Source organism: Juglans regia, chromosome 16 (genome assembly GCF_001411555.2).
Source record: "Juglans regia cultivar Chandler chromosome 16, Walnut 2.0, whole genome shotgun sequence".
NCBI lineage: Eukaryota > Viridiplantae > Streptophyta > Magnoliopsida > Fagales > Juglandaceae > Juglans > Juglans regia.
Window position 1 is genome coordinate 11,346,948 of NC_049916.1, and position 72,089 is coordinate 11,419,036.

A 72,089-nucleotide genomic window follows, 5' to 3' on the forward strand; every position below is an offset into this window, starting at 1 on the left:
TCTTAATCAGGCCCCGTTTGCGTCTTTGGTTAACTACAAAGTGAAAGAAAGCCGAGTTCTTATCTCCATCTGTCAACCACTTTTTATTGGCTATTTGACCCAATTGAGAGGCCTCCCTCCTCTCCCATAGCTCCAACTCGATTTTTGTAGCTAAGAAGTTTGCCTCAACCTCCTCCAAAAATTCAACCTGCAGTTGATTCTCCAAAGCTTCCATTCGCTCCTCTAGGGATTGTATGTTACCTTCCACTCTTCCGAAGACATTTTTGTTCCAGGCACGAAGGGCTACCTTAGTTCGTTTTAATCTTATAGCCAACCTCATGAATCCCATAGCTTCATTCACTCTACACCAAACCTCCTTCACAAATGGCAAAAACTCACTGTGAAAACACCACATATTGAAAAAACGAAAAGGAGAGGGTCCGTATTTTATAACCGGCCAATCAAAAAAAACCACCAGCGGACAGTGATCTGACGATTTATGAATAAGGTATTTAAACTGGGCTGACTGGAAGCGTCCAGAAAATGAATTATTAACGAGTACTCTATCAAGCTTTGCCCAACTTCTCGAAGTCCTAACATGCCCATTGCACCATGTGCCCTGAACAAGTTAAATCAAAGAGGCCACACCTGTCTATACAGTCATTAAACTTTGTCATAGAGATAAGAGGTCATGGGTGACCATTTATTCTTTCAGAGTCCGATCTAATCGCATTAAAATCTCCCAAAACAAGCCATGGCTGATCAGCCATCTGCCTCTCCTCTATTTCTTGCCATAACAATCTTCTCTCCACATAAGAAGAGCACTTTGTATAAACAAAAGTGACCATCGTTTTCATTCCATCCAACACAAACCACCCCGAAATGGATTGATTCAAACACCCCAGCACTTCAAAAAGATTCAAAACATTCCAAAAATCCACAACTTCCCACCGTGCACTTCATTTGACAGATGAAAATTATAATTCATATTCAGGAAATTTCCAAGATCATGCATGCGATCTTCAGCAGCAAATGATTCCGATATATCAAACAACTTAGGATTGAATTTTTGTAGAAACTTCTTCAACCTTCCTCTAGACCTGTCCAACCCTCTGATATTCCAGAAAAAAATTGTATCACTCATAAATTTAATTTTCGAGAGCGGGTTTGCACCCGTTGAGACTTTCACACCAGTTTTTCGTCATGGTCCACCAACTTTCTCTACTTTGCAGCCGTTGAATATCTTTCCCCATTTGATTCATATAATTTTTCTTTCCCCATCAAAACTAGGATTTCCCCTTCCTCTCTCTCCGAAGAATAGCCAAAAGCTAATTCCCCTTGTGGTGGACTGTCTTTACCCGAATCAACCAGACCATTTTCAGCCTCTATATCCACCATCTACACCTGGCCCACCATCACACTTGAAATATTTTTATTGTAATCATCATGCCATACTTTCCTGATATTTCTCCTCTATTTGTTTGCCTTCCCTTTGTTGTATCATTTCAACCTGAGGTTCAGGGACGGAGCACGACAAAACAATCGTTGAGATCTCCTTCGGGGCCTCAGCTACGATAGTTGCTGCACCAGGTTCACTTCCCTCCTTAACCTCTTCATTATTCGGGACCTCATGTACACTAAGTGCCACACCATTTGCAATTCCCTCCTTGTTCTTCAGATTATTCGGGACCTCAGAAATAAAAGGAGCCATGTTTTGCACCCCCGAACCACTACTAGATTTATCCTCCACAGATCCCTTAATCATTTTTGGTTGCCAAATCTTCTTTTCCTTCACTTTTCCTTCCTCCTTCCTCTTCTCTCCAACCCTACAAACCACAGAAGTATGTCCCTATCAGAAACATTTGGAGCAATAATAACCCAGTTTTTCATATTTGGCCTCTTGCCACAAGCATGTTGTGGAGATAACATAATCGGGAAACCTTTTACCGGCTCCATTGTCAAGTCCACTTCTACACAGATTCGCGCCCTAGAAGCACGCGTACGATTAAGCATAGCATTATCTGTTCCAAGGTAGCACCCAAAATGAGTCGCTAATATCTATAGAATATCAACGCGATATAGATGCATCGGTAATCCAGCCAAGAAAATCCATTGGGGTGCCAAAGGTGATTCTTTTCTAACATCAAAATCTTTTGTCCACTTGAAAAGATGAAAAGGGATTCCTTCCATTGTTCTGCCTTCACGTGCCCATCCATGCATAAAGTCCCTCTCATTCTTCATATGAATCAGCATATGAAATTTATCCATAAAGCTAATCGTCGGTATTTCATTCAGCCTCCATGTTTTCACCACATTAAGCCATATTTTATCAATAGACGGGTAGGCTCACATGAATTTCATCACCAAAGCAAAACGGAATTCCTCAGCAGCTTTCGACATTTCAGATTCAAAGAAGACAAAGCCCATCTCACCATCAATTTCAACCGAAAAATGCATGGGAATTTAAAAAAAAAAAAAAGTGCTCTGCCTTTTTTTTCACCACCTGCACATACGTTTTCATAGTTGCAACATTAGATCCGACATTCCCTGCCAACGGAGAAGCCATCGAGGGGTAAAAAGAGGCGTCAAGAAACAACCCTAGCGGCAGAAACTAGCCGAAATTAGAAATCCCTTGAAAAACGAACTTTCCAACTGCCAGCAGAAAATTCGCCTCAAATGGTCAAATGGTCACTCATAACCTAGTCAAACCATACAAACCTAGTCAAACCTCAGACTTGGACTTCTTGAGGTTTCCTTTTGTGATTTATTTATTTTCTCTTAATTTGAATTACTGTCAAACCATACAAAAAAAATATATATTTATGCATTTAGACTCATTTAGGCACAAACTTAAGAAAAGAACATAATTCTAAAACAACCTATAATATGCATGAATTAACCTAAACTAAATATAATAAAGCTATCTACTAATGAGATAAATGTGCAAAACTAAGCTATTATCACATATTCCCCCGTTCATGAAAGATAATATGCAATGCACCTAGCATGTCTCTAGCAGTATACAATAATCGTAGCAGAAAAAGTTTGATTCTAAGTACAAATTGGAGCAATTAATGCATGAGACCAATATAATATAACTAGGAAATCCCAAAAGTGTACTTGCTCAAAATCTTCCAAATACAAGAGAGGAGTTTAAACCATAACCCTCATAATACCAAGTTTGCAAAGCATAACTACTTTCACATTGCCAATCTAAATAACCCTATTTGGCTTTGTCCATGTCAATAATCTTCCGTAATTCCTCAAAAAGTTAAGTACTTCATAGATGAAGTAGTCTACAGCTTCTAGCCTCTCCTCTATGGTTGGATCTATCGAGCACTCATGGCTCTTTGGGGCCTCCTTAATGGTCGAGGGAACCTCCCTCTTGTGTTTCCCCATGGTCCTCTAACCCCATCACAATTTCTACTATTGCAGGTGAAGAATGGTAGTGGAAACTACCACAGTGGGATTTCTCGAAATCTCAAGAATTTAACAAATAACATAAAGGAAGATAATAGAAGCATGCAGAGGCAAATCATGAGAATGAATGCATGGTTGTGTGTACTTGACCCAAAGACTTGTTTCATGCTTGTGCTCTTCTCAAAATCATTGACCATGTGTCCATGTAACAGATTTAACAGTGAAGTTACAACCATGTAACCACCAAGTAACAGTATAACCGAAAAATAGAGTGCCATTTATTATTAATTTCTCATAATATTTTCAATATAAAAATGTGGGTGGATACCTCACGGCATCCCTGAGTAGTGTGGGCTCCCTACTAGTTACCTCATCACATAACGAACCCTCTTGACCGGGTGTGAGTACCATATGATATGGCAATTTGCCTTCACCGTATTTATAATATGATACCATAGATCATAACGCCTTCACCATATTTTCCATGTATTGCACCCACTAGAGTTAGGTGCTACTTCACACAAAAATCCTTTAAGAAGGACCCACTCGAAATCTATTGACTGTTCTTCATCAACCCAAGGGTTAACACTCCAATTTAAGCACTCCAAAGTGGGCAGAGGAGTTCCACTAGGATATTCCACCATCCTAGCATTTGGGGTCATGATAAAACATGTATCCCCTTTCTTTTTCTAAAACACAACGCAAAATGCATGTGGCACGTTCTTGTTGCAAAGCTCATTTTCCTTAAATGTAAGACCCGAAAATGTATGCCATGAACTGCGTAACTCTTATGCAATGAAATCATGTCTTCATGCCATGTATTGAAGTGCATCACATCTATGGCTTGAAAGAAGTAGAATATGTGATATTCTTGTACATATAGAAAAACATATAAAAAAGCTCAACCAAGGTGTGCAACATTACTCGAAACCCAAATATGGCATTTTTAGTGTACGAGCAACAATTGAGCATGGCATAAATGGACATGGCCGAAACATAGCATACTTCAACAACAATTTCATAATCAATCTCAATCAACAACATGGAAAGTTTACATGCAACATACGAACATTATCCAACGGTAGGTTAGAAGCTAACTTACCAATACCTAATGTAAATGAATACCAATGAGAAAGCAAGCTATAAATATATTATGCAAATCATCAGAGTTAGTGAAATAGTGAAACCCTCATCCGAGAGTATGTGTGAGTAGCATGCTAGTGTTCTTCCCATTCTGTTATAGGATTCTTTTCTCTATTTCAGAACTTCATCAAGTTTTCAGGTGTAAAGAGTTTCTCTAAGCCAAGAGGTGATGGTGTTCCCTGCTCAATATTTTGGTCTTAATGATTTGCTAGTGAGCATGGAGTGTGTGAGTGGTGCATGTCATGCATGATGAACATCACTCTCATGGCCGAAACTTCATAGAAAAGGAAACCCTAGTTTAAACCTAAGTGGTGACCTAAGGTCTCTCATTCTTCCAAAGGTCTCTTTTCACTCGTTCCTTGCAAGTGGTGGTTCGGTTTCCTTCTTGAAAGACCTTACTTTTTCCACGTTTTGACAAAATTCATCAAAACGGAACCTAAACACTCTAGCCTTTCCCATGGATTGGATGCGATAGCGTTCTCTTGTTCAAATCCGAGCTCCTTCTTACCACAACAACTCTTGTGACCGTGTGTGCTTAGGTGAAGAGATTATAGTGGAAGTTTAGTATTTCTCACCGTGTAGTTTTCTAACGTGGGGTGTGTTTGGATGGTGATAAAGTGAGGGAAAGAGATGGCTTGCTCCTGCCTAAGTAGGTGTGCTTGAGAGAGAGTACACAAGATGAAACAAATTGAAAATCACACAAATGGTCGTTGGGCATCCTTTGGGGGGTGTAGGGTGTCAGCCCTTTCATGAGCTTAAATACCTCTCATTTCCCCCACACACTCCCTCTCTCTTATCATTATTCTGCTTGTGGAAACTGAAAAGCCTTCATGCATGGTCGACATATGACGCCTTGCCACTTCCTTGGCTGATACCCTCCCTTCCTCCCCTTCATCATTGCCTCACATTGATTACAACAAAAGTTCCTCTACATGTGGCGTGATCCTCATGTAGTTTAGGTTCATTGAACCTTCAAGGGCGTGTACGTCTTTATGACTGAAACCCTAAATGTGTCTCTTCAGTATTTGAGCCTTCTTGTCTCTAGGTGCGTGCATGGTTGCCATTTGGCATTGGCATGTGTATGTATCTTGCCCTAGTCGACCCTCTCTTGTCTTCATCTCCCACTACGATTCTTCTAGAATCCTAAAAAGTTGTGTGCACAAATTTTGTAGGCCCTCTCTTCCTATTCCTCATGATTGAACTTCTCTAAAAACTCCCACACTCCATGCATGCATGACAAATGGCAAAAATGGTGGTTGGCCTTGGTGGTTAGGCGTGTAGATCCCTTGGCTGAAACCCTGAAGTCTCTTGAAGACTTGTACTTCAGGCTTTTGGTATACCTCATGCGCCCTTCATCATTACAAATCTTCTAGGAACTCACATACTCATCACTCTTAAGGTTCTAAAATCCTCTTTTCTCTCTCTCCCTTCTTCCACTTTCACGTCCAAGTTCAACGTATTCTAGAGGTAGGTTTGTATGTGGGTAAGTGAGATGGGCGTGTGCCCTTGGTGTGCGCTGAACCCTACATCATATTCCATTTCCTTTGCTTCCTATAAAACCTTTCAAGCATGCTTGCCACGTGGCAACAACATTCTAACCAAGAATGCTTCTTCCTTAGGTTCCAATGAGGTGATTTATAGGGAAAGCTAAAGACTTTTCTCCTCCCAAGTAGGTGCCTCCCATGCCGAAAATCCTAATTAGGGTTCCCTAAGCCCTTGCCCTTAGCCCATGATCGGCCTTGTAGCGGGCTTGAGCGCCTCTTCTCTAAGATGGGCAAGGCCCTTGTTGGTTCCAAAGGTCTCTTCAAGCCAAAGCTTAGGCTGATATCTAAGTGGGCTAAGACTAAGTGATGGGAACCAAGGTGGGCCTATGCTTAAAGATCCGTTGCAAGTTCCAGATGGGCCAATTATAAGATCAAGGGCCAAGAAGATCAAGGAAGCAATGCATGGATTGGTGCAATCCACTTGGAATGAAGCTAGTAAGAGCCCAACACTCAAGATGAGCTTGAAAGAAGGAGAACCAATTTTGATCCACTTGATTCAAGCTGTGGAAGACATGACTTAGAGATAGGGCCTATAGTTATTGGAGGCTTCCAATTTGATTAAATGATTTATTTTATTAGTTTACAATAAGTGGGCTTGAAGATGCTTAGCCCACCCGACTTATTTTTAATGAACAAGGGTTTTTGGGAAGGACTTGTATTTTGGCCAAGGGCTTATTTGGAAAGTTACTTTTTAGGAACTAGGGTTTCAAGAGGTTACTATAGCGTTACAGTAGCCGCGCGTACTGTAGCCACGACACTGTTCATCACGGGGCAATTTAGGTAAAATGGGCTTTATTTTGGCTAGGTTTTAATTAGGTTTGGTTTCAATACTCTTTGTAGCCTCATTTGAAGCTTTAGACAATATTGGATTTTATTTGTGAGTTAAGTTTACTCCTCTTGTTCTTATTTGAACTCTTGAACTTAGCAAAGGTAAATCACAACCCTTGTGGCGTTCCTCCTTGTTATCTGGGTTCTTGAGACGGGTTCTTCAATGGGTCTAGATTTTAATATAATCTAAGTTCTTGAAACTATAGTTCTCATCGGGTCTAGATTCTCCGTCCTTGACTTGATTTTAGCTTTCTTGGAGATTTCTCAAATTGATTGTGGGCTCAAGGGATTTCATTCTCGCGAGTTCATATCACTAAGATAATAAAAGTTGTAAGTAAGGACTTAGCAAAAGTCTAGGTCATCAGTCTTTCTACTTAATTAAGGTACTTAGTAGTGGAATTTCATGAAATGAATTGCACCATTACACTCGTATGATTATTTAGGATTTTATGGTGCAATAAAAAGTTTCAAGCTTTTTTTGGTGAATAGTAACACCCGGGAGAGCGCTACATGGGAATTGATTCAAATAGTTGTCAAATCGCCATGTAGAGTGTCCAAATTCACTAAGGATCACTAGGATTACTTTTTGTTTAGACACATGTCATAATTCTAGCCATCCACTTGGAAATCATAGGATACTTGTCAAGTGGTGGGCAAATGTGATGAAATGGAGTGTGATTCAAGCCATGCCACCATGCCTCTTACACCAGACGCTATTCCATCCAATGAAAACCCTATTTGGTCAATCAAAAGAGGGTTTCAACCCTAATGAAACCTCAAATCATTTAAATGTAATTGGAATTCTAAATCCCACGTGATGGTTGAAACCCTAAATTTGGTTTCGAAACCCTAAACCACTCGATTTTAATTAAGTGTTTTATCACTTGGTTAAATCACTTTCTCATGCAATTAATCACTCATTTACACACTCTTACACACTTAACCATGCCCTTACATCTTGGAAATTTCCTCTGACTAAGAAAAGTTTAATTTGAACTAAGCAATGACCGAAAACCTAACTAAACCCCAAACTAGACCCCATTCGGTTAGCCCCAATTAGTCCTACTGAAACCACCCCTTTTTGCGAAGCTACTTGTCCTTCTCCACTCTTGCAAGTCCATACTTTGGATGTCATGCCACCTTATGATCAACCACAGATAGTGGCTTGATGGCAAGCCAAAACCACCCCATTAGCCGCCATCACTTGGCCAAAACTATCACAAAAAATCATTGCTATGCAACCCCCTTTCTTCCTTCTTTTCAGCTGCAACCCTATAACACCCCACTCCCCCATGGCTATGAATAAAGTCATTTTTAGAAATCTCATGGAAAAACGATTGGCTACTAGGAACTTGACTAAAAAAGTATTTTCTACTACAAAGATTCATCATTCAAAATACTGAAATTATAAAAGAGACTACGCATAAGCTTTTATTAAAATTTGTCAAACTTTGTTATATAATAACTTAAAAGCTCTATAAATGATCTAAGCTTCTGTCACGCCTCCCTGGGTCAAGTCCCGTCAAGCTACTCCACCATCATAAATATTCTGATGTGGAGTGGTTTAAAAACATTAAACAAACTTATATGAGTCAAAAGCTCTGTAAGAAACCCATCAAAATGAAAACATCCTAAACATAAGGTTTTTGGTCCTCTACCGCTCCTGACACAACTTCTACCATTCCGGAAGAAATGGTAGTGGGACCACCATAGAAAGTTAAACAACCAACTTGCACAAACATAAATTATGCATTATAAAAGATAAATATGAAATGTATGCATGCAGAAAAAAAATCCGTATTATTCTCCCATCCAGATTTTCTCACAAATTTTGCAAGTTATCAAAAAACATGTGACGCCCTAGCCCCCGTTTGGGATTGAACGATAACTAAAGTGATGGGACATGTAACACAAGGCTATATATCCCTCGTACATGATAGTTAAGATGCAATGCACCTATTGATATATAACAGTATGCAGCATATCATAGCGAAGATTCTACTTAGGTCAAATAAACAAGACATATATCATGGTACCGAAGCACATAAATCTCAAAATAGAAATTTGAATAATAGTCATCAAAAGACTTAATTGTTCCAAAAGAAATTCCCAAAACGTGGGACCATTACATCAAGTGTCATCAAAAGAAGTCCTTCATCAAAAAGCCTTATGCATCAAAACCAAGGTTCCATCCTCTAATAACTCAAGAAGACTCCCCTAGTCTTTCGGAAATCCAATTCTAGTAATCCTAACTCAGCAGTGACCTCCTTTGCTTTTACAGTAGAATTTCGAGCTTACTCAAGATATCCTGACACATAATTCATATCATCCTTAAACCTCAAAATCTCCTTAGGATCTAGGAACGAAATCCCAACATTTGACTCATTGAGGGTTGCTAGGATTTTCTTGAGTCACTATGCTGTGACCTTAACCAAATCTAGAGAGGACTGATGGCGAGCCTCCACAGTAAACTCATCCTCCACTATTTCACAAATCCCATCCTTACCTATGGGTCTCGCGTAGCTGGCACAATTTCTACCATTCCGAGTAGGGGAATGGTAGTGGAAAATTATAACAACAAGATTTCAAAAAATATTAGTAAGTGAATAAATTACATGTAACATATATCGTAGGTTTATGTAAGCAAACATGAAATGAATGCATGGACATGAGACTTTACTTATGCATTTAACTTTTTCGAAAATACCGTGTGCATCATGGCTTTCATAACCCTTTTCTTTCATAAAACATCTTTTCGTCATTTTCATACTTGTTCATTTAACATACTTGTGAGTTCGGGTTCTCGTTCATATATTATAGCATAACTTTGAGCTCAAGGCCTTTCTTTGACTTTTAACTTATAAATGGATACCTCAAGGCTCCCCTATGGACCCTGTGTTCCCCGTTAGTTACCGCATCAACCATTGGCCCACTTTGACCAAGGTGACTACGTCCTACTTTTAATCATTCATAGTACGACAGTTCACTTTTCGCCTTCACCGTTGGGCACCCACTAGCTTTAGGTGCAACCCCGCTCCGGTATCCTTTTCCTTTAGGAACCATTTGAGGTTCTCTGACTATACTTCATCAACGCAGGGGTTCCCACTCCATTTTAGACACTCCTAAGTGGACAGGGGAGTTCCACTAGGACATTTTCCTCATCCTAGCCTTTGGGGTCGTGATAAAACTTTTGAAAGATTTTCACAATCCCAATGTAACATGAACTATGAGACTTAGAACTTTCATGGGACACATGATATGCCGAAGCTTAATCATGACCATAAAACAAACCATCATGCATATCCACGTACATTTGACATTACGGCTTGAAAATATTAGAACATGCCACCATGTTCTTTTTCATAAATTCTGAGGCATTTGAATAACAAGAAAGAAACAAACATTCAAAGCTTCACATGTATTATGCAATGGCCGAAACATATAAATCCTAGCACGCCCAAGAGTTGGTTATATGTCATTAGAACATCAATCACATAATGTTAATACTTCATCCATAGCCATGGCCGAGACCTAACAATCTTGAAATCTACATTACAACTATTCATGAACTTAGAATCTTCTAATGAGTTTAATAAAACTTTATCAATGAACATGCATGTGTAGCCGAAACATACTAGTGAACATACTTATGGAAAGGCAAGTATTTTATGGGCTTAATCCTATAAAATATTCGGTCATATAACAAATATCCATGAACATGTTAAGAGTCATGCACTTCGAACCCTAAATGTGGCCTCCCATTCCATTTTCTTAATATAAACCCTTCTAACCATATATTGAACAATCATACAAGGATCCGATTATATTACATGGAAGAATATCATCATTTCAAGTACCATCATGCAACCAAACTAAAAATGAGTTCACATGACATATACATAAAATATCCAAGTACAAGTTAGAAATTTACTTACAAAATCCAACGTCCAATAAATAAGCAATCTGAGAAATATAGTAACAAGGTCATAAGAATCCATTCTTTCTAAACTCTAGGCCATGCATTAGTGAATGGGTGAGTGCTCTAGGTTTTTTTTTTTCAAAACAAGAGAAACCCTAAGTATTCCGAATGTATGTGTGATCACTTGTTCATGAAGAACATCCCTCTATTGGCCGTGTGTGAGAAACAAGAAAAGAAACGTTTCGTTCTTCCTTACCTCGTGGCTTTCCCTTGATGGATGACTTCTAATCTTCCAAACACTTAGAACAATGCTTGAATGGATAGAGGGTGACGTGAATGGTGTTTGGGTGAAGAGAAAATGGTAGAGAGTAGAGAGAAAGTGAGTGAACAAAATCTTCAAAATTTCCTTCAAAAAGTCCCAAAAAGACTCTTGGTTTTTCGGCTCCCCCTTCTTATAGGAGTGATCTCCCCTCTAGAAAACCGAAACTTGGTGCATGGATGCCAAATGGCAGCACCACCATGTGATTCTTCCCCTTCCCTCATCATTAGATTGTGTTGGGAACAAAAGCCAATCTCTTGGACAAGTGGCATGTAAGCTCTCCAAACCGAAATCCTAGTTCCTTCTTTGCCCTTCCTCAGGTGTCTAAGTCCATTGTATCTGTTGGCAAAAGGATCAATTTCGAAACCCTAGTTCCTTCTTGAAGCTCTACCCATGTGCATGCTTGCCAAGTGGCAAGTGAAGTGTGTGTGAGTGTAGGTGGCTGCCGAAACCCTACAACTCCTAAGGTGTTCTTTCATCTTCCCAAAGTCTTGGAGGAATAAGATTGGGCAATGTGGGTGACATGCACCCTTCCCTAGTGGCGTCCATGTAACAGCCCGCTAGAAATTCATTGGTGGAATTTCTATTGACTTTAGGAATCTTGTGAAAATCCCATAAGGTTTTACGAATCAACCAATCGTATAGATTTTAGTCTGTCAACATAGTTAGTATTATCACTCACTATGGTGCTAGAAATATGAGTCTTATTTATTTGAGGTAGTTAGAAGTGTCAGAATGCATTATGGTCTACGCCATTAGACTCAGTGGATTATTTAGGATTTTATGGCGCAATAGCCTATTTTCATAATTATGGACGAAACGTCCGTTGAAAATTGTGAAATTATTTTTAGGGGCATTTCGAGATTGAATTTCGGAAAAAGATTTTCACTGTAGGTTAATATGAATATTTAGGAATTTTTATTGCTAAGTTTATGATTCACTTTTATGAGTGAATAGTAACCTCGGTAAATGCACCAATTGCAGTGTTTCAAAATCACAGTGTGGAATGTCCAAGTAAGATTAGAGAAGTTTTATTTGGACATTTGGCAAGATCTTAGCCACACTTAGTGAATAATATTAGACATTTGGCACCATGAGGAACATTTGTTGGATTTGAAGGAATCAAGGTGTGAGATCATGCCACCTAAGCAAAACTTAGTGTCATCTGCTCAACCAAATTGTGCCAGACCAAAGAGGGTTTCCATCCTAGTAAAATCCTAAATGGTGGGAGTCCAATTGAAAGCCCAAAAGCATAGTTGAGATCGGAACTCTAAATGGTTTTCCCCAAACCCTAAAGTTGGCCTCTAAACCCTTTCTAATCCGATTTCTAGTATTGTGTTTAATCACTTGATTAAATCACTTCCACATGCTATTAATCCTTCAAATTTGTGTTAGAACATCATTATCCAACCTTGTTAACCTTGAAAAATTGATTGGGCTAAGTGATATTGGATTTGGGCTTGATAGCAACCCAAACCCTCTTTAAACCCCAAAATTTAGGCCCATTTGGTTTAGGCCCACGAATTTGGTCACCATAGGATTGCTTCATGGCTAAGTCTTGTACCCCCACTTGGCTGGCCAGATCTTTACAATAAGGACCTAGAAGGTTCTTGAAATACAAAGCTAAAGGGCCACCTCACTCTCACTCTTACACTCCATCTTGAGAAAAGATCTTGGACTGATTTTTATGAGAAAAAAAGGCCAACACTCAACCTTTCTTTCAGTCCTATCGCTTTCCATAACTTGTGTAAGAGGCTCTCCAGTCCACTTCCCATGAAAATCAACTCTCCTTTACACTTTTCCTCCATAGAACACAAAAAACACTCTCGGACAGTTTTTCTTACCTCTTTTGAACGCCTGTTTCGAAGCTTTTGTAAGTAGTTTATCGCAAAGTTTCCTTCATGAAAGTTCTTTATTTTGGAGTCTAGTTTATGTGGATACCTTATTCGTTCGATTTTCAGATCATTTGATTGGTGAAAAGTTGTTTAGACCCCAGAAAGGTCATTCTGGGCGATAAACTGGAGACTGTGTTATATTTTGGAGTTTTTGACCAAGCTAATGAATAGATCTTGGTCCGAAATTTTTATGGAGTACTGTTAACATGTGTATATGATTATTGGTTGAGGATTTGTTGCATGATTAAAAGTTTTGGTGAAATTGTTTCTTAGGTCTAGAAACTTAGAAACTGGAAGAAGAAAAATAGTTTCTGTTTTGAGAAAGTTTAAATCTTTTATGGTTTAATCTTATTCTAATGGCTTTGATATTTTTATTGGAAGATCCTAAGCATCTTATATACATGTTAGAATGTTATTTTGAAAATATTTGATGTTAGTTTCGAAGATATGAAATTTTATGCATTGAGATATTTGGTTAGGCCAAAGTGATGATGTTCTTGGCTAAATTTGTGTTTTGGTTGATGTTTAACCATGTGATCTTGAGTTTGATGCTTGGATCTGTTTTAGGACACCTTTTTAAACCATGTGATGTTTTGGTTTGAAGATCACTTCTTTATAAGTCATGGATCAAGAGGTTGATCAAAACAAGTTAGAAACAAAATTCTGTTTTGAACTTAGAAGAAAAAACCAAAAAGTTCAAGTATGGTTTTAGTGATTTTGATGACTTTTGTTCATGATTCAAAACATGATTATTCTTAGGAATATGTTATGAGTATAGTAGAAGAAAATTTTGGTTTAATCATGAGTTTTGAAATTTGAAAGAATTATAACAAAAAAAAAAAAAAAATCAAAGGAAATAGCCTTTGTAAGTTTCGGCCCTATAGAGTTTTAATGGTTGTCTTTAGTTTTAAATTTTTCTGAATTGATATGTGAGTTTAGGACAAAATTTACATAAAGTATGTAAATTTTGGTATTTTTGGAGTTAGGATGCAAAATCCTTAAGTTAGGGGTAAAATGGTCATTTTCCCACATGTAGAGGGTAAAATGGAAATTTTATTCTAAGTTGATATTTCTCCATATTCCTAATTGTTAGTGATTAAGTAAGTATGTCATGTTAAGTTAAGTATGCCATCTGTTACATGTATTTCATGTCACGTAATATTCACTGTCACATGTTACGCCATGTTAAGAAATGTTGTCTGTTACATGGTATGCTATGTTACGAAATGTTGCCTGTTACATGTATGCCATGTTATGAAATGTTGTCTGTTACAGTTATGTTTCAAAGTATGTCATGTCTGTCATCTTACGTTCATGTCATGTTACGCTACGTCAAGATTTCTGTCTTTTATGTCACGTTTATGTCATGTTCATGTTACGTCACGTTACGAAAGATTATGTCTGTCAGTTAAGTTATTCATGTCAATCACGACTCTAAGCGCTAGGATGGGGTAAGATCCTAATGGAACTCTTTTGTTCACGTTGGAGTGTCTAAATAGGTGTGAAATTCCCTGGGTTGACGAAGTACAGTCAACAGGTTACAAATGGGACCTAATTAGCTGGTCATCGGAGCGCGCCAGGCACTAACGCCGATGGTGCCACACATTATGTTACGTGTGTCCACAGCAAGTATGGCACAAACAAATAAGTCATGGGGCCACAACAACTATGGAGAATGAAGTATGGGGCCACAACAACTGTGGAGCATACACTACGTGAGACACAGCAATTGTGACACGTAGAATACGTGGGGCCACAACAACTATGGAGTACGTATTAACGCACTCACAGCTGGTATAGAAACATGTGATGTGATGCGATGCGGTAATTGGCAGGGACACACGGCTTAAGGGGACCTGTGTAGCACCCGTATGGTCACTTTAATGATTAAGTCTATTGAATAAGATTCCAAGTTCATGCATTTCACGTTTAAGTCATGTTTCACGTTATGTTATGTTCAAGTTTACGTTCACGCAATCATGGTAATCCCATGAGACAAGAATATGTTGCAAGTTCATGTTATGTTATGTTCACGTTTACGTTATGTTCCAAGTTCACATTTATGTTATGTCATGCTCAGGTTCATGTTATGTTTCAAGTTCATGTTCAAATTATGCATGTTCACGTTCTTGTTATGTTTCAAGTCCATGTTATGTTCCAAGTTCACGTTCATGCTATGTTTCAAGTCCATATTATGTTTCAAGTCACGTTCATGCTAAGCTTCAGTTTCAGTTTAAGTTATGTCAGTTATGTTATGTTGTATGTTAAGTTATGCTATGATTACTTATGATTTGGTTATGCATTCATGCTTTTATTGCCATGCATGCATCATTAACCTGTGTGAAAGTTTCCTGTTAACTTGCTGAGATTTGTAATCAAATCTCACTTTGGTAGTCCCAACTACCATTCCCCCTGAATGGTAGATTTTGTTACAGGATCTAAAGGAGAAACGAGAATCGACAAACTGGAAACGATCGACAAACTTGCTGAGATTTGTTACCTCAGATTACTACTTGTATTTGTGGAGTTCAATCTCCATCACTCTTTTTATCACAACCATTTTGGACTAGTATTGTAATCTCAGTTGTTTAGTACGTTGTTAAGTATGAAATATGTTTTAAGTATTTGGGATATTTCAGTTTGGTGCATAGTATTGCTAAAGAAAAAAATTATCCACTGCGAATATTGCATAATGCTAGATGCATGTTAGGAATATTGCATCTTATATGTCATGAACGGGGGCAGGTAACCTTGTGTTGCATGTCTCGACGCTTCAAATGTTCGTCCGATCCCGAGCGGAATTTGGGGGCGTCACAGTTCATCTCATGAGTTTACCACCAAGAGTCTTTTAGAAACCCAAGGCGTGTGGCTTTTCATCTCCTTTGTAGATGTCGCCCATTCCCAAAGCAAAACCCTTCATCCTCTATCTTGCATGCATGACACATGGCAACTTCTTCTAGAAACCGAAATCCTATCTCTTCCATGGTTGTCTTGCATTGCCCCTTGCCCTCCCCTAGGCACCACATTCCATAGCCTTATCATTTCTCTTCTAAAAACCTCCCTCTATTAGTGACAAGTGTCACAATACCTCTTATTACAAGCATGCCTTCTAGCATGCATGACACATGGTAAGAAGATCGGTGATCCTCTATGGTAGGTGTGCAAGACCAAAACCCTGGACTCTCTCTCATCTCTTCCCTCAATTCAGTCCAGATTCATCAAGTCCTAGTTGTAGGCTCCATTGGATGACATGTGGTCTCCAAGGAATTGGGTTGGGCATGCGCCCTACTTCTATTGGGTTTCAAAACCCTAATTCCCCTATAGAGGCCGAATCACTCATGGGCTTGGGCCTTTCTCAAGGCCTTAGATGCCTACTACTAAACCAAATTTCTAATTGGGTTACTCCACCTCTCTTGGCCTAAACTAACAATATTTAATAAAATTGCATAGAAAGCTTAGCAAAAATCTTGGTCATCACATCCTCCCCCCTCTTTAGAAAAAGATTTCATCCTCAAAATTTATGCCGTGGTCACAAAACAAATCTATTAATAGAAGAAAACTAATCCTCATTGGTACCTCTTGCACTGGCTACTATAGAATCCTCAAATGATGACAAAAAAGCTATTCACCTTCTTCTTCTGTCATCGAATCTTGCAAAAAATAGAATATCATGTCCAAGTCATAATCATAATACATGTTTACTCGCATCTCATCTCACGTCCAAGTCATAATCATAGAATATCGAGCTTAGTATCTTCAATGGGTTGTCCTTCTTCACAATAATAAATATGGTCAATAGACACATCTGAAGTTTCAATAGGCTCATATCTTGAAGTGCGAGCTTTTGCAATGCGATTGGATTCTGCCTCAGTGTTAAGTAGGAGTAGACGTAACCTGTTTGCATCTCTACATACCAAAAGATCATGTGGGGGTTGATGCTCTTCATGTGGTAAAGCTTTCCTTAGAGAAATATTGCCTCAAAAATCTGCATCCAACATATGAGTGCGACGATGCTCGAACCTTTCCATCTGCTACCAGTGAACTCTCATCATCCGATCCCTCCTAACTTGTCGGTTCCTACGACTGCATTCATGTCTCGCTCTAATCAGCGCTATCGAGGATACAGACATGCGAGGGGTATTCCTATTACGAGGCATGCCTTGTTCATAGGTATGGTAGGTACACATATCATCACTAGAATTCAGAGATAACATAGAGACACTCATAGACAAGAAATCAAGGAACAGTCAAACAATCATTCATAAATGAGATTCATGAATACACAAGTTCTAAGTTACAAAAAAATGAGGATATTTAGTCCTCATTAAATCTTCCCTTTCCCATGTCGCTTCTTGAAAAATTGGGTTGTTCCAAAATACTTTTACTAAAGATACTTTTCGATTCCTTAGCACTTGGTTTTGCTATCCACAATTTGCACAAGCCATTCTTGATAAGATATATTCGGCTGAAGTCATATACTTTTGGCTTCCATTACCACAGTCTGTCTTTCCCCAAAGCTTTTCTTTAATGACTATATATGAAAGACGTTGTGAACTCCTTGCATCTCGGCTGGTAGATCCAATCGATATGCCACTGCTCCAACTCTTTCCATAACTTCAAACTATCCTACATACCTAGGCTCAATTTTCCTTTCTTCCCAAACCGGATGACTCCCTTCGTGGGCGATACCTTGACATCCACCCAATCTCCCACATTAAGCTCTAAATTATTTTTTTGTTTATCGGCATAACTCTTTTGATGGCTTTGGGATGCTCTCATCCTTTCCTAGATTAGTTCCACCTGTTTGCACCATTAGACTGAGTTGATTATTTAGGATTTTATGACGCAATAAGTCCATTTTCATATTTTCAGATGAAATAGTTGTTCGAAACTCTGAAATTATTTTTAGGGGCACTTTGGGGTTTGTGGTGCCCCCAGCCCCCGTTTGGGATTTGGTGAAAACTGAAACACCAGGACATGCAACACCAGGGATACCTGCCCCTCATACATGACAGATAAGATGCAATGTACCTAATGATAAACTAGTAGTATGCAGTATATTGCAGGGAAAAGTCAACGTCAAATAATAGAACAATAGTCATGGTAACGAAGAACATAAAATTCCAAAATACATCGTGTTCCATAAGAGTCATCAAAAGTAGTTATGAGTTTCCAAAATAACTCCCAAAACACTGGACCAAAACATCAAATCATCAAAATAGTCATTTCCCAAAAGTGGCGTGGTTCAGAACCAAGGTTTCGTCCTCAAGTAAACTTAAGAACACTCCCCTAGTCTTCCGATGAACCCAATCTAGCAATCCCAACTCCATAGCAAATTCCTTAGCTTTTAAAGCGGAGTTTTTAGCTTCCTCCAGATATCTCGACAGAAAATTCATAACCTTTTCTTTCATAAACCATTCTTTCTTCATTTCATACTTGTTTATTTACATACTTTTGAGCTCAAGGCATTTCTTGTCTTATAACATATAATTGGATACCTCACGGATCCCATATGCACCCTGTGTTCCCCGTTAGTTACCACATCAACAATTGGCCACTTTGACCAAGGTGACTAAGTCATACATTTAAACTTTCATATATGGTAGTTCACTTTTCGCCTTCATCGTAGGTACACCCACAAGCTTTAGGTGTGATCCCATTCTGGTGTCCTTTTCTTTTAGGAACCATTTGAGATCCGCTGACAGTACTTCGCCGATCCAGGGGTTATCCCTCCATTTTAAACACTCCTGAGATGATAGAAGAGTTCCACTAGGACATTCCCTAGTCCCAGCCTTTAGATGAAAATAAGAAATAACATTCTTTCTTATTTCCATCTAGATTCATCAAGCCCTAGACATATTCTATGAATGACAAGTAACATGCTAAAACTTAAGTTGGGCATGAGCCCTAATTGCTTTGGGCTTCAAAACCCTAATTCCTACAAAGGCCGAAACTCTCAAGGGCTTATGATTGAAAAAACAAATTACAGAAAAGCCTAGAAAGTCTTTGTCGTCACATCCTCCCCCCATTAGAAAACGATTTTGTCGTCGAAATCGATATCATAATCTTACTAAAAGTTTGCGAGGGAAAATAAACCATTCTCCTTATTTCCTCTTGCACCAGAGACTATAGATTCTTTAGTATTCAAAACCTCTTCAGATAACTCAAACCAGCTGGCCATGACCTTTTGAATCAAATTCCCACTGCTCTCCGCATCATCTCTTCCCCCAGCCCGAACGTCAATATTACTAACCAAACCTCCACCATCTAGTTCCTCCTCAAACTGTCTCCTAGTAATTACCTCACCCTTTGAATCCACATAAAACATCTCAATTGTAGCCATCTCCACTTCATGCCGACGCTTATTAATATCTTCCAAAATAATAGCCAGACGAGACTTAGGGAAGCCTTATTCAATTCTTGCCTCTGTGGCTGCTACTTTTGGATTTTTGTTTCCCACCACCTTCCACCGATTCACAACCTTATCCCAACCACCTACTCCATTATCAGGGACACTATTCACAGCACCAGATTTTTCCAACCGATTACGACGCCCACACTGATTTGCCTCATGACCCTACTTTCGACATGAGACACAAAACAGAAGGAAGAGATTCAAAAATAACGTCCTGATAATGACTGCTCGCATGCCCTGGAACCCCCAGCCAGAACGCCCGTTTCAAAGGTTTGAAAACGTCAACCTCAACACAAATTTGTGCCGCCTCTGGCCGTGTCACACACGTCGTTGCATTGTCCCACTTCAAAAATCAACCAAATCCCCCACCAATAGATCGCAACATAGACTCGTGAAAATAGTTTGGTGGCAGCCCCAAAAGTGAAAGCCAAACTGGTACCAATGGAGAGTCCTCCTCTTCGACAAACTCTGTTGTCCAGTGGAAGACCCAAAAAGGTGCCCCTGCAATCTCAGAATTCCCCCTAGCCATTACCGCAATGAAATCATCTTCATTTGATAATCGGACCAGAATATTCAGCAGATTCTTCAACTGACCAACAACTGGCAAAACCCGGAGTCCCCAATGGGATTTGATAAATCCCCGAACGTGATCTAACGAAGTCCTCCTACGCAGAAATTTCAACATGATAGAGAACCGAAATGGTTCTGCCGAATGGGTGATCTTTGTTCTGGTGAAGAGGAAAAACATCTCCCCGTCTGCAAACTTCGGTTCCCTGAACGAAATCTCAACCTCAGGTAAAACTTGAGGCCAATCCATCACAACATCCACAAAACCACTACCAAATCCCACCCCCACGGCACCTCCCACTCGACGATCTAGATTCGTCGTTTTCTTTTGATCCGAGCAAAAGAAAACGCCACCTTGCCCGCCCCGTGAAGCCGCGAGGACTACGGCGGTAGCCATCGCTACCCTAATCGCCTTTCTTAGTTGAGAGAAAAGAAAAATATTGCAACTTTGACTTGAAACATACATAATAAGCCAACTGAAATATTAATAGCTCCCCAATACACAATTGTGACTGACATAGTCTAGTTCATGCTGCAAACCTCTATAGACCACCATCTGAGAGACAGCACAACTCTATCCAAGACAGAGTTTACAAACCCCATATTTTGTCTAAGACGGAGTAGAGGACACACTATGGACAAAAGCCCAAGAGAATGTGTTTTTTTTTTTAATTTTCTAAAACAAAAGACATAACAAAAAATAAGGATACATGGAAAAAAATGAATTACGTCCTAGAAAGACATAAAATCTCATTTTTAGCTTTAGAGGAAAAAAAGACAAACAAATTGACTGTAATGGCAAGTGAGAGCCACGCGCCACCCTGGGAGTATGGCAGTCAGTCAGGTCTGAAGTAATCGGTGGCTCTGGATCCAGAAAAGCTATGCATGGCGGCAGAAGAGCACCCTTAGCGGTGGCACATGGATTTCACGCACCCACTTTGGACCAAGCATGTGATTCATGCACAGTGCCGTTCGAAGAAATTTTTCGCCTGTCTGACGGATTGGCACCTTGGGAAACCTGTAGTATAGGGCGTGGTGGTCGCTAGAGAGCAACAGATCGACCTTCTGCCATACTTAGCCCTAAAAAACCAACAAAAAGAAAGAAAAGGAAATAAGAAAACTATAGAGGAGATGCAGGTGGGATGAAGGAGGGAGGAGCCAAAGCTCCTCCCCCTCTGCACATATTTTGATTTGGTTGTGATTTCTAGAGAGGAGGAGGAGTCTATCTCTCTAAAACTAGGGCTGGCTATCTCCCCATCAATAAATATTTTGAATTGAAATGAAATTATTCTTTTTTGTGGATGGTGTTATTGATGCAGTAATTGAGGATTTCAAATTTTTCTTCGATACTAACTATCTTAGACCGATAGTACTTTTACTTATTCATTAATAACATGCATATTGCTCTCTATGGGAAATTTCATGCCAAAGCCAATTCAAGGTATGGACCAGATCTACCCATCCATCACAGTTTCAGAATTAATTTAAAACAATCCAAGATCATGGGATTTGGAAAAAATACGAAGTCTCTTAAATCAGGAAAGTGTTGAAAAGATACCAAAAATCCGACTGACAATGATCTCACAAAGTCATGATAAAATAGTCTGAACACCAGCTAACAATGGGAAATTTTCAGTCAAAACTGCTTATCATGAAACACTCAGCAGCCAGATTCCAAAAATGCAAGACACAATAAAGGAGATTTTCAAACCTCTTTGGAGATTGTGAATCCATGACCAACACAAGTTACTTATTTGGAAGCTACTATGGAATATCATCCCCATCAAAAAAGGAATCAGCACTGTCGTACCTCAACTTGAGTCACTGGAATGCCCACTATGCAAACAAGCCGAAGAAACTTTGATGCATCTGTGAGATCTCTAATTTTATTCGTGTTTATAATTCAGTATATTTTATTTAAGTGTGTTATTCTATTTATTTTAATTATGGTAGTTTTAATTTATTTTTGGTGTGTTTTTATTTTGGGTTTTAATTCCTTACTATTTATTTATATATGTTATTTGTGTTATTTGTGGTGTTTTATTTTATTTTGGGTTGTGTGTGTGTGTGTGTGTTTCTCTTTGTGGGCCATGGGTGTGTGAGTTAGGAGAGCCAAATAAGCCCAACCTGTGTGAGTGATAACCCAGGCCGTTCGTTTATTGAACCCAGACCATGTAGTTTCTCAACCCAGCCCCTCATTTTACTAAAACGGCGCCACCTGTGGGATAGAACCCTAGGGTTCCATCACTTTCTCCATGCACCGCCCGTCCCTCTCTTCTTCCTCATTCTTCTTCTTTTCTTCTCCTTTATTCTATTTTCTTCTTCTCCCTTCTTGTTCCAACAGCTGCCGTGAGCCACCACCACCTTTCTATTGCAGCTCCGTGTCGCTCGATTGAGGCTCCAAGGACTCGCTGTCCTGCTGGCGCTCCAAGCGCCCCCCCCCCTTCCACCTCGAGCTCCCATTGTTGCCTCCGTGTCATTCGGCATGTTCAAGGGCTTTATGGATGAAGATTCAATTTTGATTCATTTGATAAGCTATGGAAAGGGCAACAACATGACTTAAAAGCTTTCAACTTGCTTAATTCATTTAAAGGACTTATTTTATTAGTTTAGAATAATTGGGTTTATTATGGGAAGCACTTAAGGGGGCCTATGCAAGGGCATGTTGAGAAATTTATTATTTTATTGAACTAGGGTTAGGCTTTTACTGAAGTGAGTACTGTAGTTGCACTCTAGACGCGACATTGTTCATCCAAGGGCATTTTTGGAAGATGGGGATTTATTTTGGCAAGGGTTTTATTAGGTTTTGCTTTAAATACTCTATGTAGCCTCATTTTAATCAGTTTATGAAATTTGATGAATTTATTCATTTTGAGTTGAGTTTATCACCTCTTCTTCTTGATAGAACTTTTGAACTTATCAAAGGTAAATCACAACCTTTGTGGCATTTCTCCTTTGTAATCTGAGTTCTTGAGACGGGTTTTTCAATAGGTCTAGATTTTAATATACTCTAGGTTCTTGAAACGAGTTCTCATCGGGTCTACGTTCTCTTTCCATGGACTTGATTTTGGCTTTCTTGGGTGAGTTTTCAAATTGACTGTGGATTCAAGGGATTCCATTCCCGCTGGTTCATATCACCTGGTGAGGTTGATGATGAAGCTCCGGAAACCCAGAATGTTGAAGTCATCATGGGTGTAGATTTCTATCCAATCATTTGAAATTATTGTACCGTGTGATTTGATTGATAGATTTCATCAGTAGTTTTAATCTCTTTAGGTAGAGTTCGACTGTATGAATTTTATGCTTGCACCTTATTTGATTCGGGAGCATCTCAGTCGTTCATATCTACCACTTTTGCACGGATGTGCAACCTAGTCTTTAAATCTTTATCACAGTCTTTGGTAGTGAAATTACCAAATGGAGAGACTGTGTGGTGTTCAAAGGTTACCCTAGGTTGTCCTCTGGTTATTAGTAGAATGACTCTTAAGGCAGGTTTGATAATGTTTAAATTACTTGAGTTTGACATTATTTTAGGAATGGACTAGTTATATCAGTATTTTGCCAGTATTAATTGTCGTAGTCGGATAGTTAGTTTCCAGCTACCCAGACGGAAGTATTTAGAGTTTGTAGAAAGTAAGGTAAAGTCGAAACCTGCTGTTATATCTGCCATTCAAGCAAGCAGAGACTTAGCAAATGGAGTGGATGCCTTCTTGGTTCAAGTGGTGTCTGCACTTTCGAAGAAGAAATCTTTAGCAGATATTCCAATTATGAAGGAGTTCTCTGATGTGTTTGTGGATGATTTGCCCGGCTTGCCACTAGTTCGTGATTTGGAGTTCGCCATCGATCAGGAATCCAGTGTGGCACTAGTTCATAAGGCCCCGTACCGAATGGCACCATCGAAGTTAAAAGAGCTAAAAAGTCAATTGCAGGAACTGGTTGATAAGGGGTTTATGCAGCCTAGTTATTCACCCTGGGGAGCACCAGTGCTATTTGTTAAGAAGAAAGATGGCATCCTTAGAATGTGTATAGATTACCGAGAGCTCAATAAGGTAACCATCAAGAATAAGTACCCCTACCTCGAATTGATGATTTATTTGATCAACTCCAGGGTGCAACAACTTTTTCAAAAATTGACTTAAAGTCGGGATACTATCAATTGAGGATAAATGATCAGGATATACCTAAGACTGCCTTTAGGTCTAGGTATGGGCATTATGAGTTTAAAGTGATGCCTTTTGGATTAGCCAATGCCCCTGCAGCATTTATGGATATGTTGAATAGAGTATTCCGACCCTATTTGGATTCCTTTGTAATAGTTTTTATTGATGATATATTGGTCTATTCTCAAGAACCGGAAGAGCACGCTAATCACCTCCGATTGGTTTTGGGTAAGTTGAGAGAACATCAACTTTATGCAAATCTGAACAAGTGTGAATTTTGGTTGGAGGAAATTAAATTTCTTGGTCATGTTATGTCCCAAGATGGAGTAGCAGTTGATCCAAGTAAAGTCGAAGCTATCTTGGCATGGCCATGTACTTCAACGGTGCACGAAATTCGGAGTTTCTTGGGACTCGCCGGTTACTATCACAGGTTTGTGGAATGCTTTGCTCCTTTGTCTAGACCTCTCACTACTCTTACCAGGATAAAAGTGGAGTTTGTATGGTTCAACAAATGTGAGAAGAGTTTTCTGTAGTTGAAGAAGAACTACAACACCTGTTTTGGCACTTCCGGAATCTCATAAGTCGTTTGAGGTTTTTAGTGATGCTTCCAAATTTGGTTTGGGATGTGTTCTTATGCAAGAGGGAAGAGTTGTGGCATATGCATCCCGCCAATTGAAAGATCATGAGAAGAATTATCTCACGCATGATTTGGAGTCAGCAGCTGTGGTTTTCGCTCTCAAGATTTGGCAGTACTATATATATGGGAAGACTTGTGAAATCTACACTGATCATAAGAGTCTTAAACATCATTTCTCACAGAAAAATCTTAATATGAGACAGAGAAGATGGTTAGAATTAATCAGTGATTATCAGTGTGAGATTAAGTATCATCCAAGAAAAGAAATCAGGTTGCGGATGCGCTTAGTCGGAAGTCTTATTCGGTTGATGAGGCTAAGTCACCAGGGTTAGACTCTCTTCTTTTTAGTATGATGAGACTTCTTGCTAAGAGTTCACAGCAAGAAGAGATGTTGACTTCAATACATGATATCAGAGTTCTTGATTTTGAGGAATTAAAGACTCTGCAGGAAATGACTCTAAGTTGTAAGATATTAGAGATAGAGTCAAGAAGTCACAAGGATCCGTGCATTTCAGTCTTTTATTCTGAAATCGTAGGGTGATTCCTATAGATTCAGAATTTAAAGAAAAAACCTTGGCCGAGGCCCATGCAACTCCTTATTCAGTTCATCCTGGAAGTACAAAGATGTACCGAGACTTGAAGAAGAGTTTTTGGTGGGAAGGAATAAAGAGAGACATTGCTTTGTTTATTGCAAAATGTACAACTTGTTGGCAGGTTAAAGCTGAGCATCAGAGGCTTGCTGGCTATCTTCAACCCCTCCCTATTCCCAAGTGGAAATGGAACGACATCACAATGGACTTTGTAATAGGACTACCAAGGACGCCTAGTGGGAAGAATTTAATCTGGGTAATTATTGATCGGCATGTTCACTGAAGGCTGCTGTCAACCCACCGTTTCACCACGCGACCCTCTCTGCCATGCATCTCCTCCACGGCTTGTACTGCCCTTTTTTTTCATCTTCTCCACCCGTGCGACACACAGCTCCTCAAACTGCCTTGCTTAGTCTATTTATAGTCCACGGGTTCCTCATTTTAAATTCTTCCGAGTTCCTCTTCCTTCCTCTCTTTCTAAACCATCTTCATTTCTTGTTGATTTGCGTTTTGTTCTATGATTTTGTTGGTGAATCTGAGAGCTTGAAGTTTTGTCGTGCTTTGTTTTGTTCTAAAATTTGTGGAATTTCAATCGGTTTATTTTGGTGAATTGTTGGAACTTGCCGTGAGTTGAGTTTCTCATTTTTTTCATAGATCGAATTCCTTTGAGAGAAAACCCACTAGAAAAGCCACTGTTTTATTCTTGAAATCACTGTTTCCGCCGTTGAGCCGCCACCTTGAGCAACACCCTTTCGCTTGATCTTCCAGATTTATTTCCTATTTTTGTATGTAATTTTCCATCGCGACTCAAGTGATTTAAATTGGCATTATAACTGTTTTAATTGTAAACTGTTGTTTTGTTGAAAATTGGGTCATGGGCCGTTGAAGTGTTGGGTTGTAAATGTAGTTGGTGTTGGTGTTGGGCCTTGGGCCGAATTGGAGGACAGGATTACGCATGTAGTTGTGAAACTATATAATTGTAAATGGAGGGCTATTTTATGAGTATTTATTATTTCATCTAATAAATTGTTGTCATACACATTTATCGTCTTAAATAAATTGTGCTTTGAGGTCACATTATCTGTTTTGGAAAATGAGACTGATTGTGTTGGTGCGTGTGTATCACGACCCCAAGCCGAGATGGGACATTATCTCAGTGGAGCTCCTCTGGTCACTTGGGAGCGTAACAGATTGATGTGACGTCCCCTGAGTTGTCGCGGGGCGACAACGGTAACGCTCTAGTACCGATTCCGTGACCTTTTGGCTAACGAGGTTAGAGGATGCTTGGCCATGTACTCGCTGGGCGCAGAACTGGACATCGCTCGTTACGAAGTCTCATGCACGGACGTTACCCGTGGTGTAACGTTGAGAGCCAGGGTGTGCGGACAATCCATAGGGGAGACCGTGGTGCATGCATAATTAATTTAATAAGGGTTATGATTGGGTCAAATGGGATTTTTGGCGTGAGTGATTAAAAATGTATTTTTGGGTAAAAGAATGTGGTTTGTTATCTGCATATTTGTCTGTATAGGGACGTGTGATTATTAATGTGTTTTAAATCTCTTAGATATTGTTTTGGTTAATTACTTGCTAAGATGTCATAATCTCATTATGGTGTTTTACCCTACGGTTCCGTCTTATGGTGCCGTAGAGTCTGACGCAGAGCCCGAGTATGAACCCGAGGGATCAGCTCTGCCGGAGGTTTGAGTTGCTGAGATATTGTCCAGCGTTATGGGATTTGTTTCCCTTATGTTATTTACTGTCTTTAATTTATCTGTCGGATGACTATATAATTCTTGTAAAGTTATTTTACTGTTTTTGAACAATTCTGGTACTTAATAAAGAAAGACCTTATTATTTCTCCTCGGCGAATATTATTTTGTACACTTAATGCATGTTGTACACACTCTGAGCACTGGTCATTGGGGTGCATGATCCGTGTGGTCAACATCCTGGTGTCACAAACTCCACAAAAATAACACGTGGGGGTCGAGGGTGGCACATCATCTCTTTGTGGAATGCCCAATAACCTGGATTCTATGGCATCAAAGTAGCTGGCCACTAAGTCTAGCAAATCTTCCCATCAATTCCATATTAGACTGGATAAAAATGATCATACATCCGAAAAATTTTTTGGGGTTGCATGATAAAGAAACTCACCACTTTCAAACTTTTGAGGTGTATGGTGGCAGAGAAATGAATCTGTCCACAATCATACCTCAATATCTATGGAGCAAGCAAACAATTAATTGATCCATATTTATGAAGATTATAAAGAAGCACAGGAAAGAAAGCAAAGTAAGCCAAAAGAACTATGGATACCTCCTCCTACATCTTTTCAAAGCTTCTCGTTCGATGCAGCAGTCAGAAATAATTTTTCAGTGGCATCAGTGGTACGAGGAAACGACGATGGTGATATCCTCGAAATCAGAACGGAAAAAATTCAAACATCAAACCCACTGGTAGCTGAAACTTCAGTAGCTCTACTCGTTTAAAAAATGACAATCCATAAGAATCAAGCAATTATTGAAGGTGATGCCCAAAATGTCATCACAGCAATACAAAATTCTAATCTATCCCTGTTATGACAAATCTCACCCATTATAGCAGATATCCAACAGATTCTCCACGATCAAAATGGGTAGGAACTAGCAAAAACCTATCGATCTGAAAATTAATGTGCGTACTCATTTGCGCAATGGGCAGCAACCAATTTAGTATTTGGATGTCTAACCTTAGATAAAAATTTTAGATGCTTTCTATATATTAATAGTGGGAAAGCCCCTTCCTAAACTCTTGTAATTCACTTTATTCTATAATATGTTTGATTAAAAAAAAAACATGCATATTGCTCTCATAAACCTATTGGGTGTGTATTCCAATGTTATATATCCCGACATCTTGACACTTCATCAAATTACAAGCGGCCCGTCGGGGGCGCCACATGATCGGAACTAAGAATCCTTTGCCGGCATAAGATTCAAGCTTGCTCTTATTGATCTCCGATTTTTGAGACATCTCTTGACGTCCCAATCATGTTTCCTGTCCTCTACCGATCTCGATGTCCCTTCCTTTATGGCCTTCTTTAATCGCTTCATCCAGAGAGAAATGAGAAAGGGCAAGAGACGGGATAAATGAGAAAGCAAGAGACGATAGAAAAGAAAGCGAAACGAAACAAAACAGAACAGAAGGACCCTCAGACAGACATAATAGAAGTAGACGTGTTTTTCTCGTATATTCTATGCAGTTCTATGCTGCGCTTCACATGGGTAATGGCAACTGTAGTTTCAGACGAGAGGGCCACGTGATTGGCCGAGACTACTTGGTGTAACCCAATTTTCCTTTTTCCCCTGACGCTGGTTACTCAAGTCAATGAGGTCATCTCATCTCGATCAGTTTCATCATATACTTTTGAGCCAACACTTGCGCAGCAAGAAAGAATTCCGCCCAGCTCCCCTCAGTGCCCATGTTTTCACTTTTTCTCTGCTTAATTTGGTCTAAAAAATTCTTCTCTGTTTAATCACTATTCTTTTTGTTCCAACCCTTTGGCAGCAAGAATGAATTCCCCCATCATGGGAAACAGAAGCAACACTGTCAGTACCCGAGAGAGAGAGAGAGAGAGAGTCATCATCTCTATCTGCCCCACCAACGCGTAAACTGCCAAAGAAAGGCTAGAAAGTCCGAGTGCCCAATCGTGTTCGAGACTTGGTACCCAAACAAAGATAGAAAGAAGGGTGTGGAACATGGCATTAAACAACGTTTGTCATTTGTGAAATTAGTAAGCAAGTGTTATAAAGCTATTAGATTAGTCAACGCTCCTTTCCTTAGAAAGCAATCACATGCTGCCACTTGTCACTTATAGTGAGCTGGGCTCCTCAGTCCATGCCTACGTTAGCTTGAATAAACTTCGGTAAGGGGTAGTTTGACAACAGTCGTCTTTTGTCGCCACTTGTCATTTGCTCCCTTTGCTCTTGTCTGTATATAGTTTGCTCATGAGCCTTGGTTTTTTTCGGCAGCAGTTGTACTCTCCTTTCAGGTTAGGCTCTCACTAACACACATTCCCTTCAATTACTCTCTGCAACACTCGTTCTTCCCCTCTCATGGGTAATGCATCATTGAAACCTTTGTAAACCTGCTGGTTTCGAGTATATGCTGTGAAATCTGAATGCAGGGTGGTGGTTTCAGATTGGCTTGAATTGGCAAATGCAGTAATATGCATTGAATTGGCAAATGCATGTGCTCTAGTCTTCCTAGTTGACTCTGTTTGCTCTGTGTGATAAGTTACTTACAGAAAACAAAGGGTAAAATTTGTGACAAAGGCTTTGAGGAGTTCATTGGGTAAATGGTGAAACTATTGAAATTTTGAGCTTGAATGTGAAAAAAAAAAAAAAAAGCAAGGAAAATACTAACCGCACTGTATTTTTTTCATATTCTGTATCGAAGCATCCAAATTCTAAAGTATTTTTCAACTATAGTCCTTACCAAAAGCAAAAGTCTTTTCTTTAATCTTTGTGTAACCTACCCCGACCCATTGTCTGATATAGTGCGTTTACTGGAACTGCAGTTGAAGCTTGGGACTTGACATTGATATTGTACCAGAGCCAAGGATCTTTCTATAGAGCATGGATACTAATATAGTGCTGCGCTTTGGAAATCTGGTTTCGAGGTATAATTTTTCTGTGCTCTGGAAACAGGAAGATGTCTTTGTGAAATTTGATATCAAGCTAGAAGATAGTATTTCTTCTTTTCCCATCTTTCCGTAGAGTACAAGATTGAAATCTCCTATGAGAACATTTGGAAGATTGAGCTATATTGTCCACGTGATCAAGCAACAAAGTTTCTTCTCATTCAGGTTAGCCTGGTGAAAACTTTAACCCAAATAACGTTTCATCAATTATCTGGGCTCCATACAATATTCTCTAGTTTACATAAAGGCATATGAAGCTAGTAATCTGGTTTCTCTCTTATATGCATAGGATGCTATACTCTTTCTTACCAGCACCCTTAGCACTATTCTAGTTATATAAATTGCCACTGTTCATCAGTAGGTCTAATGACGATTCTATACAAATTCCAATAAAAGAAAAAATGAAACCCAGTATCAGAAAGCCTTTAGTTGGAAGCAGAAACCTTTAGCCCCTTTTAATTTTGTTTTGGGTTAATATCATGTGTATATTTATTAGATACTCAAATAAAATGTTGTTTTCACATTTCGATGATCTCATTCTAGTTTGAAATTTCATGTCCAGGTCACCTATGCTCATCCCTTGAAATTAATGGTTGTTGAGTCGAAATTGCTACTCTCTCTTTTTCACTAAATGATTTCTTGTTTATATTGCTAGCTACTCGGTTCTCCAAGGATTTCTGAGAAAGCTGTATCTACTGGACATCATAATAAGTGGGTTCGAGAAGTTGATTTCACTCCATTCTGCTGTATTGGCCAATCTTCTGCTCTATGTTTGGAGCTTCCAAATAAGCTCCAGCTTCCGAAATTCCACCTTGATTTTGTCCACTATAAAGAAAATGAAGAACAACTTGGATTGATGGAAGGGTCTCCTTTCTCTTGCAGTTCTGGTCTTGTGCCCATTGTGAATCCACCCATAGGCTTTGAACTGCATAAAATCTTGTTTAAGATCAACTCCTTAATTCAGCATGGGTGTGTTCCTGGGCCAGCAATTGATGATGATTTTTATCGGTTAGTCGATCCTAAGAGTACCAAAATTGAGTACATAGAAAGTGCCCTGGACAAGCTGTTTCATTTAGGAGACTGCTGCTATGAACCTGTGAGATTGCTCAAGGAGCAGTTTAAAGGATATGCCACATCTACGCTACTTCCTAGAGCTCCTGATATTTCTTTATGTGATGGGATGGTGTATGTACACAGGGTTAAAGTTACTCCATCTAAAGTATACTTCTGTGGTCCAGAGGTGAATCTCTCCAACAGAGTCTTGCGCAATTATCCTGAAGATATTGACAATTTCCTGCGTGTCTCTTTTGTCGATGAGGACTTTGATAAAGTGTACTCAATAGCTTTATCTCCACGTTCATCATCTGCAAAGGAGGATAAGCGAACTAGAGTTTATGAGAGAATAATATCCACTTTAAGAAATGGCATAGTTATTGGAGATGGGAAGTTTGAGTTTCTTGCCTTTTCATCCAGTCAGGTACGAGAAAAGTCTGTTTGGATGTCTGCTTCAAGAGCAGGTCTGACTGCAGTAGTTATCAGAGAGTGGATGGGTGATTTTCGAGATATAAGGAATGTGGCAAAATATAGTGCCAGACTGGATCAGTCTTTTGGCTCTCTTCTAAAGAAACTGTCAGTGTTGGTATAGATGAAATTGAAGTTATTCCCAATGTAGAAGTTAAGAAGGGAGAAGCCACGTATTGTTTCTCAGATGGCATAGGGAAGATATCTCAAGAGTTGGCTTGCAAAGTGGCAACAAAGTTAGGCTGCAGTTCTATTCCATCAGCATTTCAGATTCAAGTTAGGCTGCAGTTCTATTCCATCAGCATTTCAGATTCAATATGGTGGGTACGCTGGTGTCGTGGCTGTTGATCCGACATCATCGGTGAAGTTGTCATTGAGAAAGAGCCTGTTCAAATACAAATCACTTGACACAAAACTCAATGTTCTGGCATGGAGTAAGTTTCAGCCTTGTTTTCTGAATAGCCAGATAATCACTCTTTTGTCTAACCTTGGAGTGAAGGATCAAGTTTTTCTAAGAAGGCAAAGGGAGGCTATATAGATCATCTGAATGCCATGTTAACAGATCCGTATAGAGTACAAGAGGCACTGGAGATGATGTTCTCAGAAGACATCGCAAAAGTTTTGAAGGAAATGCTTATATGTGACTACAAGCCAGATATAGAACCATTTCTTTCAAAGATGCTTCAAACATTCCGTGCATCCAAGTTGATGGACATAAGGTTTGGAACAAGGATATTTGTTCCAAATGGAAGGGTTATGATGGGATGCCTAGATGAAACCAAGACATTGGAATACGGTCAAGTATTTCTAGAAGTTTCTTGCTTTAGTAAAGAGCTCTGTAACCAGTCATCTGTTATGTTTAGTGTCAGCAGTTCAAACCCAAATAACTTCTTTTTTGAAGGTGAGGTGTAACACCCCCTTCCCGTAGGCTAGGTGTGTCACGTATTTTTCATGAAAAATAACCCAGCAAGCGATTCTCTAATTTCATAATTGAAAAATAAACTGAAGTAATTTATTATGAAATAAAAGGTCTAATAAAAAATGTCTTCCCAAAAACATTAAAGAAATAACTGAATAAATTCGTCATAAAAGACACATTTTATTTTAGAAAGTCTGAACAAAACAAAAATGCTCCTTCTACTCCTAGCCTGCCTGCTCGTAATCATCATCTTCACCTGGGTAATTAAAAACATGAAAATAAACTAAAATGAGTCGATGACTCAGTAAGAAATCTATCATAACGAAAACATAATAAACATAAAATTTTCATAAGAACTTTCATGCTGAACTTAAAATTCATGACTGTTCATGTTAATGCTTATGCTATGTATGACTGAATTATCTGAATTAACTGACTGATTTATCTTACTTATCTGACTGGCCAACACACTTAACCCTGTGTGTAAGGTTGTGCACCAACCCCACATCCCGCTGCAGCAAGGGGAACTGCTGATAGTATTCTAGCATACTATGGTGAACCATGACTGAGTTCGTGGCTTGCACCCCACCCTGAAACTGAACTGCATTGGTACCATGCATCTGAATGGCCATCTTATTAACTGATCTGATTTTTATCTTACACTTGAATTTAAGATGGCTTATGTGTCTTATACACATGAGATGCATGACATAATACATACATAACTATAATTTCTGAAACTGAAACATGATGCGGAATGACATGATCATATGCTATGCTGGATGACATGCTTGTACATGAGCGGTTCATAAATAATGGCTATCAAAGAACTGGCTTGAATAATACATACATATAAGCTAACTGTGATGATCCTAATTTATGATCAAATTTACTTACCTCGATGCGTTTCTTCTTGAATAATACTTCGTAACTTGAGACCTATATTCAATAAATAACTCACTAAATTGTTTGGAACTAAAATAAATGCTAATATCTTACTTAACTAAATTCGGAATTCTAAAACATAGTCAAACCAATATTTGTTTAACACTAAAATCAATAATTCATAGTATTTAAATTACTTAAAATACTAATTTATAATTTAGTAGAAATACTCGAACTATTTTAAAATAATTCACAAAAACTTAAATTCTTAAACTAAGTTTCATTTCTTAACGTAATTATTAAATCTTATAAGAAACTTAATAAATTCCATTAAATTCTTAACATAGAAATTTTATTAAAATCTTACAAAATTGACAAAAGGAATATTAACTCAAATATTAGACTTAAAATTATACTTTAAAACATATTTCCAATTCTTTAAACATTTATTAAAAAGAAACTTTAACTAAATATATTTATTTAATAAACTCAACTAGTAATATTAAACTCAATATAAATCACTAAAACAATTATTGAAATAAAAATAAGATCAAGTCTAACTTAAAATATAAGCTCAATTAAATATCACTATAATCTGTAAAAAGGGTTAAAAACTCTGGCCCATAAGTATAATACTATACTACATGAGCCCAAACAGGAAACTAAACTCAAACCCAACCTCATACGGGCCTAAGGCCCAAGGCCCAACAAAAGAACCCACGGGTTCCTCAAGAACCCGAGAACAAGTCTAATGTCTGATAAAAATGAAAACAGAGAGTTGAGAGAGAAAGTGGCTGCGATGGAAGAGCTTACCGAGGGAGAGGGGCTAACTCGACGGCGGTTCTGGTGGCTGGGAGTGGTCGGCGGCGCGACTGGGGGTTCCTATGGTGGTGCGGCACCGAGTGAGAGAAAGAGAGAGAGAGTTTAGAGAGAGGAACTACTAAACCGAAACAAAAGAAGAGAAAAAGAGAGCTGATGGCGGTCGGCTTACCGAAAATGGGTGGCTGAGCTAGGGCTGGGCTGGTCGGCACCGTCTGTGACGCCGGAAGGGAGTCCCGCGTCTCTGAGTGGCGTGGAGTTACTGCGAGAAGAAGTGGGTGGCTGCGGGTCAGAGAAGAGAACTCCAAAACAAGTGAGTTTTCTTTGTATCTTTCTTGTGCTGAAACAGATATTCTTAGATGGATTTATAAAGACGATAGAAAGGCTATCTGATAGGGTTTTTCTAATGAGAGTTAGACTCCTACTAGGGCTCGAAACCTACGGATTGGTGATTTGAATTTGTCAAACAGCGGCTAACAAAATGATGAGGTTTGGAGACTAGAAAAATTTAAACTTTAATTTTTCAAAACACACATCGCAGTGAACGTAATCTGAAACACTTTAGAAATCCTTATTAAAACAAAACTCTAACAAATCATAAATAGCAACCATAATAGAAAATATAGAGATAAATTAAATATAAATTCTGATAAAACTATACTCATAAAAATATAAATTCTAAAATAAAAGTTTACTAGGAAAAATTACTAATATACCCTAAAACCAAAACTAGTATGTCACATGAGGTGATTGTTGCTAGAAACCCATGTCTACACCCAGGAGATGTACAAGTACTAAAAGCTGTTAATGTGCCTGCTCTACATCACAATGTGGATTGTGTTGTTTTCCCACAAAATGGAAAAAGGTAAGATTCTAATATCCCATTGTAGCTACTTCTAAAACATGAAATGTTATATGCAGCATCTGTAACATTAATGACTACGTATTTGTGCTCTTATGTAATCAACAGATAAAGAAAAAAATCTATTTTTTTTTAGTAGAAACTACACATATAAAGTTAATTACCCTAAAAGATAAATAGTCTATTTACATTGTCATGTATAATATGCTATTTGTGAAGACACTAGATTCAGACTAAACTTTGTTTTTATATTGCATTGTTGTTTCTTCATCCACAATATTCAAAAGTCATATGCAACATTATTTTGGCATACTCTTTACTAACCTTATTTGAGTAATTGTGTTTAGACCTCATCCAAATGAATGTTCGGGAAGCAGTTTGGATGGAGATAAGTACTTTGTCTGTTGGGACCATGATCTAATTCCTCCTCCGCAACTCAACCAGCAGAATATATTGCAGCACCAACTCTGCAACTGGATCATGATGTTACGATAGAGGTATTTATTTGTACATTTTGATTTGAAAAAGCAACAACAGAACGAGTGCTAGAATTTGATATTTCAAGTTTGTCACTGCAAGTAATTATCATATTAACTGCAATATGAATGGAATGATATATGTGTATGTATATATATATATATTAGCCATCACTGATAATTTTCTTCACATTTGCTTACAATTGAGAGAATACATCGTGCTGCAATCATCTAGCATCTAGCCTTCATTAACTTGCATTTTACCTTTTTTCAACAACAATTAAGCATTTAGCGTATATATAATTGCCTCTATACTTGCACATCCAATGAGCATATAAAAGTATTTGGTGATCTAAGAAGCTGTTTCCAAATGCACATCTATACATAAAAAAATGTTTAGACAAAATTTAGAAATCTTCTGTCTTTGTAAATATTTAACAAATATGCATTGCAGCTGCATCTTCATGTGAAGAAAATAAAGTTAAGTAGGATCAAATGAAAGGCTCTGACCTCTCACATTTCCATGTCCTTTGCAACAACTTTCTTCCACAGCTAACATATGAAAGCCTGTCATTTTTGTCCTGCAGGAATTAGCGGAGTGTTTCATCAACGACATAGTCAATAAAAATTTAGGAGTCATCCAAAATGCCCACACTGTTTTTCAGATAGGGAGCCCTGCAGTGCAATGAGCCATAAATGTTTGGAACTTGCTGAGCTATACTCAATTGCAGTTGACTTCCCGAAAACTGGTGTTGCAGCTGAAATACCTCCTCATCTACGTGCCCATGAGTATCATGGAAAAGCCTGAAAAATGGACCTACAGATCAAGATCTGTTATAGGAAAGCTTTTTCACTAAGTGAAATACATTGCATTGCCCACGAGTCCTATGAAGCCCTTCACTTTGGAAACAGCAAAACAGTATTATGACTCTGACATGGAAGTAGACGGCTTTCAGGACTATCTCAGTGATGCTTTGAAATACAAAACTAACTATGATTACAAGTTGGGGAATTTGATGGACTATTATGGGATCAAAACTGAAGCTGAAATACTTAGTGGCAACATTTTGAAAATGCCAAAACGTCTTGATAGGAAGGGAATTATAGATGCAATTAAATATGCTATGTATTCCTTAAGAAAGGAAGCCAGGACCTGGTTCGATAAGGGAGATGATTCTTACACTTATAATGCAAAAGCAAAAGCAAAAGCATCAGCGTGGTATCATGTCACATATCATCATACTTACTGGGGTCGTTACAATGAGGGAATGGATAGGGCTCATTTCCTTAGTTTTCCATGGTGTGTCTAAGACAAGCTTCTGCAAATCAAGAAGGATGAAGGTAGCATAAACTCTTCACTTCTGTCATCGCCAGACCATCAGCTCAGTCAACTTATCTGAATATGAAAGCAGTGTGATATTAATACTATTTTACCTTTGATTAGTAATGTTACTGGTATTTGCTTGTAAATGCTCCAGCCAGATTTTTGTGGCTGGAAATATGTTGTAATTCCTATCTTACTTAAACAGGTCTCCAGGTATGCATTTTGTCATTAATTCTGCAATGTATATAAATTGTCGACAACCTTTATGAGAATATAAATTAACTACAGAGCTTAAAAGCTTCCATTTTTAGCTTGCATAATTGGTAGACACCGAAGCTAAGAAAACAAAGGTAGTTTCCACGTGCAAGAGAACAACTCCTGCAAAACAGTTAAAATTTTTGAATATCCCAAAAAGTTCAGATTTATAAAGTACTTCATCTTCAGTTTATAAAAGTAAAACAAGATTCCATCCATCCCTACTCCTGCTTGGCCAATGCTTGAAACAGCTGATAAAGTAGAATTCATCCTTAATTTTGAAAGAGATGTATCCAATGCTTTAAACGATGTCATTGCTATGGTCCCGCCAGTTGTAATTCGTATTATTCCAGTGTAAATGCAAAAGAAAGAAAGAAATTTAAGAAACAAAATGAGAAAGAAGATGAAGAAATTTCTGATTTTCAAGAAATCAGCACCTCCAAACAAGAATCATGTATTTACTTGCGATAGTAATAAATACAATTCAGTCTCTTTTTATACAACTCTCCAGTTTTCGTTAATCTCATTACAATGGAAAAGGGTATTTCTGTAATACCCATATTAAGTAAACATGGCACCTGCTCTCCCTTAAGAGCATTCACAAGGGTTCCTTTATCTTATCCTTTAAAATACATCACCAAATTTCATTGTCTATTTTACATACTGACTTTTAAAGCATTAGCATTGGATTATGCAAATGCAAATATAAAATTTGCATAATGACATGATTTTGCATTTGGCTATTCCACTCAAAACTAATTCTCACATTGGATTATCCATTTATTAGCCAAAATAATAAAAAAATATTATTAATTCAATATTTTTATTATTTTTTTACCTAATTTATTTTTATCATATTTTGCAATTCTACAATTCATATCTTAATTAATAATCAAATTATAATTAAATTATTTCATCTAATTGCACCAATTCAAGCAAAACATACGACCTTCAGAATTTAAACACCAATTCAAGCAAAACATACTACTTCATAAGACAGCTATCAGAAGACAGCTATCAATATCTCTCAAGCTATTAGCCTCCCTCTAAAGGTCGTGTGTTTTGCTTGATGGGGATTTAAGCACCAATTCAAGCAAAACATACTAAATCTGTGTTCTATGCATAAAAAGGAGCATCTAACGTTTTCGCATCATTGTCTATACCAAGTGTGATCACCTTAATCTTTGCAATAGAAAAATGGTTTAAATAATGTTGAGCTCACCCCTTTGGGTCAACGTCAATAATGTTCATTTGCTGCAACTGTTGTAGAGAGTGGCGAGCAACGGAACCACTGCTCTTGCAGAAATGGGGTGGACGACTTCCATTCCTCTGACCCCCACCATAAATCCTTCTAAAAGAACCAACACCAAGACCTCCTCTCAGGTAGATCTTCCTTGCCATGGAGGCTGCACAAGATTTGGAGACATAAAAAATATATAAGCACATTGCAGACCACGGGCATAAGAGAAACTGTTTAGGATGCAGACCAGGATGAAAGAAGAGAGGAGACAATTCTTACTAGCTCTCACATAATACCAATCAGGGTCATAAGGAGCCGGTTCCTTAAACCTTGCAGTCTTCACAATATCTGCCCACTCCGGCAGCTCCATCTGCTCACAAAAGATAAATGAAAAGGAAAATTAGTTCACATGTAATAAAAACAGCATACAACCACACCGAATTACAATGTAGGATACAACTTAAACTTCCAATTAAGAAACATGCCAAAGAATGGCCAAAAGGCTGTTAGATATCGTGCATCAAAACAGCATGCATTTGAGGTGCACGTTTCAACTATTTTTCTGCCTATCCTAATTGTACTGAAAAATAATTCCAGAAACCCCCGGGCATACAGTCAGCCGAAACTTTGATTTAAAAAACAAAAAAATTCCAGATCATATAACAAGAACCACCAAAACCTCATACAAGAGCATAAAGTAGACGTATATGAATGAGAGCAACACACAAGACATTACCGAGACACTGTAACAGCGCCGATAGTAGCACAGGTGTTTCCACCTCTGGCACAGAAAGAGTCGATAGGTACAGATGAAGCCTCGGGTGGGTTAGAGATGGTCCACCATGTCCTAGAAAGGGAGGCAGGGGAAATTTTCGAGGCTGCTGAGGGACAAAATGAGGTTCTGACCTCTGTGGTCACTCACACGAGGATGGTGGAAGGGGGTAATTGTCTACTGAAGCATTTTCTGAATTTAGAAGGAAGCAGGCAGGTTTAGTTTGAACTGCCTGAAATGGAAAAGCAAGATAGGTTGGTTTCGGACCCATAGCTTGAAGTAGCTATTTATGAGGAGGAGATGGGTAGTTCATCACCGTTATAGATGACTCCTCTTCAGAGTGTGTCCAAGGAAACTTCAAACTAGGTTTTTAAAAAAGTGGAGGAGATTCAAAGTTGTGTGGGTCTCTTTTATGATGGTTATAAAGAACAATTGATGGCACTTTTAGTTGACATTGAAGCTGGTCGATCCACTGCTAAGAAGTCATATGTGAGAAAGGAGCGGGAGTTGAAAAGATTGCATTGTTCTATTAATTATGACAATAAGGAGGGTACATTGGGGAGGGACAGATCAAAGGGGATGGAAGCTATTCTAGTTAATGAAGCCTAAAATATTGTCTTGGAATGTAAGGGGGATCAATAATGTCAATAAACACCTTCACATTAGGTCCATTATTCATAGTTGGAAGATCGATGTCGTATGCCTCCAAGAAACAAAATTGGAAATTATTGATAGGAATGTAATTAGTAGCATGTGGAGAGGTTCGTTTGTAAGCTAGACTTATTTAGCCTCTTCGGGTGCTTTTGGTGGAGTGCTAGTCAAGTGGGATAGTAGAGTTGTCGAGATGGTAGAAGAGTGCAATGGAAATTACTTGGTGGCATGTGTATTAAGAAACATGGAAGATGGGTGGTCATGGGCATAGCAAGTGTATACAGTCCCAATAGGGATCAGGATAGAAACTTGCTGTGGGATGAAGTATCAGGGTTGTATTCTGTATGGGATTTACCTTGGTGTATATGTGGGGATTTCAATATAGTTCGATTCCCAAGTGAGCGGGAGGGTCTATCTTCGATGACTATAGCTATGGAGGTTTTCTCACAGCTGATCTTTGATTTGAAACTATTGGATTTGACGTTGGTGGGGGGTGAGTATACGTGGTCCAATTCTAGAGGCAGTTCAAGATTGGACAGATTTTTAGTATCATCGTCCTGGAAAGCTCACTATCCAAAGTTGTGCCAAAAACGATTTCCAAGGGTAGGATTGGACCACTTTCCCATTATTCTCGAGTGTGGGGGTATTCATGAGGGCAAACGGTACATTAAGTTTGAGAATATGTGGCTGGAAGTGGAGGGCTTCGTTGATAAGGTAAAAAGTTGGTGGCTGTCATATCAGTTTGAGGGGACTCCTAGTTTTGTTTTGGCTAGTAAACTCAAAGCTTTAAAAGCTGATTTGAAGATATAGAATAAGGAGGTTTTTGGGAATGTTGAGCAGCAGAAAAAAGCCCTTTGAGATGAGGTTCAATCCTTGGAAGCTGATGGGGATAGTGAGGGGAGTTTGTCTAGCAAGAACGAAGTAAAAATAGAACTTGAGAGGGTTCTTTTGATGGAAGAAATATTATGGAGGCATAAAGAAAACGACAGCACACTAGATGTTTGTAGAAAGGCCATACACAGGTTGTTTGGACTTAATCTTTTGTATTTTCATTGATCAGCAAATACACGAAAGTCCTCTATTTATAGAGGCACTGAGTAACAACCAGAATATTCTTTCCACTCAATACATGACATCTGTCCATTCTGTTATACAGCAGAATTCTAGAATATTACACAGTAGTGGTGCTCCATTCTATTATGCAGCCGTATTCTTGACTGACACAGTAGTGGGTTGTTGCTCAACTACATTCATTCCTCCTCATGCTCTGCTGTGGTGGAGTTTGTTATTTGCGTTGGTGATGTCTTAATACCCTCCCGCGAGTCTAGCCTCACTGTTTGAAGAGTGAGGCTTGATCGAAGAAGATGGAATCGTGCAGTTGACAGTGGCTTCGTAAGAATGTCTGCAATTTGATCCTTGGTGGAAATGAAAGATACTTGAAGAGTCTTTGCTGCTACTCTATCACGAACAAAGTGATAATCCAAGTCAACATGTTTGGTGCGAGAGTGAAGGACTGGATTTGCCGATAAGTATGTAGCACCTAAATTATCGCACCATAGTGTGGGGGGCTGTTTGAGGACAACACCCAGTTCACTGAGTAACGACTGAAGCCAAAGAACTTCACACGTAGTATTTGCTACTGACTTGTATTCAGCCTCTGTGGAAGATCTGGCTATAGTTGGCTGTTTTTTTGAACCCCAGGAAATGAGGTGAGTGCCAAAATACACACAAAAACCACCTGTGGATCTGCAGTCATCTGGGCAGCCGGCCCAGTCAGCATCAGAGAAGGCTGACAGTGTTGGAGAAGAAGATGAAGAGAAGCACAAACCAAGATTTTGAGTATTATTTAGGTAACGTAAAATCCTTTTAACAGCTTGCCAGTGGGGCAGCCGTGGACAGTGCATGTATTGACACACACGATTAACTGCAAATGAGATGTCTGGACGGGTGAATGCTAAGTACTGAAGACTTCCAACCACACTTCTGTATAGTTGAGCATCTTCAAAAGTACAACCATCTAACGCAGTCAGTTTAGTAGATGTTGACATTGGAGTGGAGACTGGTTTAGAAGCATGCATTTTAACACGAGTGAGAAGATCACAGATGTACTTAGACTGAGATAAGAAAAGACCAGAGGAGTTACGGGTTACTTCAATTCCTAGGAAATAATGTAAACACCCTAAGTCCTTAACTGGGAAATATGAACTGAGAGAAAGAATAAAATCAGAGATAAGTGCACTACTGGAACCCATAACTATGATATCATCGACATAAATGAGGAGGTAAATAGAACCAGCAGAAGTGTTCAAGATAAACAGTGAAGAATCTGATCGAGAACCATGAAATCCGAGTGAAATTAAAACATCAGATAGTTTAGCAAACCAGGCCCTAGGGGCCTGTTTCAAACCATAGATGGATTTGAGCAACTTACAGACATGATTAGGATGTTCTGGATGAACGAACCCGGGTGGCTGACACATGAACACTGCCTCTTCAAGATCTCCGTGCAAGAAGGCATTTTGTATATCCAATTGATGAAGGGGCCAGTTAGAAGTGACTGCAAGGGAGAGAATGAGACGGATGGTGACTGGTTTCACAACGGGACTAAATGTTTCTGAGTAATCCAAGCCAGGTTGTTGATGAAACCCCTTGGCCACAAGTCTGGCCTTGCGGCGTTCCAGGGAGCCATCAGCTCTGCGTTTGGATTTCAGGATCCATTTGGAGGCCAGGACATTATAGTGAGGAGATGAAGGAACAAGAACCCACGTTCGGTTGTTCATTAAGGCTTGAAATTCAAGATGCATGGCTGTCCTCCATTTGGGGTATTTGGAGGCTTCAGTGAATGATTTGGGTTCTTCAGGAATGGAAACAGAGGAAATTATTTTGGGAGACACGGAGGAGGTGTGTGAGAGACTGGGTTTGGGTGGAGGCCATGGCACCGTGCCATCGGAACGAACCAGAGGACGATGGATGTTAGACTTGGCTCTTGTCACCATCGGATGAGAAGTAGAAGGAGAGGAGGGGTTATCGGAAGAAGATGAAGAATTAAGGAAGGATGAGTGTTGGGAAATAGATTGGTCAGAGTCTATGGAGGACGAACGAGGGTCTGTTTGCGAGGAAGAGAGAGTCGAAGCCCTAGATGAAGAGGAAGGAGAATTGGGTCTGGGCTGAGATGGGCTGCAGCCAATATGTGGGCTCGGAGAGGAACAAGATGATGCGGGAGTATTGTGCGGAACCGAAATGAGAGGGACTAAAGGGCCAGAAGAAGAAATAAGAGGCCCATGTGCAGTGGACGACTGAGTTGCAAACGAAAATGTATTTTCATGAAAAGTTACATCACGTGAAATGTATATACGACCCGAGGAGACATGTAGACACAGGTAACCTTTGTGATCAGGACTGTAACCTATGAACACACACGGCTTGGACCTGTAGTCCATTTTATGTTTATTAAATGGTCTCAAGTTGGGCCAACACAAGGAACCAAAAACTCTTAGAAATGAGTAGTCTGGTGCATGGCCCATTAAGACCTCATAAGGGGAGTTGTTTTGAAGAATGAGAGTGGGCATTCTATTTATTAGAAATGTGGCGGTTTGAAAAGCCTCAACCCAATATATATGAGGCATGGAAGAATGAGCCATAAGAGAGAGGCCAGTTTCAACAATGTGTCGGTGTCGACGTTCGACACTTCCATTTTGTTGATGAGAGTAAGGGCACGTGACTCGATGAGAAATCCCAATTTTATTGAAAATATTGTGAAGAGGTCGAAACTCACCTCCCCAATCAGATTGCACAGAAATAATTTTGGAGGAGAAATAATTATTCACGTAATTGGAAAAGGCAAGAAATAAAGTGGAAACATCAGATTTGGATTGCATAGGGAAGAACCAAATATATTTGGAATAATCATCAACTATTGAAAAGTAAAACCGACATCCTTTTGAAGATAAAATTGGAGCGGGGCCCCATACATCCATAAAAAGAAGTTCAAATGGCTTAGACGCACGAGTAGGAGACAAGGGATGAGGTAAGGCATGGGCCTTGGCTTGTGCGCATGCAGAACAGAGGAGTTGACCATGGTTGGAAGGAAGATGAAACCGGTTGAGGGTGAGTGCCGTAATCCTGGATGAAGGGTGACCAAGTAGAAAGATGCCAAAGATGATTTGTTGTTTTTGTGGTGAGAAGAGCTTGAGGTAAAGAAGAGGAAGCAGTAGCAGCAGCGGAAGATGGAAAGACGTACAAGCCTTCAACGGGACCCTGAAGCAGTGTTACCCGGGTGCGAGAATCCTTCACAACAAAATGATCACAATGAAATTTAAAGAAAACATTATTATCTTGACAAAATTGTCGAACGGACAATAAATTTTTAGATATAGAAGGAACATGAAGAAGTTGAGTTAAGAGAAAATTGCCAGTAGACGAGTGAAGCTGAGCAGTGCCAATGTTTTGGATGGGCAGTGAGGAGCCATCTCCGATGCTGACCTGGTCAGAGCCTTGATAAGAGACAGAATCAAGGTTGAGATTGTTGTAATCTGGAGTGAAATGATGTGTTGCTGCAGTATCCGGGAACCAGCTCGAGTTCATTGTTGTGGAGTGAGGAATTGCAGTGAAATGGGCAGCCAAATTTGGTGGTGGTGAGGCCTGATAAGAATGATTGAAACGATGATAGCAGAGGAGGGCAGTGTGCCCTGGTTTATGACACACCTGACATAGGGGACGGTTATCAGACTGATTGATGAAAAAATTGGAAGAAGGACCTGAGCCACGAGAAGAGGTGTTCCCTCGACCAAAGCCACGTCCTCTACGACCACCACGAAAATTATTAGAACGACCACGTCTAGGTGAGGAAGGAGGTCGAATGGCAGTGTTGTTAGCGGAAATGGAGGTATTTGAGAGAAGAGAGTTGGTTTGGTGAGAGAGTCTGGACTCATGATTTAAGAGGTAGCTGTAGAGTTGATGAGGAGTGAGTGGATCTGGACGAGTGGTTAAGGAGGTAACCAATGACTCATAATCTGTCCCTAGTCCAGCTAAAAGAAATATAGTGAATTCTGAATCTAAGAGAGAATGACCTGCAGCATCAAGTTGAGAGGAGAGATTTTTGGCTTTATTGTAATATTCTGTAATGGATTCAGCTCCTTTCTTCAGAGTAGCTAGTTGGAATTGAGTGTTCATGAGATGTGCTGAAGATTGTGCTGAGTACAGATTTTGAAGAGTCGACCATACTTGCTGTGAGGTAGTACAGTCAAGGACTTGAGTAAGGACAGATTCCGAGAGAGAGGAATTAATGGCTGAAATTATGAGTTGATCTTGTAGTAGCCATTGATCATAAGCAGGATTGGGTTCGTTGGCAAGAAGAGGTTCAGGCATCGGATGAGAACCATCAACGTGCCCAAACAGTTTGTGACCTTTTAGGAATGGGACAATTTGAGCTTTCCATAGAGGATAGTTCTCTATGGTAAGCTTGAGATTAACAAGGTGTGATGCTGCAGTAATGATAGACGAACTTACAGAGTTGGAGGAAAGTTTTTTTGAAGTCGCCATTGTAGACGGGACGTTCGTCCTTTTTGGCTCTGATTACCATAAAGAAAACGACAGCACACTAGATGTTTGTAGAAAGGCCATACACAGATTGTTTGGACTTAATCTTTTGTATTTTCATTGATCAGCAAATACACGAAAGTCCTCTATTTATAGAGGCACTGAGTAACAACCAGAATATTCTTTCCACTCAATACATGACATCTGTCCATTCTGTTATACAGCAGAATTCTAGAATATTACACAGTAGTGGTGCTCCATTCTGTTATGCAGCCGTATTCCAGACTGACACAGTAGTGGGTTGTTGCTCAGCTGCATTCATTCCTCCTCATGCTCTGTTGTGGTGGAGTTTGTTATTTGCGTTGGTGATGTCTTAATAAGGCAAAAGTCGAGAGTTCTTTGGCTTAAAAGAGGGAGATAAGTGCACTAGCTTCTTTCATAAAATGGCTAATTCTCATAGACGTAACAATGCTATTGAGATGTTAAGAACTGAAAATAATCTGCTATCCTCACCTGCCGAGATCCAAGAGCATGCTGTGCAGTTTTTTAGTTCTCTCCTAAGTGAGACGAAAGCTTGGAGACCTAAGATTGATGGATTGAACTTTGCAACGGTGGATGATTTTTGAGCAAGTTGGCTTGAGAGGCCATTTCAAGAGCTTGAGGTGCATCGGGTGGTTTGTGGAATGAGGAGAGACAAAGCTCGCGAGCCGAATGGGTTTTCTATGGCATTCTTCCAAGATTGTTGGGAGATTGTGCGGGAGGATGTGATGAAGGTATTTCATGAATTTTATGAGTTTCAAAAGTTCGAGAAGACTTCGAATGCCACTTTTATTGCCTTGATTCCAAGAGAGTGGGTGCTTTGGAGTTGAAGGAGTTTCGCCCAATCAACATGGCATAGTATAACGGGACTAACATGCTCTGAATGTTTTATGGCATTCCAAGGCATACATGATCCAGGTACTACATGAACATGGCATACATGATCTAAGTACTACATAAACATAGCATATATAGCTTAAGCATTTCATGAACATGGCTTGCGTAATCTGACTATTCCATTACATGGCATACTTGACTTTGAACTACCACTTGAACATTTCATGGCTTTCATATGAATTTAGTAACATTAAATCAATCGAACAACAAATTCATTCATTCACGCATAATCTCGTATTTCATCAAAGATCGAAAAGTAAATTAACCTTGACTTGTCTCTTAGCGTAGCGCAGTTAACAATCATAAGCACATCATATTTTCATACATAATAATAATATTCACAGTACGCATGCATTTATATGATCATACTATTTACCTCTTAGCGCTACTTCCTGATTTCCAACTTGTAGCGCGTTATCTATACGAAGTGCTAATCATCACTAACCTTTATAGAAAGATGTGTCATAGCATTCTAAATACTTGGAATCATATGTAATAGTATTTATTCAAAACTCATCACATATTCCTTGACTTCTATCTAAACATAACTTAATCATTTTATAAAAATCTTAGTTAAAGTCGATTGAAATATTAACAAAATAATGGACCCAACAATAGTTTTAAAAAAAATACTTTAAAAATATAGTTTAAAATCCCTTTAGACTTGCTGCTGTAACATGGTTTGTAAACTTCCCCCTGATTACCATAAATGTGGACCCTTTGAGCAATAACTCTTACAACACAGCCCACACTTAAAGCAAATCCAATTTAAATCATATGTTTAATAAAACTCACCCAGCCCATATAGGAAAACAGACAGTGTAATGCACAGATTTAAAGCATGAAGTCTCCCATAGGCACTGTAGGCTACACTGAAATTATAAAGAAAGTCTCTTTAGTAGGATTTACGGAGGCCTATGAGCAAAGGGTATTATGGAAAATCATCCTAAAGGGCATGGGTATTATGGGAAAACTGATTATAAGGGAAGATATAGGCTACCGGGGGGGAGGGGGGGAATATTCTCATTGCTTACAGAGGAGTTGAACTGAAGGAAGGAAATGGTTGTGCGATGCTCACTGAGAGAAGAAGGCTGAGGCGACGACGGCTCTGGAGTGGTTGGAAGTGACCGGTGACGCAATTGGGTCCTCTGGGCAGTGGTGCGATGCAAGAGAGAGAGAGAGAGAAAGAGAGTGAGAGAGTTAGACCGAGACAGGGAAAATCACGAGGGAGAGATCTCGTCGGGGACTTACCGAAAAGGAGTGGTTTCAACGGGGTTGGGTTGGCCGGCGTTTTCTAGTGCCGTGGGTTGTGCTCCGACGTCCTAGGGTGGTCGGCGATGGCTGGGCAGAAATAAGGCTTATGCGGAATTGTTGTTTCTCTGGGTATTTCAATGTGTGCAACACAGAGGCTTTGTGAGTTTCTTATAGGTGATGGGAGGGAACAACGTGAACCTATAGGAGATTGGCTGAAATTTGAAGTTGCCTAGACTTTAGAACCTATTCTTACGTGGATACAGTTTCTGAGAGGGTTTGAAGAGTTTGAGTTGGAGTTGATCTCAAACTGGAAACCGAATCTAATACGGGGACTAAGTGGATAGAGTATACGAAGGTTTTAAGGGAAAGGAATCACTAATTTAATCTATCTGTTAGCATAAATTCTAAAATGATAAAATAAAAAAAATATAAAGACAATAAAATAATAATAAATAAATAAAATACTAGTTTTAAGCCCTATATTTGGACTCGTATGTTACAGTACCAGTGGGAAAAGTCCATAATATTGATCATTTGGCAGAATTTCTGGGGTGCAAAGTTGCTTTTCTGCCCATAAAATATTTAGGACTACCGATGGGGGCATCTTTTAAGGCCAACCACATTTGGGATGGGGTGGTCGAGAAGATAGAGAGGAAGTTGGCAGCATGGAAAAAGACATTTATCTAAAGGGTTAGGATTACTCTTATAAAGAGTACTCTCTCTAATATTCCTACCTACTTCCTTTCTTTATTCCCTTTACTAGTTGGTGTGGCCAATCATATTGAAAAATTGTATAGAGATTTTTTGTGGGGAGACATGGGAGAGGAGAGACTAAAACTCCCCTAGTGAGTTGGAGAAAATTTTGTTGCCCAATTGTTGATGGAGGTTTGGGTATTCATAGCTTATGTAGTTTTAATAAAGCTTTGCTGGGGAAGTGGCTATGGAGATACCATGGGGAAGAGGAAGCATTGTGGAGGGGGCTGATTGATCCAAAGTATGGTAGTGATTGGGGAGGTTGGTGTACCAAGGAATGTAGGGGTTCATATTGGAGTGAGTCTATGGAAGTTTATTAGGAAAGGTTGGGGTTGTTTCTTGAAACAAGTTAATTTCTCGGTTGGCGATGGTTCAAAAATCAGATTCTGGTCTGATGTTTGGTGTGAGGATACTGAATTGTCTAGAGCCTTTCCGGTTGTCTCCAGACTGGCGACTAATAAGCAAGCTTCAGTTTCAGAGTTGATGGGTTTTTCCAATGAAGTGGTGCTTTGGGATGTAAGTTTCTCCAGATCTACCCAGGATTGGGAAGTAGAGGAGGTTACTGATTTTTTCAGATTATTGTATTCAATGGAGATAAGAAGACAGGGTAGGGACCAACTATGTTGGAGACAAACAGCCTCTAAAAAGTTTACAGTAAGGTGATACTAAATCAGAACCATATTTGCTTTCCTTGGAAGAGGATTTGGAAGGCTCATGTTCTGACAAGGGTGACTTTTTTTGTATGGATAGCAGCAATAGGGAATATTCAGACTATAGATAACTTGAGGAAGCGAGGAATGATTGTTTTGGATTAATGCTTTATGTAAAAGAAAGAAGCGGAATCAGTGAACCATCTACTACTTCATTGTGAAATGGCTAAAGTGTTGTGGGATGGAGTGTTTGGAAGGGTTGGGTTGAGCTGGGTTATGCCAGAAGTAGTGGTCAATTTTCTAGCAAGTTGGACCAACTTTCAAATGCAAACTTGTTCCCAAGTGGCAACTGCATGGAAAATGATGCCTTAGTGTATTATGTGGTGTATTTGGTTAGAGAGAAATGAGAGGTGCTTTAATGATAGGGAATGAAATAGAGATGCATTTTGGAAGTTTTTTATAAGCACTCTAATTAGCTGGTTCTCTGCTATTGTACTCAAGGGAGGGGTTGTAAACGAGTCATTGTCTTCGCTTTTCTAGTATTAGAATGTAACTAAGTGTTTTTTTTGTATACTTCCTGTGTACTTGGGATTCGCCTATTACATTGTTGTAACACCCCCTTCCCGTAGGATAGAGATATTACCAACATTTAAAACATTATGCCCGGTAAAGAGATTCATATCCTGAATTACCTCATTTATTGAAATTCATCAAAACGTTAAAACTGAATTGAACATAATTGTTTTGGAAACTTGAACGAAATATAAAGGAACATAAACTAATCCTATGAATGACGTAAAAGAAATCTAATTCTGGTGATAAAATCACTTATTCATTCCTAAGTCTTGGTACTAGATCTACTCCTGGCCATCCAGCTCTTCATCATCATAGACATCATCTACGAGAATCAGACATGGAAGAAAATAAAAAGACACAAAAATAATGAGTTGAATACTCAGTAAGTAGTACATCGTATCGTAAAATATAGTATTTGCCTAACATACATTACATTTCTATGATACCCTTCATAATATACATACAGCTTCATGAATTTCAATCAAACACGTAACATGATCTTCTGAAAGATTTTACATATATATATCATCACAGACTTACATAGCATACATTTCATTTATTAACATAAGTGGAAGCATATATAAACAAAACATGTCATTGTGAAATGCATAATATCTTGGTTATCTTGTCTTAACATGAAGTGAAACACGCTTGTGTCCGTGTTTCACTAACTTGCATAACATGGGGTGAAACACGCTTGAGTCTGTATTTCACTTAACTTATGAAACACGCTTGAGTCCGTGTTTCACTAAACTTGCATAACATGGAGTGAAACACGCTTGAGTCCGTGTTTCACTAAACTTGCATAACATGGAGTGAAACACGCTTGAGTCCGTGTTTCACTTAACTTGCATAACATGCTTGAGTCCGTGTTTCACTTAACTTGCATAACATGGAGTGAAACACACTTAAGTCCGTGTTTCACTGATCTTGCATATCACGGAGCGAAACATGCTTGAGTCCGTGTTTCACTAAACTTGGGGTTAACCACACTTGAGTCTATGGTAACCGTTACATTTCTTATCTTTCTTAATGCATGAGATTTGATTAGGCTTCATGAACATTTCTAACATGGCAAAATCTTGTACATGGTATGGCGTAACATGACATGGCATGGCATATTCTTGTACATGGCATATTCTTTTACATGGCATAGTATAACGTGATATTACATAACATGCTATGATGGTTTTATGACGTTCCAAGGCATACATGATCCAGGTACTACTTGAACATGGCATACATGGACTAAGTATTACACAAACATGACATATATAACCTAAGTATTTCATGAACATGGCTTGCGTAATCTGACTATTACATGGCATACTTGACTTTGAACTACCACTTCAACATTTCATGGCTTTCATATGAATTTAGTAACATTAAATCAATCAAACAATAATTTCATTCACTCAAGCATAATCTCATATTTCATCTGAGATTGAAAAGTAAACTAACCTTGACTTGCCTCTTAACGTAGCGTAGTTAACAATCATAAGCACATCACATTTTCATACATAATAATAATATTCACAATTCACATTTATTAATATGATCATACTATTTACCTCTTAACGCTGCTTCCTGATTTCCCACTTGTAGCGCGTTACCTAAACGAAGTGCTAATCATCACTAACCTTTCTAGAAAGATGTGTCATAGCATTCTAAATACTTGAAATCATATGTAATAGTATTTATTCAAACTCATCACATATTCCTTGACTTCTAACTACACATAACTTAATCACTTTATAAAAATCTTAGTTAAAGTCAATTGAAATATTAATTAAATAATGGACCCAACAATAGTTAAAAAAAATACTTTAAAATATACTTTAAAATCCTTTTAGACTTGCTGCTGTAAAATAGTTTGTAAACTTCCCCCTGATTACCATAAATGTGGACCCTTTTAGCAATAACTCTTACAACACAGTCCACACTTAAAGCAAATCCAATTTAAATCATATGTTTAATAAAACTCACCCAGCCCGTAGTAAAACAGACAACGTAATGCACAGATTTAAAACATGAAGTCTCCCATATGTATTGTAGGCTATACTGAAATTATAAGGAAAACTGATTTACGGAGGCCTATGAGCAAAAAGGGGTATTCTGGAAATCATCCTAAAGGGGCATGGGTATTATGGGAAACTGATTAAAATCAAATAAGAGGATTAAAGGCTACGGGGGAAAGACATTCTCATTGCAGTTGCAGAAGGGTTGAACAGAATGAAGGAAATGGTTCAGCGATGCTCACCGAGAGAAGAAGGCTAAGGCGACGGCGGCTCTGGAGTGGTTGGAAGTGACCGACGACGCAAATGGGTCCTCTGAGCAGTGGCGCGATGCAAGAGAGAGAGAAAAAGAGAGTGAGGGAGTTAAACCGAAACAATGAAATTCACGGGAAGGAAGAGATCTCGTCGGGGACTATACCGTAACGAGTTGGTTTCAACGGGGTTGGGTTGGTCAGCGTTTTCTGGCGCCGTGGGTTGCGCTCCGACGTCCGAGGGTGGTCGGCGATGACTGGGCAGCAAAAAGGCTTAAGCGGAAAAGTTGTTTCTCTGGTATTTCGATGTGTGCAACACAGATGCTTAGTGAGTTTCTTATAGGCGATGGGAGAAGACGACGTGAATCCTAAGGAGATTGGCTGAAATTTGAAATTGCCTAAACTTTAGGAGCCTACTCTTTCGTGGATACAGATTCTGAGAGGGTTAGAAGAGTTTGAATTGGAGTTGATCTCACACTCTGAAAACCGAAACTAGCACGGGGACTAAGTGGATAGAATATTCGAAGTTTTAAAAGGGAAGGAATCACTAAATCGATCTATCTGTTATCACAAAATCTAAAATAAATAAATAAATATAAAGAAAATAAAATACCAATAAATAAATAAATAAAATACTAGTTTTAAGCCCTAAATTTAGACCCGTATGTTACAATTGTGCTTAGTAAAAATTTTAACTTATCAAAAAAATCAACACACTACACTTGAAAAAGCAGATAGATATTGAAGTGGCGTAGAAACTAGATTAGATCAATTAATTCTTGGAAAAACAGTTGGGTATTACAAGAATGCATTGCACTATGTTAACCTAGCTATTTATTTGCTAAACAACTATAATAAAGCAGCCACAAAAATAAAAATAAAACTTCTTCATTGTCTGTTATTTTCCTCGGTTGTCCCCAGCCAACAAAAAGCCCAAAAATACAGACCCGACTCAGCAATCATAAGTAAGACTCACGGCAATCAAAACCAATCTCATTAATATGGTCATAACATCGTAATAAAGCTCATGTTTGGAGAAAAAATAAAAATTAGGGCCAAATCCAAAAACCCATATCAGCCATAAATCAGCTACCAAAAAAATAAGAGCCTTGTTTTCTTACGGCTTCTAATCTTCTACTCCATTTTTCCTCTAAAAACAGGCGGGCTATGTAAGCGTAATATATGTGTGTGTGTGTGTGTGTGTGTGGTGGTGGTGGATATACATACCTTGCCGGATCGCTTGAGATGAGCTGAGTAGGCCTTCACGAACTATTAAGGCGAAACGTCCTTCACAGTCGTCGCGGTCGCCATTGATGAAGCAGGGTAGAGAGGCTTGGGTCGCACAGGTGAGGAAGGCTAATCGCTTGGGGGCGAAGAAGTTGGCTCTCTCTCTCTCTCTCGCGCTCGCTAGGAATCCTGAATAGTGAAGATGTCCGTGAATAGGGAAGCTATATCATATTCTCTGTTCAAGATGTGCGTCGACTTCTTCTTTGAGAGATGGATGTGCAGAAATTGGAGAGAAGTGGGAGATCAGAAATGGGGGACTATGTGCAGAAATTGGAGAGAAACGGAGAGAAAAGGGAGAGAAAGAGGGAGGCTTGGGAATACGCGGGAAAGGGGAGAGAGGGTGGAGTTGGAGTCTGGACATTAATTTTTGTAATAAAATATTTATTTTGTCTATCTACAATGTCAGTCCAAATATGACGTGGTAGGAGCAATGTTTTGAATACCATACCGGACATCGTACCGATCAAGGCACTGGAACGAAATATTTTAATACCGGTATCGTTTCAGAATAGCGTTTCGGGATAACGTTTCGGGATAATCGATATATAAATAAATTATATATATAAATTATATTTCAAAATAATAGTCTATATATAAATAAATGATATATAAATACATATATATATATAAATTATAAATAGTCTAGACTGAATTAGGGATTAAAAAATAAGTTTGTAATTTGAAAAAATGAAAAAAAAAAACACACAGGCCGAAATATAGGCCGGTACCGACCGAAATATAGGCCGGTACGGACCGAAATTTAGTCCGAAATGGCTGGTACCGGCCGATACGGCCGGTATTTTAGCCGGTACGGGACACATATAGTACCTGTACCGGCCGGACGGTCGAAACGAAAAATTTCGACCGTACCGACCGGTACGGTACGAAATTTAAAACACTGGGTAGGAGATCACTAGCTCAAAGTCATAAGATCATACATTTCACTAATTCAATGCAGACATTTTTAAGATAAATTATGTAAATATTTGTAAATACTAACATTTGATTTTTGAGCAATGCTATATAATCTCTCCAACTTCTATATACTATCTTTTCTTTAAATCTTTATATTTTTTAATATTTTTTTTAAATATTTTTTTGAGTTTATTCTTTTTAAAATAATTTTATTTTTCTATTCATTATTCATATATTAAAAATTTGATGAAAGAAAAAAATAATAAAAATTAAAAAATGTGTGGTGTGTGGCGGTTGGGAGGTTGTGTAGATTTTTTCTTGGATAATTTAATGTCAGTGCTCTTACAATATATCATGACCAGCTTATTTATTTATTTTTTCATATCATTTAAATAATATATTTTTTATCTTTTTAAATATTTCCTTTTTACCAATAAATTTGTAATATCTATATATCTTTTTATATTTGCACTATATTATTATATACAATGTAATATAATTCGGTCATATACATACAAAATAAAAATATATAAGCCAAATAAAAATTAAAAATAAATTCAAAATATGAAAAAATTGGATAAATAATATTTCCAAGATATTTTTTAGAAAAAAATAAAACAGCGGTGTTTTAAATGATGAACAATAAAAAGAATTTGTATTGAAATGTAAAAGTAAAAGTAAATGAGAGAGTAAATGAAGTATAAATAATAAAAAATTTGTTTGAAGGATGAACAGTATCCGCTACATGGAGCGGGTTGCTGTAGTAATTTGTATTTTACATGTTCTTTTACATAATCAGATGAAACTCATTTTTTGAACAATTCTTTAAATAATTTATATTTTTTTTATAATACATAAGCCATTGAGAATGCTCTTAAATCACTGAAGTCTTAGGCCGGGTTTGGATATAAAGATGCTTCCATCTCATCTCATCTCAATATCCAAACAGCACAAGCACAAGCACCTTTTAATTTCAAATCTTCAACTTTTTCATATAATTATTACCTAATTATTGCAACTTTCTCATACCTCCAAACAAAATACAAAAAAAAAAAATCAACTTTTTTAAGTTTAAAAAACAAAAATTATTTAAAAAAATCATATTTTAATTTTATAATATTTTTATTCAACTTTTTCACTCTCCTTTCCCAAAATCTCATAAAACATTTTAACTCAAACTATTTCTAACGCATCTCATCTCAACTCAAATGTCTCACTACTATTCACAAACTATCTTAATTCATCTTGTCTCGTGTCGTCTCAAGTCACTATCCAAACCATGCCACAATCTTTAATTCGCCCTACTGCTGCTCGACCCTCCACTGTGTCCACTTCATACAAGTATTGCACATCCATCTTCCACTTCCTTCACTGCTCACAACAACCCCTTCCCTATCTGTAACAGCCCGCTAGAAATTCATTGGCGAAATTTCTATTGACTTTAGGAATCTCCTGAAAATTCCATAAGTTTTTACGAATCGACCTATTGCATAGGTTTTAGTCTGTCAACATAGTCAGTGTTATCACTCACTGTGCTGCTAGAAATATGAGTTTTATTTATTTGAGATGGTTAGAAGTGTCAGAATGCATTATGGTCTACGCCATTACACTCAGTGGATTATTTAGGATTTTATGGCACAATATCCTATTTTCATAATTCCGGACAAAACGTCTGTTGGAAATTGTGAAATTATTTTTTTAGGGGCACTTCGAGGTTAAATTTCGGTAAAAGATTTTCACTATAAGTTAATATGAATTTTTAGTATTAAGTTTATGATTCACTTTTTCGAAGTGAATAGTAACCTCGGTAAGCGCACCAATTGCAGTGTTTCGAAATCACAGTGTGGAATGTCCAAATTGGATTAGAGAAGTTTTATTTGGACACTTGGCAAGATCTTAGCCACACTTAGTGAATAATTTTAGACACTTGGCACCATAAGGAACGTTTGTTGGATTTGAAGGAATGAAGGTGTGAGATCATGTCGCTTAAGCAAAACTTTGTTTCATCTGCTCAACCAAATTGTGCCAGATCAAAGAGGTTTTCAATCCTAGTGAAATTCTAAATGGTGGGAATCCAATCGAAAGCCCAAAAGCATGGTTGAAATCGAAACCCTAAACGGTTTCCCCAAAACCCTAAAGTTGGCCTCTAAATATTTTCTAATCCGATTTCTAGCATTGTGTTTAATCACTTGATTAAATCACTTCCACATGCTATTAATCCTTCAAATTTGTGTTAGAACATCATTATCCAACCTTGTTAACCTTGAAAAATTGATTGGGCCAAGTGATATTGGATTTGGGCTTGATAGCAACCCAAACCCTCTTTAAACCCCAAATTTTAGGCCCATTCGGTTTAGGCCCATTAAGGCCCACGAATTTGGTCACCATAGGATTGCTTCATGGCTAAGTTTTGTACCCCCACTTGGCTGGCCAGATCTGTACAAGAAGAGCCTAGAAGGTTCTTGAAAGACAAAGCAAAAGGGCCACCTCACTCTTTCACTCTCACACTCCACCTTGAGAAAAGATCTTGGTCTGATTTTTATGAGAAGAAAAGGCCAACACTCAACCATTCCTTCAGTCATATCACTTCCCATAACTTGTGTAAGAGGCTCTTCAGTCCACTTCCCACGAAAAAGCAACTCTCCTTTACACTTTTCCTTCATAGAACACAAAAGACACTCTCGGACAGTTTTTCGTACCTCTTTTGAATGCCTGTTTCGAAGCCTTTGTAAGTGTTTCCTCGCAACGTTTCCTTCATAAAAGTTGTTTCTTTTGGAGTCTAGTTTACGTGGATATCTTATTTGTTCCATTTGGAGATCATTTGATTGGTAAAATGTTGTTTAGACCCCAGAAAGGTCATTCTGGGCGATAAACTGGAGAGTGTGTTATATTTTGGAGTTTTTGACCAAGCTAATGAATAGATCTTGGTCCGAAATTTTTATGGAGTACTGTTAACATGTGTATATGATTATTGGTTGAGGATTTGTTGCATGATTAAAAGTTTTGGTGAAATATTTTCTTAGGTCTAGAAACTTAGAAACTGGAAGAGGAAAAACAGTTTCTGTTTTGAGAAAGTTTAAATCTTTTATGGTTTAATCTTATTCCAATGGCTTTGATATTTTTATTGGAAGATCCTAAGCATCTTATATACATGTTAGAATGTTATTTTGAAGATATTTGATGTTAGTTTCGAACATATGAAATTTTATGGAAGTAGATATTCGGTTAGGCCAAAGTGATGATGTTCTTGGCTAAATTTATGTTTTGGTTGATGTTTACCCATGTGATCTTGAGTTTGAAGCTTGGATCTGTTTTAGGACACCTTTTTGAACCATGTGATATTTTGGTTTGAAGATCACTTCTTTATAAGTCATGGATCAAGAGGTTGATCAAAACAAGTTAGAAACAAAATTCTGTTTTGAACTTAGAAGAGAAACCAAAAAGTTCAAGTATGGTTTTAGTGATTTTGATGACTTTTGTTCATGATTCAAAACATGATTATTCTTAAGAATATGTTATGAGTGTAGTAGAAGAAAAATTTTGGTTTAATCATGAGTTTTGAGATTTGAAAGAATTACAACAAAAAGCAAAGGAAATAGCCTTTGTAAGTTTCGGCCATATAGAGTTTTGATGGTTGTGTTTAGTTTTAAATTTTTATGAATTGATATTTGAGTTTAGGACAAAATTTACATAAGGTATGTAAATTTTGGTGATTTTTGAAGTTATGATGCAAAATCCTTAAGTTAGGGGTAAAATGGTCATTTTCCCACATGTAGAGGGTAAAATGGTAATTTTACTCTAAGTTGATATTTTTCCATATTCCTAATTGTTAGTGATTAAGTTCTAATTTTTAGAAATCACTACTTTCAGTTTCCCGTGATCGCACTTGAGTTTTGTCTCGAAGCGCGAAGATCGAGGTAAGTTAGCTTTTAACTTACTATCAATTTAATGTGTATGTGTGATAAGTAAGGGAACTAAATTGTATGTATGCATGTTATCATATGTGCCATGCCAAGTCATTACATATTTATCTGTTACACAGAATTTATTCTGTCATGAATTATTCATCTGTTACACAAGATATTCTGTCACGTATTGCTATACATGCTATACATTGCAAGTATGTCATGTTAAGTTAAGTATGCCATCTGTTACATGTATTTTTTGTCATGTAATATTCATTGTCACATGTTACGCCACGTTAAGAAATGTTGTCTGTTATATGGTATGCCATGTTACGAAATGTTGCATGTTACATGTATGACATGTTATGAAATGTTCTCTGTTACATTTATGTCTCGAAGTATGTCATGTCTGTCGTCCTACGTTCATGTCACGTTATGTTACGTCAAGATTTCTGTCTTTTATGTCACGTTCATGTTACGTCACGTTACGAAATGTCATGTCTGCCAGTTAAGTCATTCATGTCAATCACGACCCTAAGCACTAGGATGGGGTAATATCCTAGTGGAACTCCTTTGTTCACGCTGGAGTGTCTAAATAGGTGTGAAATTCCCTGGGTTGACGAAGTACAGTCAACAGGTTGCGAATGGGGCCTAATTAGCTGGTCACCGGAGCGCGCCAGGCACTAACGCCGATGGTGCCACACATTATGTTACGTGTGTCCACAGCAAGTGTGGCACAAACAGATAAGTCATGGGGCCACAACAACTGTGGAGCATGAAGTATGGGGCCACAACAACTGTGGAGCATACACTACGTGAGACACAGCAATTGTGACACGTAGAATACGTGGGGCCACAACAACTGTGGAGTACGTATTAACGCACTCACAGCTGGTATAGAAACCTGTGATGTGATGCGGTAATCGGCAGGGACACACGGCTCAAGGGGACCTGTGTAGCACCCATATGGTCACTTTAATGATTAAGTCTATTGAATAAGATTCCAAGTTCAAGTCATGTTTCACGTTATGTTATGTTCAAGTTTACGTTCACGCAATCATGGTAATCCCATGAGACAAGAATATGTTCCAAGTTCATGTTATGTTATGTTCACGTTTACGTTATGTTCCAAGTTCACATTTATGTTATGTCATGCTCAAGTTCAAGTTCAAATTATGCATGTTCACGTTCATGTTATGTTTCAAGTCCATGTTATGTTTCAAGTCACGTTCATGCTAAGCTTCAGTTTCAGTTTAAGTTATGCCAGTTATGTTATGTTGTATGTCAAGTTATGCTATGATTACTTATGATATGATTTGATTATGCATTCATGCTTTTACTGCCATGCATGCATCATTAACCTGTGTGGAAGTTTCTTGTTAACTTGCTGAGATTTGTAATCAAATCTCACTGTGGTAGTCCCAACTACCATTCCCCCCGAATGGTAGATCTTATTACAGGATCTGAAGGAGAATCGAGAATCGACCATCTGGAAACGATCGATTAAGCGATGGTGCGACGTAGATGGTAGTACAGTAGTTACCTCAGGTTATTACTTGTATTTGTGGAGTTCAATCTCCAGCACTCTTTTGATCACAACCATATGGACTATTATTGTGATCTCAGTTGTTTAGTACGTCATTATGAATGAAGTACGTTTTAAGTATTTGAGATATTTCGGTTTGGTGCATAGTATTGCCAAAAAGAAAAATTATCCGCTGCGAATAATGCATAATGCTAGATGCATGTTAGGAATATTGCATCTTATATGTCATGAACGGGGGCAGGTAACCTTGTGTTGCATGTCTCGACGCTTCAAATGTCCGTCCGATCCCAAGCGGAATTTGGGGGCGTCACACTATCAAAAGACCTTGCCCACAAGGTCAGGGTATTAGCTTCTTAATTGATCCACAGGGACCCAAATAGAATCCTCATCTGCTGCACTTTTCCATTTAACAAGCTCAATGAATGGCTTATTGTCAACTGGATGCATACGTCGCAACAGAATAGCTTCTGGCTCAGTTCTAAATCCTCAATGTACATGTATCAGTGGCAAAGAAGGTGAAACAAACCATGGATGGTCCCAATGCTTCTTGAAATTGGAGTATGTCATATTGATTCTAATATATATGCAATCTTCCCAATGCGCTGCAATACTTTGAATGGGCCAAAAAAATATGGGTGCTAGTTTGTAATTAGAATGTTGAGATACACTATGTTGCCTATATTTTTGTAATCTCAAATAAACCATGCCCCCCACTCGAAATTGATGAGGTCTATGGTGTATGTCATATTGATTCTTCATAACCTCCTAAGCTGCTAACAAATTCCTTCCCAACAATTCAAAGATCTCCTCCGAGATCTTAATTGAAAATCCACTTCAGCATTCTAAGTAGTGCCCAAGATATATTGAAGCAAAGTAGGAGGTATTCCACTTTTGTTGGGAAGTTGTGCCAATTTTCTATTCTAACAAGAACTTCAGACTTTGCTAATATGTCTTAATAGAGAAAGTTTTTTCCAACAAGTAAGATCTCCATTTCTTAATAGCATAAATAAGAGCAAGTAGCTCTTTTTCATACATTGACAAATCTAAAGTCTTCCCCTTAAAGGCTTGACTCTTGACTTAGATAAGCTAATAGTCTACTTGCATCAAAACTACCCCAATTCCAAAACTAGAAGCATCACACTCAATTACAAATATCCTAGTAAAATCAGGTAAGGCCATGATTGTGGGTTTACAAGTTCTCTTCAATGCCTCAAAAGTGGCAGAAGCAATTGAATGCATCTTTCCTCTGTAGAGTAGTCAAGGGTGCTACAACAACGATAATCTCTTATAAATTTCCTATAATAATCAGTCAAGCCCAGAAATCCCCTTGAGGATTTAACTGATCTTGGTACTGAACATTCAACCATGGAATTGATCTTAGAAGGGTCTGCCTTCACTCTATCAGCAGACATAGTAGCCTCGTTTGTTTTCAAAAAGTATCTCATCTAATTATTACAACTTTCACAACTTCCAATACAAAATAAAATAAATAATTCAACTTTTTTAAATCTTAAAACAAAATTAATATTAAAAAATATATTCTAACAATATTTTATTCAACTTTTTAACTTTAATTTTAACTCATCTCATCTCATCTGCAAAAACGAACGAGGCCCAAGGTAGTCAATCTCATCACAACCGAACTTGCATTTACTCCTCTTAGCAAATAATGTATGTTTTGCTAAGGTCTCCAACACCATGGAGAGATGTTGCAAGTGGTCCTCTTTAGACTTATTGTAGATCAATATATCATTCAAGAAAACTATAACAAGTTTTCTTAAGAAGGGTTGAAACACTTCATTCATGAGGGTTTAAGGTTTAGTCAAATAGCAGAGATCACATCACGAGTTCAAGTCACGGAGGGGGCGACATATAGGTTGGATTAAAATACCTTGTTATCATATATAGGCATAATGTCAAGTCATTGAATACTGATAGATGAGTAAAGCCACCAAAAAGAAAAAGGCTACCACCGAGTCAGTGTCGATAAAGTGGGCCGCCATGGACATTGGATTAGGAAACGTGGTGGAATGTTATGATCCTAAGGGTTACAAGTTTAAAAAAATTAGTATCCAAAGTTCTAGGACTTTTGGATCAATAGTTGGGTCTTTAACAGTCACAAGACTCCAATGTTAATTACGGGCTTTTGACTGACATGACATTCTTAATTTCCTATAATTTTGAAAATTTTGAGGAACCGATCACATCATTGTAATTATATATTCAAAATCAAGTTGGGCTTACATCCAATGAAAAAAATCACTGGATTTATCATAGTGTAAGTAAACAGACAAGATTGAGATCAAACCACAAATTTGAGATCAAAACAACTTCATTTAGTTTTTATTTAACTCCTTCCCCTAGCCTTTTTGTCGAGACTTCTATATCTCACTTCCCTCTCTCTTCTCCCTTTGTCGAAAATCCCATCCTTTTTCTCTTCTCATTCCACTCTCTAGCCAATGCCGCCACTTACCAAAATAGAGACCTCATATTTTATTCATTGAACCAAAGATTCACTCCCCATATTGAGTTAGTTGGGAAGTTCACCGAGATTGACTATTTACTTTCATTTTTCATTCGATTGCACGGATTCCTTTTATATCCATATCATTATTTGTCAACCATGCTCTAATATATATAACTTGTTTTTATTTTCTTCTTTTCAGTCCAACACAAGCATATTGAAGTGGTTTTCCTTTATATTTGGCCAAGGATTTGTTGCTTAACTATAGGTGCATAAATTGATCGAGCACTCTTCATCCGAGTGCAAATTCTGGCATCTGACAAAACTCATATATGCATCCAGGTTCATAAATGAAGATGTATATCCATTCGGGCAGATATCTGGCCTTAGCCGAGGATAAAAGCCTGAATATTCGAACAATCTAGGTTATAACTAAATATTCGGATTTAGTCTAATCCACCCAATTGCAAGGGCTTTTTTGGTATCTTTTAAAAAAAAAAAAAAATTTATGGGCCTATGTATTTCTTTTTTTCAGTGATGAGTATTTTTATCAGCCTTTTTCTAAGATATTTTATTTTTATTAAAATACTTACAAGAAAAATATAATGATTTAAAAGTAACAAAGAGACATAATGAAGTTAATTTCAAAACATCAAATTTGAAATATTATAACCATGGTACAATGAACCTTGTCCATTACAAAAATACATAAAAAAAAAATGCACGTAACACAAAAAAGAAAAAAATTCAATATTGAGCATGCATGTTACAATACTACACTACGTATATTAAATTGTCTAACATTGTACAAATTACAATACAAAAAACGATAAAGCAATACATTTTTAAAAAGTAGTAAATACTACTTTAGTAAATACTACTTTAGACTATAAGTATTGCATTTTCTAGGTGAGAGTTTTATGTTGGTGACAACTTGTTTGAGAGTTAAAGGAGCCTTCTTTTTACCCTTTGATAGACTGGGTTTGATAGGAGAAAAATGGTGGAACCAGCATTAATATACCATTCCACAACTTAAAAGGGAAAAAATAATATTACATGCTCAAAGTTAAATTATGATCGTTAAGAAAACCAAAACTTTTAAGATTTAATTGAGATATATAGGATCATAATTAGAAAAATGATTGGTATCATTGCTCTAGTTTGAATTCTTAAAAATTTATAGAGCAATAATAATTCTTGTGATGATGTGCCACAGAGTGGCTCAATTCGGACTTGACACATGGTAGCTAGCCTTGCCACATAATCAGTCTTGTTATCTTCATCCAGGACGACCTGGAAAGTAGCCTGCAGCAGTTTGAAACACATGTTGGTTCATCTTTCCACTTGATCTTAAGATGTCCATTTGTCACAAAAACATGCACATGAGAGAGAATAAGTGGGCATTATGCACTAAGCTTTGGGTTAGTTTAGGCTTTGTAAAAGTTGGATTCTTATGACTTAAATAGTGTGTACAGAATTTTGATGAGCTTGTAAATGAAATATAATATTTGGATGTATGAGTCTTGCTTGAGATTTAAAGTATTAGAGTTTAAAATCCTATTTAGAGTTAATGCATGTCTCGGTTAGTATCTTGATGTTGAATGATGTTGATTTAAGTTTGATCTTTGTAAAGGACATATTTTTATGGATGATGTTATATTCATGGACTCAGATTAGGCTTGTAATGATGTGCATTGTTCAAATATTTAAGAAAGCTTTAAAATACAAGTAGATGAATGGTATATGTTCAAGAATATCAAAGTGCATGTGATATTTTCCTTTAAATCTTTATATATGTTGGGGTGCCTAGTTCCTCGGTAAAGGACCTAGCAAGGATTCGTGGTGCCAAGGATGCCAGCCTATCAGTCAATGCCCAGGGTTTGGTCGAGACTAGGCTTGCCTCGTCTAGATGGAAGTGCATGTTTCAAGTTACAAATGTAAAATCGCAGCGAAAAATATAGAGGTTTAGTTAGTACGCTAAGACCTTGGTGTACCATAAGTCTAGATCACATCATAAAAATAATTATTGTCATTCCTTATTAATTCGAAACTTAGAAATACATACAATGCAAATACTTCGTTCGTTGTTTAAAGGGCGGCAGACTGAATACAAGTGGTCATCCCTTTGAAATGACTATATACAATTCAAAATGATACATAGTTCCTACAATAGAGACAAGTTTCCGTACTCAGGGTCTGGGCAGGATCAACTCTTCTCCTTTGAGCATCACCATTACTTCTAACTCTGCATCAAAGTTTATGGTTCTATAAGATAACCGTTGATGAGAAATAATGCTCCTGAATATGCAATGAATATTTTCATGTAAACACTGGAAAGACACATATATGTATGCATGGTGAGGAATCACTCTCTCTGGCATAGATACATGGATCTATATACACGACGATGAATCACCCTTTTTGTGAAACACACACATATAAGTATGGCAAGGAATCACCCTCCGAAAAGTTTCCCTCTAGGCAATATATTTTAAAACATAACATTACCTAGGTGAGGAATCACCCTTTGCTCCAGTATGCAAAGTTCATAAAATCGTATTGATTTCAAACACACATAAGTCGTCACACAGATGTCTCACACAGAGATAATATGTTGCACCAATGAATCGTCTAGCTGGCCAACCAACTTGAGGACACCACACGTGATATGTCTGGAGAATTCTCTTTCCCTCCATCAGGTGAGACCAGTACGATACTGCTCCACCCTAATCATTATTGAGATTTCTCATTCCCATATGAAGCTTGTGGCAATGTTTCACGGAAATGGTTCGTAAAATTATCCATCCTATCCCATGATGATAGACACATGTTAATAATTTCTCACATAGTGATGATAGTTTCTCACATAAAGATAATGGTTTCTCACACAAAGATAAGGATTTCTCAAATAGAGATAAATGAAAACAGTAAACACATTCAAAGTCTCAAGAATTAGGGAGTAAATATTGGAACAAACATAATGAAAAAAATTAGATTCAATCATGATCAAAAAGGGAAAGATCACAGAGTATGCACATGCCTCTTACATACAACATTTACTTCACATTCTCCAGTACTGTCTTATAAGCTAACCTACCTCTTAGAGTTAGGATCACTATGCCCCTTCACCGTTCTTTCCTTGTTTCCTAAGAAGAAGACGACTCCATAAGGTTTAAGGTGTTCAAGATCTCAAAAGGGAGATTTTGTCCATGTCCAACTCCCTTTTCATAGGGCGGATTGTCAAATGTCATTCTTATATACTTATGACTCCAAGTATGTTTAGATAGGAGTCATTTGGCCTCAACTATCATACTACAGGATGACAGAGACAGGTGGCCAGGGCATGGTCTACATCTCCTTACGACCTGCAAACTCAGTCTTTCCTTGAATGAGGGTCTCTTACGTGGTGTTGGGCCATACCTATGAGTTCAGGTGATATGACCTGTTGAGTCATGCCCTCTTATGCAGGCTCACTGCGGATGTGACCCTTCAGATGGAGTATAAGATTTTGTGGAAGACAATGCCCATCTTCTGAGTATTTTCGTGTCATTTTGGAAAGTTTCTATATGTGAAGACCAAGATTTTTGCTAAGCTTTCTATGCATTTTATTAAATATTGTTAATTTGGGCCAAGAGAGGAGGAATAACCCATTGAGAAATTATGTTGGAATAGAAGACATATCTTGAGGAAGGCCCAAGTCAATGAGAAATTCGGCCTTCTAGTGGAATTAGGGTACACGCCTACCCTAGGGAATGGATTCCCTCTTGCCATATGTCATACATGTAAGAAGGCTATCTTGTAAGGTGATAGTATGGTGACATTTGTTACTATGAGAAGTGTTTCTATAAGGAAGATGAAGAGATATGAAAAGTTGGAACTTGAGAAAAGCCCAAAGGGCATGCACGACAAGCATAGAGGGACATGATTTGGTTTTTGCCATATGTCATGCATGCAAATGGAAGGTGAAGAATCTTGTCTTGGGAAAGGGTAAGATATTGTTGGAAGAAGGGAATACACACCTACTGGGGTTTCTAGAAGTATTTTTGTAAGAAAACCCCTTGAGGTGGATGGCTAGGGCAAGGAAGTTTGTGCACTTTTGTCACCTTTGTGGCCAATCATTGGTAGAAGAAAAATCTTCTTGGGAAGAAATGGACTTTCCGGCCATCATGCACACACACACTCCTCATGTGCCACTTGGAACACATACACACTTGTAGGAGATTGAGGAAGATCTTAGTTAGGTAAAAGACCATTTTGCCATAATGTTCATTGAACCAAGACACAAGATGAAGGGCAATTAGGGATGGAGGTTTTGGTTTTGAGAGGGAGGCGCCACTTGTCCAAAAGCTCTCTTGTGTTCCCAACACAATCAAACGATGGAGAAGGGGAAGAGGCTTAAGGGTGAGGTGTCACTTGGCATCCATGCAAATAGACTTAGCTTGTACAAGAAACCTCTTATGTCTATAAAAGGGAGAGGATGCCGAAAACCCTATTGTTTTTAGTCACTTGGAGGATTTTCTCTTGAAGCTTTTGGTTACTACCTTTCTCTCTACTCTCCATCACTTTCTCACCATCCAAACACCATTCGCACTACACTCATTCTTTCAAACACCATTTTTAGGGCAAGCAAAGTTAGAGGATACTTTCTAAGGAGGAAATCACATAAGGTATGAAGCCAAAAACCACATTTCCATTCCACCAGACAGACAACCATGAGAAGCAAGTTTCGGTTTTAGCAAGTTCACCATGAACTCATGCTCTCTCTCACACACACACTTGATCTAGAGGAAGTTAGTTCTTGTTTTGTGGAGTTTTCCATATGAGCTCACACATATACACACATGGTTTTAGGGTTTATTTTAAACTAGGGCTTAAGTTGATGCAAGTTTCAAACTTGAGGAATGAAGGTCTGAAATATTGGGATCTTTTCCTTAGACTAGATATCATGGGCTTACACATACACACACGGGTTAGGGTTTTAAATAACCTAACCTAATGATTTTTGTATATATTTTTTCAGCTTGCTTATTTATCGATTGTGGATTGTTGTAAGTAAGCTTCTAACTTGAATTTGATATTTTATGTATATCCAAAGTGAACTTACTTGTTGTTTGGTTGTATGAGTATGCTTGATATGATGATGTTCTTCTATGTGATATAATCGGATTCTTTTCTGAATGATCAACCTATGATTGAAATGGTTCATTGTGGTTATCTTATATCATGAATTTGGAGTGGAAGGCCATATTTAGGCTTTCGGATTTTTGCATGATTCTTAACATGTTCATGGAGATTGTTGTATTACCTAATCTTTTAAAAGGATTAAACTCAGAGAAATGCTTGTTTTTCCTAAGCATGCTCACTCATATGTTTCAGCTATACATGGAGGTTCATTGATAAAGTTTTGCAATTAGAAGATTTTATGTTCATGAAAGTTGATGTAATGTATATTCAAGAATAATAGGTTTCGGCCAAGACCATGGATGAAGGGTTAGCATGATGTGATTAGAGTTTTAAAGGCGTAAAATTAATTCTCATGCATGCAAGTGTTTATGTGTCTCGGCCATTGCATGATACATGTGAAGTTGTGAATGTTTGCTTTTTTGTTTGTCAATTGAATGCCTTAGAATTTATGAAAAGAACATGGTTGCATGTTTTAATAAGCCGCAATGTGAAATGTACTTGGATATTCATGATTGTTTGTTATATGGTCATGATTAAGTTTTAGCATTACATGTGTCCCATGAAAGTTTAAAGTTTCATAGTTCATGTCACATGCATCGGCTTTGTGAAATCTTTCAAAAAGAAAATGAGTCTTTTAAAAGTTTTGTGACAATCCCAAAGGTTAGGATGGGGAAATACCCTAGTGGAACTCCTCTGTCTAGTCAGGAGTGTCTAAAATGAAGCGGTAACTCTTGGTTGACAAAGTATAGTCGGCGGACCTCGAATGATTCCTAAAAGAAAATGATACCGGAGCAACGTTGCACCTAAAGCTAGTGGGTGCCCTACGGTGAAGGAAAAAAACAGATTGCCGTAATATGAATGATTAAAAGTAAGATGTAGTCACCTTGGCCAAAGTGGGCCAATGGTTGATGTTGTAACTAGCAGGAAACACACAGTGCCATAGGGGAGCCGTGAGGTATCTATTTATAAGTTAAAAGTCAAAGAAAGGCCTTGAGCTCCAAGTTATGCTATGCTATGTTATATGAACAAGAACCCAAGCTCACAAGTATGTTAAATGAACAAGGATGAAATGACGAAAATATGTTTTATGAAAGAAAAAAGTTATGAAAGCCATGATGTACACGGTATTTTCAAAAAGTCAAATGCATAAGTAAAGTTTTATATCCATGCATTCATTTTGAGTTTGCTTACATATGCTTACTATATCTATAACATGTTATTTGTTTACTTACTAAGTTTTCTCAAAATCTCACTATTTCCACTATTATTTTCCTACTCAGAATGGTAGAAGTTGTGATAGGAACCCAAGAGGATAGTCATGGGGAAACGCAAGAGACCACCAGCTCTCCAAATTCCTAAGGAGACTGAAGAGATGTGAGGTCTCTCAGGAGCTGTCTATTTTGGAAAGGTTGGAAGCTATCGACCAATTCATTACCGAGGTGTTGCAGTTTTTTAAGCAACTAAGGAGGATTATGAATAAGGACAAGGCCAAGTAGGATCGGCCTCACTAAATGACTTATGTTATGGGATCCTTTTGATGAATGACGCATTTTGGTCCCATGTTTTGAGAGTTTCTTTTAGAACAATTAAGTCTTTTGATGACTATTATGAACATTTCTGCTTTGGGATTTATGTGCTTTGACACCATGATATCTGTCTTGTTTATTTGACCTAAGTAGAATTTTCACTGCGATATACTGCATACTGTTAGATATCAATAGGTGCATTGCATCTTAATTGTCATGTACGAGGAGTATGTAGCCTTGTGTTACATGTCCCGACACTTCAGTAACCGTTCAATCCCAAGCGGGGGCTAGGGGCATCACACCATACGTGTGATGCCCCCAAATTCAGCTTGGGATCGTATGGACATTTGAAGCATCGAGACATGCAACACAAGGTTACCTACCCCCGTTCATGACATATAAGATGCAATATTCCTAACATGCATCTAGCATTATGCAATATTCGCAGCAGATAATTTTTTTTCATTAGCAATACTATGCATCAAACTAAAATATCCCAAATACTTAAAACATACTTCATACATAATGACATACTTAAAAACTGATATCACAACACTAGTCCAAAATGGTTGTGGTCAAAAGAGTGCTGGAGATTAAACTCCACAAATACAAGTAGTAACCTGAGGTAACTAATGTACTACCATCTACGTCGCACCATTGCTTAGTCGATCGTTTCCAGTTGGTCGATTCCCGTTTCTCCTTTAGATCCTGTAACAAGATCTACCATTTGGGGGGAATGGTAGTTGAGACTACCACAGTGAGATTTGATTACAAATCTCAGCAAGTTAGCAGGAAACTTCCACACAGGTTAATGATGTATGCATGGCAGTAAAAGCATGAATGCATAATCAAATCATAAGTAATCATAGCATAACTTGACATACAACTTAACATAACTGGCATAACTTAAACTGAAAGTGAAGCTTAGCATGAACGTGACTTGAAACCTAACATGGACTTGAAACATAGCATGAACGTGAACATGCATAATTTGAACATGAACTTGAAACATAACATGAACCTGAGCATGACATAACATAAATGTGAACTTAGAACATAACATAAACGTGAACATAACATAACATGAACTTGAAACATATTCTTGTCTCATGGGATTACAATAATTGTGTGAACGTAAACTTGAACATAACATAACGTGAAACATGACTTGAACTTGGAATATTATTCAATAGACTTAATCATTAAAGTGACCATATGGGTGCTACACAGGTCCCATTGAGCCGTGTGTCCTTGCCGATTACCGCATCACATCACAGGTTTCTATACCAGCTGTGAGTGCGTTAATACGTACTCCACAGTTATTGTGGCCCCACGTATTCTATACCAGCTGTGTCTCACGTAGTGTATGCTCCATAGTTGTTGTGACCCCATGACTTATTTGTTTGTGCCATTCTTGCTGTGAACACACGTAACATAATTTGTGGCACCATCGGCGTTAGTGCCTGGCGCGCTCCGGTGACCAGCTAATTAGGCCCCATTCGCAACCTGTTGACTGTACTTTGTTAACCCAGAGAATTTCATACCTATTTAGACACTCCAGCGTGAACAAAGAAGTTCCACTAGGATATTACCCCATCCTAGCGCTTAAGGTCGTGATTGACATGAATGACTTAACTGGCATATATGACATTTCGTAACGTGATGTAACATGAACGTGACATAAAAGACAGAAGTCCTGACGTAGAATAACGTGACATGAACTAAGACGACAGACATGACATACCTCGAGACATAAATGTAACAGAGAACATTTCATAACATGGCATACTTGTAAAATGTAACATTTCGTAACATGGCATACCATATAATAGACAACATTTCTTAACATGACGTAACATGTGATAGTGAATATTTTGTGACATAAAATACATGTAACAGATGGCATACTTAACATGACGTACTTGCAATGTATAGCAATACGTGACATAATATCTTGTGTAACAGATGAGTAATTCATAACAGAATAAATTCTGTGTAACAGATAAATATGTAATGACTTGGCATGACACATATGATAACATGCATACAAACACTTTAGTTCCCTTACTTATCACTCATACACATTAAACTGATAGTAAGTTAAAAGCTAACTTACCTCGATCTTCGCGCTTTGAGACAAAACTCAATGCGATCATGAGAAATTGAAAGTAGTGATTTTTTAAAAATTAAAACTTAATCACTAAAAATAAGAAATATGGATAAATATCAACTTAGAGTAAAATTACCATTTTACCCTCTACATGTAAGAAAATGACCATTTTACCCCTAACTTAAGGATTTTGCATCCTAACTCCAAAAATCACCAAAATTTACATACCTTATGTAAATTTTGTCCTAAGCTCAAATATCAATTCAGAAAAATTTAAAACTAAACACAACCATTAAAACTCTATAGGGCCGAAACTTACAAAGGCTATTTCCTTTGATTTTTTTGTAATTCTTTCAAATCTCAAAACTCATGATTAAACCAAACTTTTTCTTCTACTATACTCATAACATATTCCTAAGAATAATCATGTTTTGAATCATGGACAAAATTCATCAGAATCACTAAAACCATACTTGAACTTTTTGGTTTTTCTTCTAAGTTCAAAACAGAATTTTGTTTCTAACTTGTTTTGATCAACCTCTTGATCCATGACTTATAAAGATGTGATATTCAAACCCAAACATCACATGGTTTAAAAAGGTTTCCTAAAATAGATCCAAGCTTCAAACTCAAGATCACATGGTTAAACATCACCCAAAACATAAATTTAGCCAAGAACATCATCACTTTGGCCTAACCAAATATCTCAGTGCATAAAATTTCATATCTTCGAAACTAACATCAAATATCTTCAAAATAACATTCTAACATGTATATAAGATGCTTAGGATCTTCCAATAAAAATATCAAAGCCATTGGAATAAGATTAAACCATAAAATATTTAAACTTTCTCAAAACAGAAACTGTTTTTCCTCTTCCAGTTTCTAAGTTTCTAGACCCAAGAAAATATTTTACCCAAACTTTTAATCATGCAACAAATCTTCAACCAATAATCATATATACATGTTAAAAGTACTCCATAAAAATTTTGGACCAAGATCTATTCATTAGCTTGGTCAAAAACGCCAAAATATAACACACTCTCCAGTTTATCGTGCAGAATGACCTTTCTGGGGTATAAACAACATTTTAGCGATCAAATGATCTCCAAATGGAACAAGTAAGGTATCCACATAAACTAGACTCCAAAATAAACAAATTTTATGAAGAAAACTTGGCGAGAAAACACTTAAAAAAGCTTCGAAACATGCGTTCAAAAGAGGTACGAAAAACTGTCCGAGAGTGTCTTTTGTGTTCTATGGAGGAAAAGTGTAAAGGAGAGTTGATTTTCGTGGGAAGTGGACTGGAGAACCTCTTAACCAAGCTATGGAAAGTGATAGGACTGAAAGGA

General features: G+C 38.0%; 1 protein-coding gene and 1 pseudogene across 1 annotated transcript; one reads left to right on the top strand and one right to left on the bottom strand.

Moving 5' to 3' along the window:
* The first annotated feature begins 30,038 nt into the window (after window positions 1-30,038).
* LOC109005623 lies at window positions 30,039-36,985 on the top strand (annotated as a pseudogene).
* LOC109005688 (40S ribosomal protein S19-3-like) lies at window positions 36,834-53,416 on the bottom strand. Its single transcript, XM_035686849.1, is given in 5 exon segments — window positions 36,834-36,904; window positions 37,020-37,143; window positions 38,387-38,570; window positions 38,684-38,774; window positions 53,028-53,416. Coding segments are annotated over 4 exon segments (396 nt in total). The 5' UTR covers window positions 53,112-53,416; the 3' UTR covers window positions 36,834-36,904; window positions 37,020-37,106.
* Between the last annotated feature and the right edge of the window lie 18,673 nt (window positions 53,417-72,089).